The sequence below is a fragment of the Rhineura floridana genome, chromosome 10 (assembly GCF_030035675.1).
Source record: "Rhineura floridana isolate rRhiFlo1 chromosome 10, rRhiFlo1.hap2, whole genome shotgun sequence".
Taxonomy (NCBI): Eukaryota; Metazoa; Chordata; class Lepidosauria; order Squamata; family Rhineuridae; genus Rhineura; species Rhineura floridana.
The window spans coordinates 17,183,007-17,255,095 of NC_084489.1; positions in this window are offsets into that span (position 1 = coordinate 17,183,007).

The following is a 72,089-nucleotide window of genomic DNA, read 5'->3' on the forward strand; positions in this document are numbered from 1 at the left end:
ACCGTGTCTCACTGTGTCGTGATATCTACATTAATTAATTTCAACAAATTATGAGAACTCTGACAGAAAAAAGTCCAACAGGGGTCTAGATTTTTTTCTCTCTTTTTACACTTTGAACTCTTGATTCTCTCTGACTGTTTTGTGTATCTCCATGAAAACGTAGAGAGTTGTTAAGCAAGCGTTTCTGAGTTCAGGACTATAAGTTTTGTAAGGTTTTGTTTTGAAGTGAGTTTATGGGAAGCAAAAAAATGGCATGGGGGAATTTTCAGTTTAACATGGCAGAATGCGAAAAGTCCACGCTGGCTATAGTATACAGTCTCATGCCTGTTTAATAAAACAATTTCATATGAAAACATTTTCATATCCGATACAGATACAGATACAGACTAGAATAAGAATCTCCACTTAAAAGATTTGTTGAAAAACAAAGGTCTTCAATAGGTTCTGAAAAAACAATATAGGGGGCACCTGTCAATATTTAATGGGAGGGAGTTCCAAAGGGTAGGTTCTACCACACTAAACGCCCAATTCCATCATCATAGAGAAAGGACCTCCTGATGAGATAGTATCTTTAGGAGGCTGTCTCCAGCAGAGTGCAGTGATCTGTTAGGTATATAAGAGGTGAGACCATCTTTTAGGTAGATCTTTTAACATTTCTGGAACCAATATTGATAAAAAGGGTAGCATTATACAAAGGAAGGCAGGAGTTCTGCACCTTTTTTGAAAAGAATATTAATAGGTTTTTTAAAATGAATTTTCCAAAAAGACAGGAAAATACACAAATACAGTCAAACAATACATAATAAATCATAATAAGTCAGAACAATGTGTTCTGTGTGAACAGGTAAGGGGGAGGTAGGAGAGGGCTTCTGTACCTTTATCTGGTATGTTGAAGAGATCATTCTGACTTGTGAAACTTATCATATAGTGGAAGAAAAACTACACTTCCTTACTCAGGGATGTTCCCCGCACAGTTCAGAAACCAGATCTTCCTGGGTTCTCAAGTTCATAGGGAGTCTCCATGAGTAAGAATTCACCTCCCCAATATGTGGGGAAGTGATGAAGCCAGCAAAGGGGGCAAGGCCATAGGCTCGCCCCCATGCTTCCTTCTGCGTGATGGTAATCACATAGTGGGAAAACACTACAGTGACCTTGATATAAGAATGTTTGCATGGGAGGGGGGAGGTTCTTTCACGCAAAATGTTTTTTATTTTCATCTGTAATACCTTAGAGGATACATCTTCCTTACTAGGACAGTAATCCTGCTCTTTTTGAGCATCTCGTCAATGTAGAACAGCATAAGCCATTTTTGCTGTGAACAAATCCCATGCCCTGCAACTCTGTCTGGTGGCAGGTTCCTGTTCTAGCAGACTTTGTTTGCCAACACAGTCTGTTTCACACATTCTGTTCTCCTAACATAACTCTTCCAATCCCCAAATCTTGAGCAGCGTCTGTATTTCTTCCTCATGTTGGTCTTTGCAGGCTGTCTCCTGCGTTTTTTTCCCTTACAGTCTCCTGCCATGACTGCTTTCCTCATCTGAGCTTTCTGCTGCCCTGCAAAACACTTCCACTCCATTTCAAATGAGCAGATTGCTAGTCAGAACTGAGCAACTGGCTTGTGAAGTTCACTGAAAAGCAAAACAAAAAATACCTCAATGGACCAAATCCCACCAAAATATATTATGTTGTAAAGCAGCAGAGAAGTACCACAGCGGTTATGATTACTGTCTCTCTTAAAGAGCACCATCAATATATGTTGCCTCCTAGGTTTCCAGAACATTATTTTAGTTTAATTTATTTTAGTTAACAAAAATATTTGTAGACCACCTTTCAGGCATAAGACTCTCACGGTCAGTGTACAGAACAGACTTTAAAAGAATTTTAGACAATAGGACAAATATAAACAACATAATGAAATTAAGAGCAAAGAAATACAATCTCAAAAAGGAGCTACCAGCCCCTTGTTTAAAATCATAAAATGTTTATCACAACAGCAATGTATTTATTGCCTTCCAGAAGTTGATCAGTCTAGCCTTCCTAGGGAGGGAATTCCATAGTCAGTGCAACCACACAAAAAAGGCCCTTTTTTGAATCCCAATCCCAACCCCCCTCCAAGAAGTTCCTCCCAGTCCCATACCAGCCAAATATCCCACAGGGATATTATAGTGTGTGGGTGGAAACCTCAGGCCTATGGGTTAAATGTAACCCTCTAGTCCTCTCTGTTTGGCCCTTGGGGCTCTCCACAGGCCATACCTTCTTTCTCCAGCCACACCTCTCGCTGGCCTTACATCACATCCTTATTTTATTTATTTATTACATTTCTACCCCGCCTTTCTTTTCATGATTGAAACCCAGGGCAGCTTACATATGGTTCCCAGGTGGTCTACCCATCCAGGCACTGACCACAACTGACCCTCCTTAGCTTCAGCAGGGTGCTGGCCTTTTGTGCCTTGAGACCATAGCCTGGGACATCCTTGAGTGTTTTTGCCTGGCTGGAATGTGCCCTTCAACTCTGATAATGCCTCTTGCTTATCTGAATGAAGGATAGAGAGGGGTATGTAAGAGTGTGTAGAAAGTAGCTTATTGTAGAAAGATAAAATTTATATTCATTGCTCTATCAGCAATTGTTCCTGGTTCCATCCCCATTGGCATGTGGCCTCCAGAAAGTTGCCCAGCAGGAATTTTAAAAAATTGATCTCTACCCCTGCTATAGTCAGTGGTATCAAATGCCACTGAGAGGTCCAGAAGAACTAACAGGTGTGTATTCCCCCCTTTCAGTCCTCAATGTAGGTCATTCACATTAGAAAAGTAATATATTCCAGTCCAGTCTTTGAGATGAAGACCTAATATAGGGCAATCGTCTGGTCTATATCAGGATTCCATATCCTTCTTGGTCTGAAAATCCTAATCCATTGAAGACATTTGTACCTTCATCCATACCCTTTATTTCCTGAAAAAGACAAGGTTCCTAATTATTAGACATGCAAGACAATGCAACTCTATATTAGCCTGATAAGAGAAAGGGGACTGGAAGTATCATTAATGTCAGCACAGAATAAGAAAAGAAAATAATACTATCAATTCTCATGAGAATTCTATTTCCATGTGATGCGATAACTAAGCTTACAATCAGAATTCTTTGTGGCATTTTGCAAGCTATAACATTTGAGAACATAAGCCTTGCTTAGTTTTTCTAGCCTCGGCTGGTTCCGCACCTTTAATTTTTACAACAGATTTTGTTCCCAGTAAGGAAACTTTGCTGTGCAATTACAGATAGATGCATGTGAGAATGATGGAGGTAGAAAAGCCAAAAATATGTGAAGTTTTGTGAAACTGTCTCTCTATTTTTTCTAAACATGATCCCTTTTCTATTTTACCTGCTGCTGGTCTGATTAAAGATGCAATTAGAACTTTTATAGGGAAAATAAATAGATAGAATGGTATAGAATATGTCACCAATGAAACTAAGGATACATCTACATGTTCTATTGTCCCCCCACCCAGAAATAAGACTCAGGACACAGACATTTGGAATAATGTTATAGTTATTTAAATATAATGTATTTTTGAGAATATACAGGCCAAACCAACCAAATTAACTAAATTCAAACCATCCGGGCAGGTGAGGTTTTGACTAACTCTGGTGGGGAAGCCTTCCCCTCAGCCCCCTAGGCATGTAACCAGCTGCAAGCTGTGGCTCCCCAGCCAAGGATGACGAGGAACACAGTCCTTGCTAGGCAAGCCTTGGGTGCACACCCAGGCCCCACCATACCGGCATTCACCCAAATGTTCAAGCCAAGCCACAAGGTCTACCCAGGAATCAAGCACCAGGAGATTCCTAGAGGGTGCTGCTGAACCCAGAATGCCTCAGTATACTGTCCTCTTTTTCTATTCCCTTCTGTTTTTCCCAGCATTATTATCTTTTCTAATGAATCATGTCTTCTCATAATGTGTCCAAAGTATGCACACCTTAATGTGGTGAGGGGGTTTGAGAGTGTTGAAGAAGCTGAAAGCAATGCTGTCAGGAGTCTAGACCAAGAAGCTAGACTCCAAGCAGGGGCACCCAAGGCAGAATGGTCAAAGCTGAAACACCAGACTTAGATGCATCCAAACTCAGAGGAAGGCAATGGTAAACCACCTCTGAATATCTCTTACCACAAAAACCCTATGAACAGAGTATCCAAAATGCAACACGAGATAGTGCTGGAAGATGAGACCCCCAGATCAGAAGGCACTCACTGAGCTACTGGGGAAGAACAAAGGACAAGTACGAGTAGCACTGTGACTAATAACACAGCTGGGTCAAAGCTGAAAGGAAGCCCAGAGGCTGATGCGCACAGATGCTAAAGGAGAGTCCGGAGTTGTACAACGCACACAATAGGAACATGGAATGTGAGAAGCATGAACCAGGGAATGTTAGAAATTGTCAAGCAAGAAATGTGCCGAGGTACTGATAATCCTTGACAAGTTCAATGTCCTCATTGTCAACTGTAAAGTTACATAAATCTTCTGTTGTCATTAATTTAGTCTTTTTGACGTTCAGCTGTAGTCCTGCTTTTGTGCTTTCCTCTTTAACTTTCATCAGCATTCATTTCAAATCATTACTGGTTTCTGCTAAGAGTATGGTGTCGTCTGCATATCTTAAATTACTGGTGTTTCTCCCTCCAATTTTCACACCTCCTTCATCTTGGTCCAATCCCGCTTTCCATATGATATCAATACCTTGGCACAGTCATTAACCAAAATTGAGACAATAGTCAAGAAATCAGAAGAAGGCTAGGACTGGGGAGAGCAGCTGTGAGAGAACTAGAAAAGGTCCTCAAATGCAAACATGTATCACTGAACACTAAAGTCAGGATCATTCAGACCATGGTATTTCCTATCTCTATGTATCGATGTGAAAGTTGGACAGTGAAAAAAGCGGTTAAGAGAAAAATCAACTCATTTGAAATGTGGTGTTGGAGAAGAGCTTTGCAGATACCATGGGCTGCGAAAAAGACCAATAATTGGGTGTTAGAACAAATTAAACCGGAACTATCACTAGAAGCTAAAATGAGAAAACTAAGGTTATCATACTTTGGACACATAACGAGAAGACATGATTCATTAGAAAAGATAATAATGCTTGGAAAAACAGAAAGGAGTAGAAAAAGAGGAAGGCCAAACAAGAGATGGATTGATTCCATAAAGGAAGCCACAGACCTGAACTTACAAGATCTAAACAGGGTGGTTCATGACAGATGCTCTTGGAGGTCGCTGATTCATAGGGTTGCCATAAGTCGTAGTCGACTTGGAGGCACATAACAACAACAACTCTGGGTCTTCAGGTAAGTCACCTTAATCTCTGGACTCTCAGCTTTCATATTAAAAAAAATTAAGTTTCAAGGTGGCCTGGTCCTTGAGATATACACCAAAATGTCAGCAATGTTTGTTAAACGAGCTTGCAGCTGCCTGCTCTAGCCCCGCCCTTTCTGGTTTGTAGCCAATAAGTGTTGACCTCCAGGCAGTACCAAGACAACATTGCAAGACTTGAAAAGTGTTGTTTCATAAACTAAGTATATAGCTTTCAGTCTTTTCTCTTGTGTGCAGGAGTCAAACAAGTTTAAATTTTCCTGGGCTGTTGAAGAGGGCAGTGTTTTGTAAACCTTCCCAATACGAAGCTTTAATCCAATACTTGCTTTTCTGGGAGAATGGTAATCTCACATACCCGGAGTAAACCCCATTGAATTCAATAGGATTTACTTTTGAGTAGACATGGTTAGGATTGTGCTGTAAATTGATGGGATGGTTGAGTGAATATAGCAATGAACCATGTTTATGTTGTAAATCTTTCTCTCCGCTTCCATTCCTATTTCTAAAAAACAATTAGGCAGGGCTTACTTAGGTATCTCTGCTTTTATTATGTTGGAAACTAATACTGATTTTATTATTTTTTAAAAAATGTTCTGCAATAACCAACTGGTTTTGACAATAAACTGTTATATGGGGTGTATGTATTTTTACATCTCCAGCGTGTGTGTGTGTGTGTGTGTGTGTGTGTGTGTGTGTGTGTGTGTGTATGGAGTCTTCCCAACAACCCTGTGAGGTAGAGTTTGTGACTGGAAACCAAGGCAGTTCACAACAAGAAATAAATCCCTTTAAAATCCAATAACTACAAAAACAAGTATAAACCATTGCAAAACAGCTTAAAGTGGCATGATTCTGAATTTTGGGATAGGTCAGTGAAGTTACTTATCATTTGAGATTGCAGTTCTGTGCATGCTTCCTTGTTTGAGTAAGGCCCATTGAATACATTGGGACTTGCTTTTGAGTAAACAAACAGGATTGTACTACAAATATCTGTACAGGTTATGTAAATAATAAACATATAAATATTTCTTCATTTAAAGCACGTCTTCCCCTAAAGAATCCTGGGAAGTGTAGTTTCCCCTCACAGTTATAGTTCCCACCACCCTTAACAAACTACAGTTCCCATGATTCTGTGGTGTGATTCATGTGCTTCACATGTGTGTTGAATGAATGTTGTGTATCTGCCCTAGGTATGATGTGCATTCATTAGTGAATTGAAAAGAAAGATTTTAACAGATACTTTTTTAAAACAGGGGAAGGGCTGTAGCTCAGTGGTAGGGCATATGCTTTGCGTGCAATGGTCCAAAATTATGTATTTGTTTGTTTATTTATTGCATTTGTATACTGCCCCATAGCCAAAGCTCTCTGGGCAGTTTACAACAATTAAATTTCTGGAAATTCAATTTCTGGAAAAGACTATTGCCTGGAATCCTGGAGAACCAATGCTAGTCCATGTGATCAGTACTGAACTAGATGGTACTAAATGGCCTGAGTCGGTATAAGGCAGACTCCTTTGTTCCTAAAAGTGGGAAAAGACCCAAGGGCCACAGTGACTCCAAAATTTATTTATGTATTTTATTCACAACATTTATATGCCACTTTATTGTAAAAAATCTCAAAGCAGTTTACAGAAGGAATTAAAACAATTATTGTCAAAAACAGTTAAAGACGTATTTAAAAAAGGTCAAAACAATAAAAGCAACAATGAGTTAAACACAGATAAAAAAACACAATAGCTTCTACATGCCTGGGCGGACTGCCTCCAAGTCGATTATGACTTAGGGTGACCCTATGCATAGGGTTTTCATGCTAAGCAGTATTCAGAGGTGGTTTACCATTGCCTTCCTCTAAGAGGCAGTGACTGGCCCAAGGTCACCCAATGAGCTTCATGGCTGTGTGGGGATTCAAACCCTGGTGTCCCAGATCATAGTCCAACACTCAAACCACTACACTACACTAGCTCTCTACATGCCTGGGTAGGCTTGCCTAAACAAGAATGTTTTTAGCAGGTGCTGAAAAGAGTACAATGAAGGTGTCTGCCTAATGTCAATAGGCAGGGAGTATAGGTACTGCCACACTAAAGGACTGATTGCTTACAAGAGCAGAACAAGTACTGTGTGGCACCCGTAACATGGAAAGCATACCTTGAACTTGGCCTGGTACCAAATCGGCAATCAGTGCTGATTTCAGAGCAGAGATATTATGTGCTGACAGGGTCTCACTCATGTCAGCAGTCATGCCGCAGTATTCTGCACTAACTGCAGCCCTGAGTCAGATTGTGCTGCATAGGGATTTCTGTGATCTTGGCTGACTGGCTGCCAGGTTTTTTGGCTTTGGTTTTTGGTTAGGAATCCTGACTGGTTGTGGGATGATGAGTTTTCTGCCTTACTCATAGAAATTTTGTTGTGTTTGGTATGGAATTGCATTTAGGAATTCATCGCTGTCTTTTGTTTTTCTTTTTCCATTTGCATTTAATTTACCTTTAACATCACTCCCTTACATCCATAGAAGCAACAATAGTGGTTCCATACACTCAGCTCAACCCATTTAAACCCACTAATGATGTATCTTGTTAGCTGCATGATGGTTTGTTTCTTGCTCAATAGTGGTAAAAGAGAATTCATGTACTGGGAAGCGTGGCTGCAACTGTTGTTCCCAAATCATGAGTGTTTTCTCTCTGTCAGTTATTACTCATTGGAATTGGGTTGGCTGTCAAAGTGAGTTTACAGCAGCCCACAGGGTAGACAGAAAATCGTAGAGAATCTTCTTACTCTTACTCATTTCTCAAACCACTTTCTGAAGTGAAGGGTCAAATCTGTAAAGAAGTTTGGAGCAGCCATGCTAAAAGGTAGGTGCAGCACATACCAGGCAGGGGGTTGCAAACCCTGCTTGGATATGGATATCTTTGCAGAGGATCCCTAGTCAAGCTTTACCAACAGCACAATCCAAACCATATCTACTCAGAAGTAAGCCCTATTGAGTTCTATGTGGCTTAGTAAGTGTGTTTAGAATTGCAGCCTTCAGGGGCCTCCATCTTTACTCTTGAGTGCTCCCATCAAACACCTCCACAACACTAGGCTCCTTTCTTCCTACAATGGTCTGGCCTGAGGGCACTTAGACCCTTCTTGCCAGAAGCAAGTAGTCTAGATTAAATGTTCCCTACCGAGGCTCCATCTTTTAGCTAAGATTTCTTAATTTCCAATCAGAGAATTTTTTGAGTTTGAGTGGTATGTTCCAAGCAACTGTGGTTGATGCTTAATGTATCATGCTTAATGTCATCACTCAGGCCCACCCCTGTGACATCATTCAGACTCACCCTTATGACATCACTAGAGCCTGCCCCTGAAATCTCAGGGTTTGGGATGCTTCTGACCTGGCAACCCTAGCTAAGGGCCCGTTTGCACTATGCAATTAAAGCAATGTTATACCACTTTAAACAGTCATAGCTTCCCCCAAAGATCCCTGGGAACTATAGTTTGTTAATACTGGCAAGAGTTGTCAGGAGACTCCCATTTCCATAACTGAGCTACATTTCCCACAGTTCGCTGGGAAGAGGGATTGACTCTTTAACGACTCTGGAAATTATAGCTCTGTGAGGTGAATAGGGGTCTTCTGACCACTGTCAGCAACCTTAATGAACTACAGTTCCCAGAATTCTTTGGGGGAAGCCATGATTGTTTAATGTGATAGAACACCACTTTAAATGGATTGTGCAGATGGATGTTAAGACTGCAGTTATGCATAAGACTGTGATGCTAATGTCTCGAGATCTGGAAAGGGAGCTGAGTCCTACAGAACTCTAGTAAAACATGTGTGCATATATTATTGCCAACTTGTATCCAAAAATCAACATAAGGGTAAAATTTCACCAAGGACATGTAACCCAAAATAGGGATACGTGGAGCGTATGTAATTTAACATATTCCTCTGTAAGGTTCTGAAAGTAGCATTTGCTTTTGGTACTTGTGTCATGCCTGATTGTACTGGCAGGAAGTCAAGACAAGCAGAGCAGCCTCCTGTCTAATCAAAATGAATACACAGTAATAATTGGAAGAGTGCTGGAACAAAATACTGAATAGAGCCAGTAAGGCAAAAGTATCACACTGAACCGAATGTGTACATTGCAAGAGAGAAAAAGTGGGTAGAGGAAAGCTGTGTGTGTGTGTGTGTGTGTGTGTGTGTGTGTGTGTGTGTGTGTGTGTGTATTGGAGAAGCAAGCTGAAGCAGAGAGAGAGAGAAACAGGAGAATTAGTAACCATCCCCACTTCCCAGATTTCCTTGCTTTGGGAGTCTGATCTAAGAGACCACTGCATAGGTGCCAATCTTGGGAAGCCCAGGGGGCAAGGATCAAAATGCAGCTATGTTTGAGATAGTGAAAAACAGGCCCCATTGGGGACAGAACTGTAATATTTTCCTCTGCTGCTTTATTCAGTTTGCAAGTATTTTTTGAGAGGAAGAGAGCAAGAGAAAAAGGAGAGATTTTGTTTATCATTTGTAAAGCACCAGAGTTCCACTTAACGACAAGACGAAACAAGAAGCACTCGCATCCATGAGGCCCAATATTTGACAGCTTGTGTGGCATTTATGTGATGGTTTTGGTGTTATGCTCAACTTGGCATTAACTTCAATTTACTATCCCCAAATGGAATATGAATGGGCTGCTTCCCATTTGCTATGACTGATGCAGATCTGGTAAAAACTAGGGTAAGTTGCTGAGGGAGAGTAGGGAGAGAGAGAGATGCCAGCAGAACAGATAGGCTAAGGAATGAATTAGAAAAAGCCACTGGGGCAGAACATCTTAGGAGAGAGACTAGGAAAAAAGTTGGACAAAGACTGGGAAGATCTCTGTTGTCATTTTTCTCTTCCCTCCCAGCACACAGGAAGCCTGGAAGCATGATTCCGGAGCTCAAGCCTCAAAGTAATCCAATATCAAGTTAAAAATTAAATACAAAAGGAAGCCCAACTGTCCTGAATATTTACTGTAAATGTTATAGAATGATAGCAGAACTAGAGCTCACCGTTCAAAACTAGGCCTCTCTACTTCCAACCTCAACACTGTCTCCTTTCATCTCTCTTTCTGCATTTGGTCCCACCTCAGTTCCTCCCTCCACAGCAAAGCTCTGCTTCCAAGGCACATGCAAGACCAATGCAGCTGGTTGCTTGACCTTAGAGCTTCAGCTCTCTATCAATTGACCCTATAATTCCTGGCCAATCTGGGGGTGGGGCTCTAGGATCCCTGGCAGCACATAGATGTTGTGTTTTTCAACACTTCCACTTTCAAAATCCATAGAAAGCAAGGGTGGTATCCAACTCGTTCCATCAGCATAAATATTACCACTTGCACAACAGAAGTCCTTCCTCTCCTCATGCACACTCCATGCCCTCCCCATATCTTCTACAGAGTGTTGGAGGAGAACTCAAAACAGATTGGGGAACATGGGAAACAAGAGAGGAGACGTTCCATTGTGCAAACAGAAATCCTTGCACTGACAGAAGGAATTGGCTGGATCTTGCCTATGTTTCTTTTACTAATGGAAGCCATTTTGGGGAGCAGTTCTCAATCTAGCTCTGTTTGTGAAGAACACTAGGAATACATTTTATCAGCTCAGGTTGGGACTCCATCTCCATTTTTTCCAGTGGAAGCTAAGCTGACTACATCCATGTATACTTTGGCAACATCCAGGTTAGACTACTATAGTGGTCTGTGCAGGGCTGCTGCTGTACAAAATGTGGCACAAAATATGCTGTCAAACATTTTAACTAGGGTATACCATATGGATGGTACATATAACATCACTACTTAGTTATCTGTAGCCCTCTTCAGCCACCCTTACATACATGATTACCATTTTGCAAGTGGGAGAGTGAGGGATGCACTTCATGGTCCCACCCTTTCCACTGGATCGTTGTTGCTGTTCCCATAACCTGCCGCATGTTGGGGGCTGAGCACGGAGCCTTTTCGACTCATGTTGACTCTCAACACAATTTAGAACAGGGCCGGTTCCAAAGGGCGGCCAGGTTGGGCACTGGCCCGAGGGCCCCGCAGCTCTAAGAGCCCCTGGGGGACCCCTGAGGGGCCCTCCACTCCCCTTCTGTGATCCCGTGGATTACAAGACAAGCTTCCGAGCCGCCCGCCATCCCCCACGCTTCACCTACCTTTCTCTGCTGTTTGCGCAGGGTTGCCATCAATAAAGATGGCGGCCGAGGTTTCTGTAAGGGACTGAAGCCTCTGCCGCCATCTTGGTTGATGGCAGCAATGCACGCGCTGCATGCCATCAACCAAGATGGTGGCAAAGGCTTCAGTCCCTTACGGAAACCTCGGCCGCCATCTTTATTGATGGCAACCCTGTGTGAACAGCAGAGAAAGGTAGGTGAAGCACTGGGGATGGCGGGGGATGGTGGGCGGTTTGGAAGCTCGTCTTGCGATCCACAGGATCGTGGAAGGGAAGCAGAGGGGCCCGGGGCAGGCTAATGCCCAAGGGCCCCGGCATTCCTGGAGCCTGCCCTGATTTAGAACCCTGATTTTCCAGGATTCTAAACTGAGCAAGAGCCTACATGAATACAGCAGGCTGCCCTCTACAGAAATTCAGCCCCCAACACAGGGGAAGGACTATAAAAGAAGTGGCCATGTTGATGAGAAAAGGAAACAGGTGGGACCAATGTCTATGCTCCCAGTCTTTCCCTCATCTGAAAGGAAGAATACCTGAATAGTGGTTGAAATTGCTTCCAGTTTCAGGCCTGATTCAAAGTATTCATTCACAACTGTAAAGGATTATCTGTAATGCTGGGGATATTTTATTCTTTGATTCATCTCAGTGAACCAAGTCTGGAAGCCTACAAATACAAAGAATCCTGGGAAACAGCCCTTCTGTGAAGATGTGAATTACCTGTAAATGTCAGAAGCCAAGAGGCATGGACATCCTGACCCTCACGGGAGGAACCCACACAAACTCTATAAGTTTATGTATCAGTAGAAAACAGAGGTTTCTAACAAGCAATGGGGCCATCTTGACAAAGATTGTGATATCCTTTGACTGTTAGGGAGTAAGAAAACAACCACCCCAAACCAGGAATTATAGTAAACATGCTTATTGGCAGTCCCAAATTTTTACATGTCACACCTGCAGCACCCCTCCCAAGTTACATGCAGCTCAATAGAGACCTAAATTATACTTAAACATGGTGAATTTTAGAGTTGGTAGTGCCTCTTCCTTGGGGGCTCAACTGCTGCCTTACTCTACACGCCGTACCCTAAGACCAACATCAGGGCTGACAGAACTATGAGAACTAAGGAAAGGCGTGATCTTTTGAGTCTAGCAAAGGCTACAGTAAGGGTGGAGCTTTGCCTCCTAGTTAGACACAGAAGTTCTCTTCTGACCTTAGATTCTTGCTGCAATCTTCAGGAAAGGTACATTTACTCTTAACACTTGAACTAGTTTCTCTTCTTCTTTTCTCTGTGTGATTTGAAGCAACTCTAAATGTGCATAGGGCTAGGTGCTCTGTATTATTCTATCTAGAGCATTGGGAATGAGTTACTGGGTAAAAGTTAGAACGCTGTCCATATGTACGGTAAATTGTAAAATGCAATATTTTTCCTGTTTCTTTTTCTAATAAACCTTTTTTAACTCTTTGTGTGTTTTATTGAGTATAGGGCAAGGTTGTACATGCATAAGAGTGATATGCGGGTTTAATTCCAGCAAAAGGTTCTGCTACCCTTGCAGAAGTGGTGTTTGAATTTCCAGTGAGTAAGCACACATGTGGAGATTCAAATGTACATATGTAACACATCAGTGCGAGGAAGTAATACTTCATGGTGTATGTACAGTCTTACCAAGATCTAACTGGCTTAGGTCATCTAATTTCTAATGTTCTTCAACCGTGGGTTCCCAAATGTTCTTGGACTACAACTTCCATCATCCATTGCCGGGTTACCAATGGTCAGAGATGATGGGAGTTGTAGTTCAGCAACATCTGGGGACCCAAGGTTGAAGAATGGTGCTCTGACTTAAGGAATTGGTTTCTGCCATGCAAACATTCCTGCTCTTTTAGCTTGACACTATAGAATGTACATATATATATTTGCAACTTGGTTTATGCAAACTCAACTTCCAGTGTAACTGTGGAGAAGAAGGGGATAAACATACCTAAGAAAGAGACTTATACATGAGAGGTGGGTTGCTGTAACTGGAGAGAGGCTAGTTTAATAATAAAGTAATTAGTTTGTAACCTTTCGATAATTGCTTTGAGTTCCCCATTAAATCTAACTCTGATTGTTTAACAGATGTTCTCTTGCAGCAGATAATACTAGCTCTTCTACATTCAAATGTTAAATGCTAATTCAATTTTGGCTGTAGCTATTTGCAAAACTGGCTTAAGGAAAGCTATATTTTTCTTTTCTTTCTCCCTCAGCCATCTTTTTGCTTCCCCATTCAATTCTTTTTGAGCTTGTTAATGGACTAAATTCTCTCCAAGATACTGCAACTAATATGGTTAATAAGGTCACAGCTGCTGTTTAGGGTACATGACGATTTGAGGAAGAGAATGCCAGCTTGGAAAGCTTGTATAATAAAGACAAAGGATGTGAGACTGCCTTATGTTTACATTAGTTTAACTGTAGATCCATCAAAGTTACTCTTTATGTATATCAGAGTAAGGAGATAATAATTCATGGTATACATACAGAAGGGGGAATGTGTGCATTGGTAGATGATAACCAAATGACATCTACATCTCAATTCTTATTTCACATTAAACAGTCTGTAAAATTACTTTATTTTCTGAGGTATTCTGATTGGAGAAAATATCAACTGCCTCTTCTCTTTAAATTCATAAGCAATGATTTCAGCACTGCTCCAGAAAGGTTTTTTAAACCTGTACATTCAATAAAACTAGGGAAGGATATATAATCTCAAATCCATTCCATCCTGGTTCCACATGGCACTGGAAGGATATTTGCCCCATCCCATTCAAGAAGTGTGAAATCCACTGGATAGATAAATTCCAATCTATCCACTTGTCTGGGAGGTGCAGATCAAGTCAGTTGCTATCAAAATTAGCAAAGATTAATTTCTCAAATATCTCTACATTCAGATTTCTTTAACATAGGGCTTCCTGACATTATCTACCCTATTTGGGGATGGCAAGATTAGGGAGGAGGCATTTCCCCCAATCTTTTATTATTATTCAACAGAGTAGAGGCCCACAAAAGAAAAATTATCTTTCAGATGAATCTGTCCCATGAATCTGAAATGAATTTGTATAATGGCAAGTGCATCGGGATAAATGAAATGAAATCTGGATCCTTATTTTAAAAAACTGAAATGCTGGCTCACTTCATATTGAATGATAACATATTTCATGCAAGTGGGTGAAGGTAGAGGAGGTCTGGATGGAGTATAAGTCAATGGGTTGGATCCACAGTTGGGCCCAAAATTCTCCATCTGAATATTATCCAGGGTTATATTCTCCAATGGAGGTGCAAAAAAGAAAACTACTCCATTTTATTTTCTGAGACCCTTCCATTTGGCTCTCGTAACAATCAAAGGCATAACTCAGATTTTGAGTCCAAAGGAACAGATGCTGGAGTGGAGATAGATGGGGGGCAGGAGGGATCAACTGCTATACTGCTAACTCAGATGGAAACTTCGAAGAAGCATACAGCAAATATAAAATCATAATAAACTTAAGATAAATATACAAGAGGAAACGTCATGAGGATCTGGCCAATCACATAAAATGTATCCAACTGAAAAGTCTGTCAGCACAAGAATGTCTTTTTTTAAATGTGATGATCCTCTTTTTAGCTGCATTTCCTTTTGACTTTTGTTTCAAGATGCAACTCTCAATCAAAACTGATGGAATTAGGAACCAACACAGACCATATTAAAGACTAAGGGATACTATCTGTCAAATCCCCAGCAAGGCCAAATCACCAAACTGCAAGCAGCTCTAATTCTGAAGTATATTCATACAACGGCTGTTAAATTCTACTGCAGTGCTCCAAATGTTATTATGAAATATGCTTGGTTGCCTAGCGTGAGGGCGATGAAAGCGGCAAGACTCTGAGGAGAGTGTATCACTTTATGTTTGTCATAATTCATCCTCTGGTCCAGGGAAGACAAGATGCTGGAAGTACATTCATACCTGCCACACATCCAAATTGAGGAAACTGTATGGCTTGAGTCAAGACCTTGGTGACAGTCTGTCCAATTAGCATTATCAGGCAAAATGTTAGCAATTAAGAAGATCTACAATTGGCTAATAGGAGGTAGTGATTTATGCTCTGTAAGCTAAAATTGTTCCATTGCTATGGAAATTTCTCTTTTATTCATTCCCTCACACAATGAAAAATGAAACAATATATAAGAAAATTAAACCAAGAAACTCCAATTAGTTCTGAATGCCATATATAAAAAGCTTACAAGACAAAAAGAGTCCCATTTTCAACCACCATCCATTCTTCCTATGGAGTTTATAGTTTTACTCTCATGCTAAGTTCAATGGATATATTAACAATTTCCAGAATATTCACAATGACAATTTAAGGAACTATCATATTATTTCAGTGGCTGTATTCCATCTTTGTTATGTTTCTGAACGTATGTACACTCAGGCTGCAATCCTGTACCTATTTACCTGGGAGTAAGCCCTGTTGTATTCAGTAGGTCTTACATCTGAATAGACATATCTAAGATTGCATTAGTATTTCGCTTTACTTGTTTTCTGTGGAACTGGCCTGGTCTTTGTCCTTACGCCTACCTCACCATTCATCTGGACTGAGGCTCATGCTGAGCTGTTGCCCCTTCACTGGGACTCTAAAACTGTTCTCCTTGGAATTTAAATTAACGTAAACGTAAATGGACCACTGGGGGCACATAATGTACTTGTGCTCCAGAGTTTGGCATTGCTTTTTAGAGTCTCCTGGGCACAATTCAAACTACTGGCCTTGATCTATAAAACTCAATGTCCCAATGTCCCATCACAATTTCTAACCTAAGGAGGACACTCTAGAATACACCACCTCAGCATGTTGCATGGGTGTTCAGGAAGGTATTCCCAGTCAGCATGCTAACTTAAAATCACAACACCTCACCCACCCTACCCCGCGCTGCTACTGCTTATCTTTACAAGCATTTCTAACAAGCTGCCTGAAAGTGGGCCACATGTAGGACTTGGGAACAGCTGCCACCATGACTCTGCTTGAGTGGGGAATGGTCCAGGCAGATTGACCACTTCATGAAGGAGCAGGCTAAAGAGTACACAGGAACATTTTGATCTTCACTTAGCTTGGAGGTGTGTTGGTCAGTGGCAGAACCTCTGCAAGCCTAACCTTTCTGCCCCAGCCTAGGGATGGACAAATCTTCCATGTTCAGCTCCTCTCCATGTCTCATTTTTCCAGTCTTAAGTTCATTTTGTCACATTTCCATATCAGTTTGCAATTAGTATTTTTTTTAAAGGGGGGGGGTCCTTGCATGAATTTGTCAGTATTTTATTTATTTATTTATTTATTACATTTATATCCCACCTTTCTTTGATCATAGATCCCAAGGCAGCATCCATGTGGTTCCCAGGCAGTCTCCCATCCAAGGACAGACCAGACCCAAATCTGGTTAGCTTCAACAAGGTGGTGGCCTCATGTGCCTTCAGAACATAGCTTGGTGTTTGAAACCCTTAGCGCACTTTTCTTCTAATATACACATTCTTGTATGCAGTTTTGCCTAATATGATGCATTTTGTGTATAATTGTCACTAATATTTGCATTTGGGGAAGTTGCCATGGACAGCATTTTGTGGGGAGCAGTACATTGACAGACCATCCCTCCCTACCACCACTTTGGTTCACAAATGTTTGATGTCCAGAAATAGCAGGGCAGAAGAAGGAAGGCCTGGTATCCCATGAATGAACCGACATCAGCAAAGAAGCAAGTGAAAGGAGTCCAGTAGCAATAGGATTTGGGGACCACAGTTCCAAACAGTTGCCTCATAATTTCACTTAAATCAAAATGAGAGTCCTCCCAAGACAAAATGTCTGAAAGAATTTCAAATGAAACTCAACATGCTTTTTTGTTGAAATTGATAGACTTCGTCAGAAGGTGTCACACATCTCTAAGCTGCCACCACCCAATTTCACCTAAAGCTGAGTTGAAGGCAAATGTGGAGGCCAGACGAATTTGCATGCACTTCTTGTCCTCCACAAATTGAGCTAGATGTGGGGGGAATACATATCTGATGCAGAACCTAGTCATAAAGAATACAAGTGATTTAGTTTTCATGGATACCTTTTGAATGGGAAGAAAACACAGAAGTTGCACATATCACAGATGTTTATGAGGTTTTATCCCGGTTGTAAAATGTTTTGGGACTTTTCAAATGGAAATCAATACATAACTTTCATAAACCAATGTAACATTGTTAACTTTTGATGCAGTGGCTTACTTACTATTGACAGCTACATGTGACAATAGATTCCTTCTTTGAGATAAAAAACTAATGGAAATCATAGGGCACACATTACACAAGATTAGGTCCTAAGGATGGATGGATGGAAGGACCAAGCACAGCCTGAGGATTACATGTTCCAAGTTTTTAATTTAAGTTATAGTCATGCTATTAAAATGCAACATTTTAATGAGATCTGATGAATACAGCAGTTATCATTGCAGCATTTAGAAGGGTTACTGTTGCAATTTTGCAGCAAAAATCCAGCAAGAGCAAGAAAAGGACATTCATTCTGTATATAACCCCTACTATATAGACTGAGATTATGGGGAGAAAATGTTAAATATACTGTTTTCATCTCGGCTATAACATTTATATGCCATTACTGAACAGTACATAACAACTTTGTATAACAGTAGAAGCAGTTCCTTATGCTGCTCAAATTCTTCCAAAGGCTCTTTCTCTGTCCCATTGCACCTTTCCACCACTCAGCCTCTATTCATCATATGGAAGAAAAACAAAATCTTTATTCTAGCCTGTGTTGGCTCACATACAAAATGGGAAATGGAGCTTCAGCTACAGAAATGTCATATCAGATGGTGGCACACCATAATACTCATGCAGGCGCCTGTATTTCAATTCTTGGTATGGGATTTATTTGATGGATGCATTTCACTGTTTATTAACTGTGTGCTGGCATGCTCCGTGGCTCTTCTCATTTGAAGGCCTTCAGAAAGCGCAAGCCACTGTTGTTCCTGCTGTATCAAATGTGAAGGGTTCAACTAAAGTCACAAGAACTATAAAAGTTATTCCGGTTGTTAGCATATTGACAACAGCGTACTGGTGCTCTAGAGCAGTAGACAAGCAGCTAGGCTGGAAGATAGGAGCAAGCAGTGGCAAATGCACAGGTAGCCAATGTGGCACCCAGAAGAGTACTGGCAAATTCAGAAGTGCAGGGTCCATTCATGATAGTCACACCACACCTACTCACAGTCCCCCCCCCGGGTACACCGTCTTTTTGGCAATTTCAGAATTACAGAAACAGAATAAAACTGCTGTGTGCATAGGCTCTCCCCACCCCACCCTCTCTCTCTCTCTCTGAGGGCTAAATGTTGCCAGAAACATTTGGATTTTAAGAATTCTGAAATTCTGAAATAAAGTGTGGGATTCAGATTTGGGATATCAAGGTACTTTGCCACTTCCAACTTAGCCTAGGAGCCAATCAGCATTAAAGGAGAGAGGTGTGTTAGCTACTGAGAAGGGTGTTCTCAGTGACTTAGTCACCTCCTATCATTCTGGCTCAAATCAGCACAAAAGGACAAGGACGCATGTTAGCCAAGTGAGAAGATTCTTCTCAGTGGCTGACATGCTCCCCTTTCATGCTGATTGGCTCATACATAAGGACTCTGCTAGGACCCTGCTTCCAAAAAGGTAAGGAGTCTATGACTCCCTTGACCCTGGAAGACTACACTCCTGGTGGCACCCTCCAGATGGTATGGACTCTAATTCTCATCAGCCCCAGTCAGTAAGGCCAAGAATTATGGGAGTTGTAGCCCACAACTTATGGTGGGCATCACAGCGGCTATCCCTGTACTCAGGGAAGGGTAACTTATCACTGCCTGGTGATGGGATTGCCAATTATGAAGCTCTGGCAATAGTGGTTGTCAGAATGATATCATTAATACAGTAGATGCTGCAGTAGCGGTACTTAGGCCTGAGTTGGTGAACACAATGCCACAAACTGGCACCACATTCCATGCACCTAACTAGGGGTGGGAACCTGTGGCCCTCCAAATGAAGTTGGACTACAGCTCTCATCACCGCTGACCATTGGCTATACTGGCTGGGATTGATGGAAGTTGTAGTCCAACAACATCGAGGACCACAGCTTTCCCATCCTTGACCTACATCATGACATAATAGATGGATCATTTTTATACTGTTGTTGTTTATACAGAAATGGAGGGGCAAAGGTAACTAGTGCAAGGAAATGTATTGAGAGATATCCAGTTGTGCCCATCGACAACAGGAATGGACTTCAATGTAATCAGACTATCCCTTTCGTTCCTCCTTCCTATAGCCCCCAAATCTGCTCCAGAGAGTCTGGATGAAGACAGAGAGGCACTTCCGAGTGTGAAGAAACTAGCCCACTATTCAAAAGATGAAATTCACATTTGTTGTTCCGCCCACTTTTGCCTCTGGCCCCACCCACTACCGTCATGTGGCCTCAGAAGGTTGCCCAGAAGGGCATGTGGCCTTCCAGCGGACAAAGGTTCCCCACTCCTGATTTAAAGAATACATGTGCATGTGTGCACACCCACACACACACACAACTTCTGGATATTTTGTCAAAATGATATTTGCTAACTCCCAAAGTCTGTATGTGTGTGTTTGAGAAATAACTGCAGGGACATAATTCATTGGGAGGGGGGTGGATGACAGCTAGAAGTGACACAGATGATATCTCCATCCCCACCACTTTTTGCAAAATATAAATGATAATGCAATCAGAATTCATTAATGAAAATGAGTTATGAGAAAGGACAGTTAAAAGGAGCAATTAAAAGTTGGGGTTCCTGTAGCAGACTTCATGAAGATGAAAGTGGTAAAGCTGCATGCTTGATACTTCCAGCCATGATAAGGGAAACAGGATATGCTGGAGAGAAACTGTCCTAAAAAGTGACATGGAAGTTGTGTGTGAGAGAGATCAAAATAGAACACTTTGAAAGGAGTGGGGTAGGGAGGCAGGCCAGGTCCCCTCTCCCCATTACATACCCTCAGGTCCAGCTATGCCCCCCCCACATATATCTCATCCAAACCTTAGGTACCTGCTTTGCTATAAATCTTCTTGCTGGCAAAGGGTTCTTTTCAACAGATCCAAATAGGCAATGAAATGTAACACCAGCCATGCCAGTTAACTTGGTTTATTCAAATCAGCACTCCACAGAACTACTTAATATTTTTTATAGAGCAGCAGATATTATACGACCTGGTTCATCTACTGGGATGAATCCCAGTTGTAGATGATATCAGTAGCAGGTCATTAATCACACAGTCCCTTCTGTCCATAACGTTCATGTGTAGAGTCTAATTAGAGCAACGGGCTGCCTTCTCTTCCCATGGGCTGGCCTTCTGTGTAGCCAATCAGAATGAATCATGTGACAATCAGCTGCTTAGCAGATTGCTTAGACAATCAGCTGCTTGACTGGCAGAGGAAGCTCTTTATTTGGGCTTCCTGGGTATATCCTTACATGGTTTTTCCTGTCTGACACTGCCCAGTAGTCCATCAAGATAAGCAATCATAGATTAAAGGCTTGGCAGGCTACCAGTCTGGGTACTCTGTCAACTCCTGGTCCCCAGTGGGTGAAGCCTCCAGCTTCTCCCAGTCTATTCTAATTATATTGCCTTTAGCCACTCCCCTTTTATGACATGTGACATCATCCATTCTTACACAGAATTAACTCTTTACAGCTTTAAGGCTTCTACCTATTACAAAGGCATATGTGCACATCATATAAAAGCATATTATTAAGCAATTTCAGATCCTTATTTAGGCTCCAGATAGGGCATTAAAGGGATAAATTGCTGGATTCCACCAATCTTTGTGATCTCAACAACTTGCCAGTACAGTAAAAAATGTAAATGTACTGTCTTCAAGTCGATTCTGACTTATGGTGACCCTACAAATAGGGTTTTCATGAGGCTGAGAAGTAGTGACTGGCCCAAGGTCACCCAGCAAGTTTCATGGCTGTGTGGGGATTCAAACTCTGGTCTCCCAGGTCATAGTCCAACATCATGAAGAATATTGATAGGGAGAAGTCTGCATACAAGAAAGGTGAAGGAAGAGGGACACTCTTTCTCTTGCATCATTTGTTTGCTTTAAGCACAATGGAGACTGAAACTCAGCAAAAGTAGTTACATTAAGTTCAGTTTTCTTTTCTTCTTAGTTAGGGGTGAGCATTCAGGTTTAAGCCAGAGGCTTCACAGAAAAGGTGGGGTTTGAGAATGGGTTTAAATAAAGAGGGAGAAGGTCCCTCTTAAGTGTTCTGAGAGACATTTTTAAAAGGGGCCAGCACTGCCATTAGGCTGAGTGAGGAGGCTGCCTTAGGCAGGTGGTTTGGGATGTCATGGAAGGACAGCACATTCTTGGTTGTTCAATTTATTATGCTTAAATGTTTGCCACCAGGGAGATAAAAGCTTGTGGGATTGTATGCCTCAGGCCTTTGGTAATTCATATATGGCCAAGTGGTGGCAGTGGTGGTGGCAGCAGCGGTAGAGGAGATATTTGCTGCTCTACTTCAGACAACAAATGACTTGGGCTGTCCCTGTTTCCAAATAAAGGGACATCAAGAAAGAGTGGGTGGAGAGATGTTAGTACAGTTGAGGATGAAGGTTTTAAGTCTTCTTTGTATGTACTTGTTTGTCAGCCTGCCATTTGTGATTACTGAGATGGCTGACACTGGTGTACTTGGCATCAGCTAGGGATGGAGAGATATTTAATTTATTTTGCATTTAAAGGTGAAACTACATAATTCATACTTTCTGAAACAATATGTGAACCAAAACAGATATCCTTTGGCATTTGTATTTCTCTGAATGCTTACAAAAATGTATATATTAGATTAGGGGAAAAGGTGTATAAATGTGAATATATTAATGAAAATAACAGACCAAAATAGTTTATATTAGGGATCACTGCTTGAAAAAAATATGCATATTAGTCAAAACTGCATCCACACATATGTTTATCAGAAGAAATTTGTGCTAAAATACAGATGAATTTTCATGAAGATTGCAGCAGAAATGTGAACTGAATTTGAGACTGGAAAAATAGTAAACTGAGAAAACTGAAAATGATGGATCTGTCCATCCCTAGCTTTGGCCAAACAATTGTAGAAACCCCACTACTGCTGCCCTATGTATCTATTTGATTTGTCAGAAAGTCATTCTTAAAAATAAGGCAGCCAGAATAACAATATGCCAGAACTGGAAAAGTACCATTTTGCCTTCTGTAGAATCTTGGTTAGTCAAAATCTGAAACATGGCAAACATGAGGAAACTGACACATTTGGATAAAGGCAGTGAGAAAACAAATTTATCAAGAAATAGAGTCTGTTTATCTCTTATTGGAACAATAAAGTACAGGATTTGGCAAATCCTTATTCCTTGTTGGGGGAATGCTTAATGTTATATAATTAGTTGACAACAGGGAGTACAGATCAGAAAGTATGAATCAAAAACAGTTTAAAGCTCATAGAAGAAATATTGTTAGTAATATATTTGAATAGAAATAGCAAAAGTTACTTGACTGATGTAATTATTCTATCAAAATTGTGATATTTTTAAAGGTCTGCTTATTGAATTAAATATGTAGAATTATATATTATCCATATCTCTACTTGTATTTCACTTTTTGGATAGTTTTTCATAACATTTTTTTTAAAAAAATGGGTTTAGGCTTTCTTTGCCAGAGAGTCCTTAAATTATCAACTCTGCATACAAAATTCTACCATAGTTCTTACATTACCATTTCTCCCTCTCCCCCTCATTTAAAGCAGCAGCTATTTTTACTCTTGCTTCTGAGACTAGTACCAGGTGGCTAGCCCTATTCAAACCTGCAAATATCCTTCTAATATTCAGATTTTTTTTTATTTTGACAAACTCCCCAAATTGCAGGAATTCAAAAGTATATGTTGCCCATGACTCCTGGCTTATGAGCAGTTGAAAATGTAATATAGGCATTTCTGGAAGCAAGCTACATACAATGGAGACAGCTGAGAAGTGCAGGGCTTGTGAGAGAGAAGGCATTGTAATTTGTAATGCAAATCTTCCTTGATTCTCTGCAGGATTTCACAAATCTCTCACTGTAGACACAGCAGGGAAATTGTACCTTTCACATTTCTAAAGCGCAGGCACTAAAGGAGGCCCTTGAATAATGCCATCTGATACAATCTGTTTTATGAGCTTGTGTCCTACAACTGCAACGTAAATCATTTCTTCGATATTTATATATTTTCAGGATCTGCACCTACATTTTAGAATGTGTGTTTGCTCGTTTGTTTTTTAAAAAAAGTCTAAACACAAATTGATGCCCAGCTTTCATATTCTGGCAATTTATTTTCTTTCTTTTTTTCTTTTTCAAAAAAGTATTTTTGAGTTCTTCACCTACGCAGTAAGAGAAAGGGAAGGAGACTGTCTATCAAACAGATCAGCAATAGCCCATGTGGTAAGTCTAGGGGTGTGCTATTCATGTGACTGACAGTTATATCGGGGACCAAACTGTCATAGATGCTTGGCAGCCCTATTATTTCAGTAACAAACACTACACCATTTGTGCTGTATTGCAGGGGGGGGGTTGCCCCTGAAGACCACATGTAGTGGTCAGGGGCCAGATGCCAGTGCACATATCTGGAGATAGTGGTGGACTAGACTAAGTTGGTGATGGGCAGGGCTATTCACACACACACGTACATACACACACACACACACACACACACAGAGAGAGAGAGAGAGAGAGAGAGAGAGAGAGCACTCATTTCACCCACAGAATTTTCTCAGTGAACTTTGACGTACACCAGTCCAGACTGATGTGTGGATGGGAACATGGTTCCCCTGAGGATCCGCACCACAATGAATCCAATTTGCACTGAGCTTGCGTGAAGAAAAATAATATCTTAACACCTCTGAGGGTTCAAGATGCACACATCATCTCTGTAACCCTTACAACAACCCTGCAGAGTAGGCCTGAATTATGCCCATATTGCAGAAGCTAGGAGCAGAGACTGAGCGTCAGTAACTTGCCTAAGACCACTAAGTGTGTTTGTGACAGAGGCAAGATATGAAATCATGATTGCCTGGTTCCCAGCTTAGCCTCTTGCATTGCAATCCTATGCATGCTTACTCAGAAGTAAGTCCTGCTGCAGTAATGTGCTAACCTGCAGCTTCCGCCACTATGTTATTCTAGTTATATTTTGATTTCTGGGCTGCCACTATTTGGCTTGCACTGTGAGGGGGGTGGGAGTTTGTTATATGGTTGTTGGATCTTCAGCAGAGACTTCTCAACATTTCACACAGCAGCATTTATTAGGTTGTTTGCATTTCCCAGCATTTATTACGTTGTTTGCATTTCTTCTTCCCAGCAATGAGAAAGAATATTGATGGGCAATGAATACACTGCACATTTTTATTCAGGATCAGCACAAAGTTACACATAGCACAGGTGTGCTTTTAACAAAGATAAATTTGGAAAGTGTGCACTGATTAATTACTCCCAAGTTCTCACGTTCATCTGTCTGCTGTGAAAAGAACCAGGATCAGACTATATACCCAGACACACAGACGTGTGGTTTAGCATACACACAGATTTAAAAAATAATGATAAACTGAAGAATAATTAAGAAAAAATGCTACCCATTTCAATGACGCCAACATTTTTCTTCAGGAACCAATTAACAACAAATGTCAACAGCCACATTACCAATTAAAATCCTTGGACTGGTTAATTTTGCATCTAGGTTGGGATCTAGAAGGTTTTTTGGAATAACGTGTTATAACACCAGAGAAAACAACCAAATAGTAAAGTGACAATTCCGGACCAGAAGTTGAGCGCTTTAGATCACTCTGGCCTCTCTTCTTCTAGATCTACGAGCTACATGTGGAATTCTGTGTTACAGTCCAAACCAGGATAATGAATTTCAATAAAGTCCAGTCTCTTTCCTAAATCCACCTCTATTGCAGTTTATTTCTTTAAGGAGTGCCAGGGAACTTCAGGTCCAGGGGCTAAATGAAAACCTCCATATGCAAAAACCAAACATACCTGAGCAGCCAATTGAGATTCCCAGTCACTGATATAACATGGACATTTAATCTGCTAGCCACATTAGAACAAATTTGTTGTTGTTATATGTCTACAAGTCAATTACGACTTATGGCGACCCTATGAATCAGCGACCTCCAATAGCATCTGTTACAAACCACCCTGTTCAGAACTTGTAAGTTCAGGTCTTTATGGAATCAATCCATCTTTTTTTAGTCTTCCTCTTTTTCTGCTCCCTTCTGTTTTTCCCAACATTATTGTAATGTTCATGTGTTCCATTTCTTTCCTGACAATTTCTACCTTTCCCTGGTTCATGCTTCTCACATTCCATGTTCCTAATGTGTACGTCGTACAACTCTGAACTCTCCTTTCATATCCGTGTGCATCAGCCTCTGGGCTTCCTTTCGGCTTTGACCCAGCAGGGTCATTAGTTATAGCCCTACTCGTACTTGTCCTTTGTTCTTCCCCAGTAGCTCCCTGAGTGCCATCTGTCCTGGGGGAGGGGTCTCATCTTCCAGCACTATCTCGTGTTGCATTTTGGATACTCTCTTCATAGAGTTTTCATGTTAAGAGGTATTCAGAGGTGGTTTACCATTGCCTTCCTCTGAGTTTGGATGCATCTTAATCTGGTGTCTCAGCTTTGACCATTCCGCCTTGGATGCCCCTGCTAGGGGTCTAGACTCCTGATGGCATTGCTCTCAGCTTCTTCGACACTCTCAAACCCCCTCACCACATTAAGGTGTGCATCCCAGAGCTTGGAAAATTTACTTTTTAAAACTACAACTCCCATCAGCCCCAGCCAGCATGGCCAGTGGATCGGGCTGATGGGAGTTGTAGTTCAAAAAAAGTAACTTTTCCAAGCTCTGGTGCATCCTAGAGGAGGATTAGAACAGATACCTCCATACTGGTTCTTCTATGAAAGGCTGATGGATCTGGTTGGATTCCTGAAACCTTCAGGGGGTTTCTATCAGTTGATTTGGCTAGTGCTCCTGTCAAAGTTCTTGTCACTCTTTGGGAAATGAGAGACGAACTGGACAGTTGATACCATCTCTTCTGAGCATCCTCTCCTGGAATGTCCTCCTAGATGTCCTTCCCAGAGCTAGGGATGGAGGAGTAATTTGGTATGGTTCACATTTTATCGTGAGCCTACTTCATTCATATGTAAGGAAAATATACATGAATCAAACTGCAGCCATCCTTCAAAATCCACACTTCTCCAACCCAAAAATGGAGAATGCATACAAGAATGCAAATAATAGAGGACAGTATGCCTCAAATGTATGTTACTTGAGACAACATACAAATATTATATGAGGTAAATTCTTGTAAAAACATGTATACTAGGGAAAATATATGAGCTAAAATGCTGATGCAATTTCACAACGACTTCAAAAAATAAATAAAGCAGAAGCTGATGTAGAAATGTGCCACGCCGAAGACCCAAAAAGTGAGATATTGATAGGAACCAAAACTGTAAGATTTGTCTGTTCCTACTACCACTGGGGATAGGTGAGAAATTAGGTTCAGTTTGCATTTCAAGCCAAATCTATCAAATTTTCACTTTCCAAAACAATATGAGAACTGAAACACATGCAGCCTTCAGAATTTGCACTTATCCTAATTTTGCAATGCAGTTCTCCAACCAAGCAATGTTTGCACAAGTGTATATGTTAGGGGAAAGTGAGCATAAAAATGAATATATGAGTGAAAATAACATACAAAAATGTAACATACAAAAAATGCAAGAGTATGATGAGAAATTGCTTGCAAAAATTTGTACATTATTCAAAACTGCCTACAAAAATGTGTTTATTGGGAGTAATCCACCAAAATGTTTTAGAATTTTCATGATTTTTTTAAAAAAATTGCAAATTGCTGCAGAAATGTGGAGAACTGAATTTAAGATTGGAAAAACAAGAAACGGAGAGGACCGAAACTGGCAGATCTTTCCATCCCTAACTACCACCCACTCTGGTGTCTTGTCAACACTAGATAAAGACTTTTTAAAAATGGTCTGGGCATTCTGTTGAATAGCTGGAGTGAAGGACAAAATGGCACCCTCCCTCCCATTCCACATATAAAACCTGATCCGCTGACAGTTGGATCTTATTTCAACACTGGCAAGGGGCAGTGCCTTCCACTGCACCTGAGAACAGCAGGCTAGTACAGGGCAGGCAAGCTGTGTCCTCCAACAACTTTTCATTGGTCCCACCCTAACCCAGCACCTGTCTACTAAAGCAGCCATCTCTCTCTGCATAATGGTAGAGCCAGCTCTATGTTTACTGTGGAATTTTATGGTGTTGTTTTACTCTTTTAACTCTACGCTATTCTGTGATTTTATCCTGAATGGTAGCTCATGAGTTCTCCAAGTGAATATGGTTACTAGATCATATTATGAAGCTGCCTTATATTGTGTCATGGTCAGGAGTTGCTGGACCTGCTTGGACCTATCCCATGTGATGAGCCACTGACCTTCAGGTGCCAGCTTCTCAATGAAGAACCTTCAGGCCTTTGACTGACTCTGTTGTACCCACCATGGCTAATCATTAGATCCTCCTAGACAGGAATTAGTATAAAAAGGCTTCCTGTTCCAATTGTGCTCTGCCTGAGCAATATGGTCTTCCTGATCTCTGGTGTGTTCTTATATCTGTGTTTATTATTCAGTTCCAGCTTATGGCTTGCTCCTTGCGCCTGCCTCCTGGTTTGTCTTTTGTTCTTGATTGGCTCTTTGGTCCTTAAGACTGACATGTTCCATGGCTCCTGGCTCATCTTGGCCTTCAGCCCACATCCCAGCCCTGGCACCCAAATTATTGATCCATCTAAACCAGGGTTTTCACTTGCTCTTGGGAGAGGGTGGGCCAGGCAGGGGCATTAAGGAACATAGGAAGCTGCCTTTTACTAAACCAGACCATTGGTACTATCTACACTCCCTGATAGCAGATCTCCACACTTTCAGACAGGCTTCTCTCTGAGAACTACTTGGAGGCACCAGGGATTAAACCTTGAACCTTCTGCATGCATGGCTGATGTCCTACCACTGAGCTACGACACTGCAGTACTGAGTTCCTTTTTTGCTTGAATATGCCGGGGACTGAACCTGGGATTTTCTGCATGCAAAACATGTACTCTGCTACTGAGCAATGCCCCCTCCCTGTTAGCTGGTTACAGTCATTAAGGTAACTATAGCTGGCTGATGAGTTTGACAGTCATTTTTTTCCCTTCCAGTCAACATCTTTAAGTGCTGGTATTCGAGCAGTTATTGCCATGCTACACCTTGTTTCTATTTGCAATGTGTCCATTTTTATCCAACAGAAGAAAAGGAGATAGAGTGAAATGATTTCACAAAATTGCAGGAAGGAAATGCATAATGTAATTGAGAATACAATAAATGGTGCTGCCCAGACTAACATGCTGTATTCTTCACTCTAATTAGCTCCTCTGGAGCAGAGCAGATTGCTTTCAATAAGCCCAAGAAAATTGAGTTTGATTCACTGGAGACAATCTGGGTTCAGTGGTTAACCTTGCAGCCTTTAACAAGGGAACTTCTTAAGGATATACAACAGTAACAAGTGAACTTGTCAATAGAAATTAGGGGCAATGTCAGGATTTGACCTTGTTTCAGATGGGAATAGCTCTTGGAGGCAAAATTTGGACAAAAGAATGGAACACAGTGGCAATTTTAGCACATTGAAATGGAATCAAATTGTTCACTGAGTGAGATGGAAGTTGCACCTGAAGTAGATGGAGGCTGCCACCCTTTCAGTCCACTGCCATGTGCCAGGAGAGGGGCAGCATTTGTCTCTCACTTCACACTGCTCTTCTGCAGAAGCAGCATCAGAGAGATCCACTGCTTCTGCCTATTGCAAAAGCTTAGCAGAAGTTCCTTTCCTCTGGCGTATGCAAAGATATCTGGGGGATGGGTCGGAGCTTTTCTATCACTTTGGGGTGGGCCATGGAGACAGGAATAAGTCCTTCTCACTACTTCCCTCATTCCCTATGCCTGATACAAAGTGAGATTCTGTAGGAAGATCACTTTGGTAACTTAATGAACTAAAAGAAATAATATGTGGCAGCATATATATTTTTTTAATGAGAAGAAGCATACAGTGGCCCATGATGGCCTCAGAGGTTCAATGATCATGTAATGATGGAGAAGGGTTATATTTTGGATACGAAAATAAAAGCAATGGGCATGTACATAGCAAAGGAAAAGGCAAGACAATGGAATTTATTTATTTATTTATTTATTTTATTTAATTTATATACCGCCCTAAGCCCAAGGGCTCTCTGGGCAGTGTACATAAAATAAAGCAATCAGGAATATATAAATACAATAAAACAATAGAATCAAACCAACAAAGGTAAACAAAAATAATCAAACAGTAGCAAAATACAACAATACATATAATAATACGCATTAAAATGCCTGGGAATATAAAAAGGTTTTCACCTGGCGCCGAAAAGATAGCAGCGTCGGCGCCAGGCGCACCTCATCGGAGAGACCATTCCATAGTTCGGGAGCCACAACCGAAAAGGCCCTATTTCTAGTCACCACTCTCCGAGCTTCTCGATGGGATGGTACTCAGAGGAGGGCCTTAGATGTTGAGCGCAGTGTACGGGTAGTTTCATATTGGGAGAGGCGCTCCACCAGGTATTGCGGTCCCATGCCATGTAAGGCTTTATAGGTCAAAACCAGCACTTTGAATTTAGCCTGGAAACAAATAGGAAGCCAGTGAACTATTTCACAGGTATGGTGGCATATGGAGCACGTACGTTATAGCCAGAGCTTGGAAGATTACTTTTAAAAAGTAATAAATTACAGTTACAGTTGCATGGCCCAAAAAGTAGTAATTACCATTACAATTACAAATGCTCTGAAAGTAACTGATTACTTTACTTTTCCTCCAAAGTAATCACTACAATTACATTTCAGTTACTTACAAGGTGCTGGCCTTGGCTGCTGCACATCTAAGTAGCCTAAAACAACATTAAAAATAAGCAAACACATACAGAGGTAGTAGAATAATTCTTTTTATCCATAAGATAGCAATGGTGGTCTCTCTGCTGGTAAGGGTGGTGGGGAGGGAGGCTGAGGCCACTGCTCAGATCTTTGCATGCCAAACCAAGTGCAACCCCCCCCTCAGCCAGCCAGCATAATCTCTCTCACTTAACCACCTCCCAGACCCTGCCCTGCCACCAACTAAGGGACACTCACTCAAGCAAACATTTTCCCCTGAGATGCAAAAAAGTTAAAATACTGCAAATGCAGCACAGTAGCCAGAGAGGGTGGTGGAGGCCACTTTGTGTGCCACCTGCAAACACAGTATTCACACACACACACATACACACACACACACACATATGTTGTCATCTTTCACCTCCACAGTTCTTTATCTCCATTCTGCTGCTGCCTCCTTCTCCTCATTTATCCATGTTCTTGACCTCTAGATCCTTTCCTCTCCACTCCATTCTTCACCACCACTATCTGTTTTTTAAACAACTGTTTTCTCCACTCCATCCCGTCTCACTCTCCGCCTCCTCCCTCGTCGCCTCCTACCCATCCACAGAGCATGAGGAATGAGAGACACTGCACAGAAGCCCAGTTTGAGGCACATGATTTTCATCCACAAATCAGAGGAGCAGAAGACTTCTCCTGCTCCCCTGCCCAAGTAATGCCCAAAAGTAATTCTGGAAATGTTACAATTACTCCACAAAAGTAGTAAAATTACTCCTAGTTCTATTACAATCAAAATGTAAAGGAATTACCCACTCGTTACTCAAAAAAGTAATGAATTACAAGTAATTCATTACTTGTAACTAGTTACTTCCAAGCTCTGGTTATAGTGAGGTGAAGTTAAGTGAAGTGACGTTGAGCGGGGTATGCCTGTATAAGGCAACTTCTTAGATCTGTCTGCTTATGATCCATGAAGGTGGTCCATCTGTTGGCAGTATCCTTCTCAAGTGTGGAGGGATAGACAAGACCAGACAATCTTGAAGCTGGCCTATGTCTTTCAGTCAGCAGATCTGTCACTAAAGACAGATATAACATCCTCAGTGTGATGGAAGTGGTTTAAGGATGAACATGCATTTGCTGCATCCTATGGCATTTATTTTCAGGGCAGAGAATGCCTGTCTGCTTAATGCAAAGGCCCTCATCACAATATATCCGCATGGAAGCTACATCCCCCTGGGGCCATCCCACAATGCTGAGAAGTGGGACAGCCAGCTTGGTGCAGTGGTTAAGAATGTCAGTTTAGGCCTGAAGAGACTTGAGTTCAAATTCCCACTCAGCCATGGAGATCACTTGGTGACCTTAGGCTGAGAATCGGTGATTGGCCCAATCTACCCCTCAAGCTTGTAGCAAGGATGGAAAGGAGAAGGGGGAAAAGCAGGATAAAAATGTAATAAATAAATAAATGTGAAATGAAGCAACGTGAGTGATACATATTGTCCCTATATGCCATAATCAAGACATTTAACAATAAGTAGACGGAAATATTGTCTACCTCTTTATTAATTTACATGTTTGGTCAGCAACATTCTTAACTTGCTAAAGCCAATCTTCCCAAACTGAGTGGGGGTATACTCACTAACAAGGGGAGGGCTCAGGGCCATTCCCACCAGTCACTTCTAGTGGGTGATCCAACCCTGGTTCCAAGCTCTCTCTATATATATGATCCATGATGTAACTTTGCTTTGTTCTTCGCAGCCCACACATCTGAGAAGTGTGCCAAAGTGGCCCTGTTGATGTCATCAGCTCCAAGGCAGAAATTATTAGGATCATTGAGGCTATCAAGACTCAAGGGGGGTTCCCTACTCCCTCTGACCTGATGTGTGAGAAGTTGGTTTAGGTAATCTTCCCTTCATCCTTCTGATGCCTCTGAGTTCATGGAGGGCTTAAAGGACACATCAGCCAACAAGCTAGCCAGGAACCTTATTATGTCTCTTAAGAACAGACATCGGAAATTCCTGACTGCTCCTAGATGCAACTAAGTCCAGACTCTAGTCTCACCTAGTGACTAAACCATATAAATGACTTTATTCACACATCCGCCAGGTCTCCTCCTCTTGAGTCTGCATGAAATATGGCAATTGTGACATATTATGGCAAAAGCCACGCACCAAACAAAACCAGTTCTTGAATCCAAGTGCAAATAAGCCCTCAAAACAACAACAACTCCATCCTCCCTTCTTGGCCCAATTTAGAATGAGAGCCAAAAAAATCCTTACTCTGTGATTGGCTAACCCTGCATGGTCAGAAGTCAGGTGGATAAGTGGGAATGATGCTGCAATGGCTGGACCTACAAGCTGAGAGCCACACGGCCACATTAAATGGGTTCAGCCATGTCCCACCTTGATTGTCTGAAGTACAGCAGGAAGCTGTCATTTATTAAGGTTGCTGGGAATTGTGACTCTATGAGGGGTAAACTACCATTCCCATGATGCTTTGGGGAAGCCATGTGCTTTACATGGATGGTGTGTATGCAGCCAAAGCCAAAGTCCCTCATTAATATGAGAGCACACTACAGAGGCAGGTCCCATACCATAATGTGTGCAGAGATGGCAGAACCCCTTAATAAATAAAAACTCCAGATTGGCCATCATTTTGGTAGGTAGCATTTCAATTTGTTTTTTCTTTTGGTCAGACTATACATAGGAATCTTAATATTTGTCTGTGTATCCTCTTCCCTTCCTGGGCATAAACCCAACATACTTTTGCTACTTTTTCTTTGAGTCAAGTTTCATTGGATTGTTGATGGCTTTTGGTTGCTTTACTTTTTATTCTGATGTGGGTTGGATGACTGTTTTATTATTTGTTATTCATGATTCAGTGTTTGTGACTGTATTTTATTTTATGCCGGAAGCAACTTTGAGGAGGTTCTTCTTACCCAACAAGAATCTGAAATAAAAATAAATGATTTTTGAAGTGTCACCTACCGCTACCCTCCAAAAAATCCACCACCCTGTGTCAAAGAAATCGCAAATTTCCTCTTCTTTTCCAAGCAACATTCATTCAATGCCTTTTCTCCTGCCGCGTTAAGATGCTAAAGGTACAGTAACTGTTCCAGTCCATAGAGAAGATGAGAATCTTTGAACAGCAGCTCTTAATACTCTGCTTTAAGAATGTTCGCCTCATGCAGCGAAGTAGTTTTTAGCATTGTGCAATTAACCTGAATGAAGATGTCTTCCCTCTGGCAGCAGTTGTGGTGGTGGGGGGAGGGGAGGGGAGGGAGAAGGGCACCTAAAAAATAAGGGATCTGCTCATGTCATGGAACCAATCATTGGGAGAAGAGCTTTTAAGCAAGATCGATGCCTGTAATGAGAAAAGGGTTTAAAAACCAGCAAAGCAATAATGCACATATTAGCTTTTTGATTGAGCATGCTGATATCTCCCTCAGAACAATTACACCATTCATCCTGTAACAAACAGAATGGCACTGATAGACTTACATGGAAGGGTTGAGTCAATCCATCCCAACCTCTTATTCTGGTAGACACCAAGCATTCAGCCCGGCTTCCTTGCTGCTCTTTTATTTTCTTTTTGACACATGTCATTAAGCCCTAACTTTCCAGAAACGTTGCCCTTTTTGCTTTCCCCCTGACAGCCACCCCCACCCCCACTCACTCCAAAGCCTAATTGACTCCTCTAAACAATATATTATCAGGCTAATGATTTGTTCTTGTAGCCTGGAGAGTTTCCGGCTGTGTTTTCTTTTGAGAAATGCATAAATTGTAGTCCAATAATCCTATCGGGAAGGTTTTTAATAAGACATGACATTTCAGCAAAACTAAAGCAAGGGACGGGGTATCTGCTACTCTATGGGCACTGTGCTCAGGCCTCAGCACTTAATATACAATATTGAATGCCAGCTGCCAAATTGTGTCTGTAACATTTGACTGTGCAATGCGGTATGGTTTTAATATTCATCACAGAACTTCAATACAGGCTGACAGTACAGAGTACACTGCTATTATTACAAAATGATTTCTGGGCCTTAAGGGAACTTTGTGCCATGCTGATTAAAGACATATAACTAGGCAATAGAAGCTAGCATTTGCGGAGCACCTTTATATTCAAAGTATATTTGCAATATTTATTCACCCTTACAACATCCCTACAAAGTTCGTCAATGCTCCCATTTTACTCTTGTGAAACTAAGGCCGAGAAATAGCAACTTGCTCCCAGCCAGTGTAGGTTTTGGAACCCCCTTGGGAAAGACACCCTCCGCCAAGCCCCCTTTCTCAGTGAGTCTATCTCAGGGTCCGCTTGCGGGCTTCCCATAGGCATCTGGTTGGCCACTATGAGAACTGGATGCTGGATGAGATGGGCCATTGGCCTGATCCAGCAGGCTCTTATGTTCTTGTTTCCTCCCTGCAGCAGATTCAGGGAGCTTTGCTCAGTGGGCCCAATTCTAAGGTGTGGGCCCTTATTTGACGTCCAACCATGCCGACCCTTGATGCTGGCCCTACTTTTGGTTTGCATATTGCATTCAGACAGGCAGTATAGGTGACAATATAGCAGTGGCCTTCCCCGTTTGAGATCATTGTGCTGATTATTTCTTCTGGCAGTAAAAACAACCACCACAGTATGACGACTCGCCAAGGGATCTGAACATTGCAATTTCTCATGCATCTCTTCTGATCCAGCAATTCTGTTGAAACCCAATCCCATCTCTCAATCCACTTCAAACGTAAGTGTTGCTTTCTTTTATTTAGAATATTCAAGCTGACCATCTCCTAGGATAAGGAGCAAAGTGCTCAGGAGTAGGAACGGGGGAGAAATTTGATTGTTTGCATTTGAAAGTGAACCTACCAAATATGCACTTTCTGAAACAATACAAGAGCAAAACATAGCTGTACTTCTCCAAATTTGGTAATGCAGTTCTCCAGCCCACAAATGTCTACAAAAATGCAAGTGCACATGTTAGTGAAATTTGCAAAACAAATGCTGATTAATTTTCATGAGTTGCTTTTTTTAAATCACCAACTGTTGTGGAAATGTGGAGAACTGAATTTAACAATGGAAAAATGAGGAATTCAGAGAAACCAAAGTTTACAGATTCACCAATCCTTACTACATTGCTGGACAATCTGTACCATTTCAGATTACAGATGGAACACTACATGTGTGAATCCCACATTTTTATTTTCAAAAACCACCTTACTTCTTTGCAAATCTTGGATGTCACATTTTAGTTTACAGTCCTCAATCACGTTGTCTAGATAATCACAGTGAATTTGGTTTTAGAATTCTATCCTCACTGTGTGATCCTATACATGGCTGCTCAGAAGTATGTCTCATTGAGTTCCATGAGGCTTGCTCCCATTTAAATTGATATGGAATTGCAGCCTTAATATGACATTCTTCATTTGTAGCCTTTAGTTCACTATACTAGTTCCTTTTAATACTGTTTCATACATGGAAGTAGATGGGGATTTGTACACGTGATCCGATACCCAAATCCATAGGAACCAGATTCATATCACGTCAGATTGTGTGTCTGTCTAGTCCAGTATCGCCTACTCTGATTGGCAGCAGCTCTCCAAGGTTTTAGGCAGGGTTTTTTTCCATTGCCTGCTACTTGATCCTTTGAACTGGAGGTGCCAGAGATTTAACCAGGACCCTTCTGCATGAGGTCTCCCACTGACTTATACTCCATCCCCAAATTCATACATGATTACATGGAGAGGAAGAAGATGGAAGAAGAAAATCTTAATAACTATAGGCTGGTAGCAAATGTTCCATTCCTGGGCAAGGTCCTTGAACGAGTGGTTGCAGGCCAGCTCCAGACACTCTTGGATGAGACCGATTATCTGGATCCATTTCAGTTGGGTTTCAGGCCTGGTTTTGGCACAGAAACAGCCTTGGTCGCCCTGTATGATGACCTTTGTCGGGAGAGAGACAGGGGGAGTGTGACTGCTGATTCTCCTTGATCTCTCAGCAGCTTTTGATACCATCGACCATGGTATCCTTCTGGGGAGACTGGCTGAGTTGGGAGTGGCAGGTACTGCACTGCAGTGGTTCCGCTCCGACTTGGCAGGTCGCCTCCAGAAGGTGGTGCTTGGGGAACATTGCTCGGCACCCTGGACTCTCCAGTATGGGGTTCCACAGGGGTCAGTTCTGTCCCCCATGCTGTTCAACATCAACATGAAAACCATTCGTTGCTGTCATCCGGAGCTTTGGAGTGTGTTGCCATCAGTATGCTGATGACACGCAGCTCTATTTCTCCTTTTCATCCTCTTCAGGTGAGGCTGTCAATGTGCTGAACCGGTGCTTGGCTGCTACAATGGACTGGATGAGGGCTAATAAACTGAGGCTCAATCCAGAGAAGACTGAGATGCTGCTAGTGGGTGGTTCTTCTGACCAGATGGTGGATGTCCAACCTGTCCTGGATGGGGTTGCGCTCCCCCTGAAAGAGCAGGTTTGTAGCTTGGGGGTTCTCCTAGAATCATCTCTGTCACTTGAGGCTCAGGTAGCCTCGGTGGCATGGAGTGCCTTCTACCAACTTCGGTTGGTGGCCCAACTACGTCCCTATCTGGACAGGGATAACCTGGCTTCAGTTGTCCATGCTCTGGTAACCTCCAGATTAGATTACTGCAATACACTCTACGTGGGGCTGCCTTTGAAGACGGTTTGGAAACTGCAGCTTGTGCAAAATGCAGAGGCCAGATTGGTAAAAGGGACCAGACGGTCCGAACATATAAAACTGATTCTGGCCTGCTTGCACTGGCTGCCTGTATGTTTCCGAGCTCGATTCAAGGTGCTGGTTTTGACCTATAAAGCCTTACACGGCTTGGGACCACAATACCTGATGGAATGCCTCTCCCGATACGAACCCACCCGTACACTACGGTCAAGATCAAAGGCCCTCCTCCGGGTGCCTACTTCGAGGGAAGCTCGGAGGATGGCAACAAGGGAGAGGGCCTTCTCAGTGGTGGCCCCCAAATTATGGAATGATGTTTGTGACAAGGTGCGCCTGGCGCCAACATTTATCTTTTCAGCGCCAGGTCAAGACTTTCCTCTTCTCCCAGGCATTTTAGCATGTGTTTTATACTGTTTAAAATTTTAAATTGTGTTTTAAATTGTTTTTATAAGATCTGTTTTAAATAGTATTTGTTTTAATGTTTTAGTTACTGTAAACTGCCCAGAGAGCTTCGGCTATGGGGCCGTATACAAGTATAATAAAATAAATAAATAATAAATAAATAAATGGGTGCCCAAATGTGTGAATCATGTGTGCCCTTGTTTACACATGTTGCTTGTGTTTGACATGATAGCAAAATCTGGCTGTGTATCAGTAACCACAAGGGAACTAGAAAATATTTCTCTAGACCCAATATTAGGTCTCTCTACAGCAACTTCAATTTGATATCATAAAAATCTCTGTTCAAACTTCCCTGAAAGAGAGGGGAAAGTGCAAAGGTACAGATATTAAGAAGATATTAAAGCTCACTTGAGGTTTCAAGATTTATTGAATGGAAAGGTAAATATTGAGAGAGATTAAGGAAGATTAAAGAGAGGTTCTCAGGTCTATGTTGACTCAGTGGGAAATGAATCCCAATATTCACTAAAATCAGTGCATGGGCATCAACAGTAGGACCACAACAGCAGGAGGAGAAGGAAGTAAGCTGCTCTGCTGGCAGACATAGAATGAAAGGTATCTTAGAGTCATGATAATTCAGAGGACCAGGGAAAATAGGGCTGAACCAATTTCCTAGGAGGAGTAAGCCCCACTGAGTAAACATGCACAGAATTGCTTGGCATGTCAATCAACTAGATAATCCAATGAGGCTGCAATCCTACATATTTACCAGGAAGTAAGTCTTGTTGAACTTAATGGTGCTTGCTTCTGAGTGACATGTAAAGCCCTTTTCATCAATTAACAATGGGAGAACAATAGCAACATTAATTAATCAGCAGCAAATTCTTTTGTTTTGTTGTGTTTAAAAACCCACTGTTAATTGTCTTTAGTACATGTACTTACAAAAAATGTCAGTACAAATTGCCATCCTGGGATGCAATGTTATGCACTCTTACCTGAGAGTAAGTCAAATTGGTGTCAGCAAGGCTTCTGAGTTACGCAGACACAGGATTGGGCTGTTAGAGAGCCATTCTTCATGTGTCACTCTGGAAAGAAGGTCTCTCAATATTATTCCTGTTTCAAAGAAAGGTGTTTCCCCCTTAGAACTATAGTTGTATTCAAATGCATACAGATGTTGTTAAAACTCCTTCATTTAATCCATGGGGATGGGGAATCTGTGGCCCTCTAGATGCTGCAGGACTACAACTCCTCAATATCCCTGACCATTGGCCATTCTGGAAATTTACTGTGCAGTCCTAACCGTGTCTACTCAGAAGTAAGTCCTATTGAATTTGATCAGACTTACTCCCAGTTAAATGAGGTTCGGATTACAGCCTAAATCAACTAACAGTGCAAACGTGTGTTTTTGAAAAATAGAATAAGAAGCGTGCCCTTTTTACAAAACTAAAATAATAGAAGATCTTGGAAACTCTTTTTTGAAGGCAGATTTAACAGTATGGAAATGCTAGAATAAAAAATGGTGCCTTCAGTCTCCCCATTGACCCTGCTCCTGTACCATCCACACTTTCATTGTAAAAGGCAAAGTTAATTATGTTCAAAACTGGAAAGAGAATAGCCTTTTTGCATTAAAAGATTTTTATAAAGAAGCAACTCCTTTAACAGGACCTAAAATAAAAGAAATACTAGATGAGGTAAAAACTACGTGGATTCAACTACCCCAAAGTATATGCTTTATAGCCACTCCTGAAATCATATCACAAGTGACCAGACCACTGACATCTTTTGAAAACTTAATGAGACAAAGATCCTTCATTGACAAGGGAAATCTATCAGAAATCTATAAAATTATTTGTTTATTATTATTATTATTATTATTAATTACATTTGTATACCGCCCCATAGCCGAAGCTCTCTGGGCGGTTTACAACAATTAAAAACATTAAAAACAAATATACAAATGTAAAAACACTTAAAAAAAAACCATTTAAAAACACATGCTAAAATGCCTGGGAGGAGAGGGAAATACTCTTACAAGTAACTACCGGCTCTTTAGATTCTCATAAAGATATCTGGGAACATGATTTGGGTGTATCTACAGATCCAGTAAATGGAACAAAATATGACATACCCTTCTGCTCAGTATCAACCTGTATATGGGAGAGTTATTTTAAATTAATTCACAGGTGGTACCTGACTGCCCACATCCTTAGCCAATGTTCAGGTAATAACAGTCCACTCTGGTGGAGGAGGTGTGGGGAGCTGAGTACTTTTTCCACATGGGGTAGTCCTCCACAAAATAAAGGAATTTTGGAAGAGTGTATTTTATGCAATGGGACTCATCGTTGGCCAGTCACTGTGTCTAGAGATCCTAGAATGGCAGTTCTTTCTGTATGTGATGAGGAGGGGCAGGATGTTTCGTACAAAGATCTCTTCAAATTTTTATTAGCAGCAGCAAGCATGACATGTGTCAGAAGTGGAACTAGGTGATAATGTAAAATCAGAATGGTATCAACAATTTGATCTATTGTATTAATGGGAAAATTGACACAAAAAATAAAAAACAGAAATAATTCAAGAAAAACAGTGGACAAATTTCAAGCTACTTGGTTCAGCTTTATTGCATATGTGGCACAAAAAGAACATAACTGGCAACCACTCTCCACACATGGACTTCTTTAGAAAGACTGTATAAAGGAAAAAGAGAACAATATCTCTATACTATATTTTTGTAACCCCCTAACAAGTGTGTTGCAGTTCACTTGGTCACAGACAGGTGGCACTGCAGACTGCCATGTGACCAAGCAGCACTGAACTCAAGGCCGGTGGGGGGTGGGATAAAGGAAGGCAACTGAGAAGCGGCCAAGGCAGGGCAGTGGTGACAGCAGAAGCAGCCTGGGTAGGAGGTTGGTAAGTGGCCTAGGTGGGACTGTGGCACCCTGGGCACCCAGTGGGGTAGGAGGCTGATAAGCAGCCCAGGTGACATGGTGGCCTAGGCACACTACATGGCAGCAGCATTTGACAAGGAGGGAGAACAGCTGTGCAGGGCAACGGTGGGAGCCTTCAGTGGTGCAGGAAGAGGCAAGGCAAGAAGAACAGGCAAGGCATGATAGCTGATGCGTGCCCACACCTGGAGGCACTGGGGCCACCTAAGATTTAATTTCATAAGAAGGAGCAATAAGCTACCACCAGGGACATAAAAAGAAACAGAAAACAAGTGCTTCTTCCCTCACCTGCTGCTTTTAAAAAATAATTTTTCCACATGCATTATATGTCTAAACCAGTGTTTTGCAACTCTCTTATGCAGATTTAATGCATGAATTTCTGCATGTAGTATCTCTCTTTCTCCCTCTCTCATGTACAAAAACATTGAGGTTCTCAGTGGCTTAAAACTGACCTTTCAGTGCGTAGCACCTCTGTCTCCAGCTCTCAGTGCTACATGAATTAGAAAAGTGACTTAAACCCTCAAAACCAACATAAGAAAGACAAGATGGATGTGCATCTGAAGCATGTAGAACTTCCCTTTGCAATGTCTCTTTCATACATGCAATCCTCCTTGGAAGACTGAGGTTGGGGCGCAGTCACACTAAGCAAGCAATTAATTTGCTTATCCAAGAGCAGAAATGCTTTCTCTGGAACCACCAGGAAGGCTACATTTACAGGCTTATAACAGTCGAAATGAGGCACTTGCACTTTGGGGCAATATTTGTAACATTTAAAGCCGCTTGTAGTAGGCCCGATTAGCTGTTACAGAACATGCGTAGCTGTCACTGAAAGCAGCAGCCCTACACCTGTGCCACTTATTTCTCCCTACGATGTCTACAAAAAGTGTGGCATGACATCATCATGATGTAACTTTCCTGCCTCTACTCCACTTAATTGGCTGCAGAGGTGAGAAATCTTCAACACAATGATGCCATAATGTCTAGTTCTGGCCAGACTCATATATCTTGACAAAAACTGTGTTCTAACCTAATTGCAGTTCACAGATTTTGCTCAAGGTATGTCAGGGCTGTCTATTCTTGCTTGAACCTGCATTAAGATTGACTTCCGAGGCTCCATTCCTGCTCCTGTCTTCAGAAATGAGGTGGGTGAAGACAGGGCATAGGGCCTTTTCTATCATAGAGTTAAAGTTTGGAATTCCATCTGGTGCTTCACTGTATTCTTTTTCACCCATGGTGAAAAGGCTTTTTAAAAAAAAAATTCCCAGGCCTTTTCAGAGTTATAGTTTGTAGATGTTAATGTATGCTGGTTATTTCATGCTGTCCTGCTGTGATTTTGTTTTGTGATGTTCGTACTGTAATTTGAATGTGTGCAGGTTTGTCTACTTTTTGTAAACGACCTTGAGATCTTTGGCTGAAGAGCACCCAATAAATATCACAAGCAAGCAAATCTATGATATTCATGTTCTGGTACATACAACTAATCCATCTTGCTTTATACATTCCCACGCCAAACAGACATGTGTTAAAGAGACAGATATGATGAATTTAGCATATCCAGTGCAACACAGGCAATTAGGATGGTGATAGATGTTTAAGGGCTTCACTAGCCTGATGTCATGCACATTAAGCTTGATTAGCATGGCGTCCACTGGTCAGATTGTCAACTCACAGATGTTTGTCCTCTTGTACAGTTTCCTCGAGCCAGCATTCCAAAATGATGCACGTGTCACATCAAGGCAAGCAATGTCAACTTGTGTTGCATTACGTTATATGACACGCTGTGATCTTATGTAACCAAACACAGCACATTCTGTCATTTTGCATGACAGGATTAAAGAGGGGAGAAATTATCTTAAAATAGACTGTAGCATATTATACAAAGCTATTGCTACCCTCCTTTACCTTCCAAGATTGCAATTACCTATTAGGTGGCACAAACACACAGGAAATTTGACTGAGCATGGAACTCCTCTGGGTGGATTAGTTTTGTGCAATTTGAAATTACTTGCTACTTGGCCATCTCTAAGCTACTACTGAACTGAGTGCTGCTGCTGCTGCTGCTGCTGCTGCTGCTGCAACTCCCACCACCACCAGATGTACCATTAATAGCACTATAGCTGCTGTGTGTGGGAGGTTTTTTTCCTGATTTTTCTGCACATTTCAACATGATGGGCTGTATTCAACTAAGTCTTACTCAGAGAACCCATTGAAATTAATGAACCTATGTTAGTCATGTTTATTAATGTCAATGGGCCTACTCTGTGTAGAGCTAGCATTGAATACCACCCAAGATTGTTATCATTCCATCACTATTCTGAAATTGTTGTAGTACTCAAACCACTTTTCTTCTAGCAAAAAAAATCTGTGCATTTTTCTCTTGTTGAGCAAGTGTGTGTGTGTGTGTGTGTGTGTGTGTGTTAGAGAGAGAGAGAGAGAGAAACATACTTATTTCCTCTCATTATTGTTTCTTGTTTCTTTCCACTTCTGAATCAACATGCTCCATGTTCCTCATTTTCTCTTTTTACAGTGTAACCCTGTAATGCGTGTCTGCTCAGCGGTATGTCCCATTGAGCTCAATCAGGTTTGATCCCAATTAAATGGGTATAAAATTACAGAGTTGCAGGGCAACCCTAATCATGTCTACTTGGAAGTCCTATGGAAGCAAAAGGGGCCTGCTCCCAGGTCAGTAGGTTTAGGATTACTGCCTTAAGCACTAATGTTTTCCAGTAAAAAGTCTTTAAAGATTTGGTGGGTTCTCAGGGTTACTGAGCAGGATAGTAATTTGGTCAAATATGTAACTTTATTGTTATTGTTTTTAGCCAATGATCATTACAATATGAAAAGAGCATACAAAAGAACGTATTTATAAAACATTAAATTTCAATCCGATAAAACAGAGATAAAACCCTGAAACTTCTAAAGTAAGTAATAAGAATTTACTACATTTGTTTAGATTAGGAGCACATTCAGTTGAGCTCCCCATAGCTTTTAACGCTGGTGTATTTCAGGAAGGCCATTCTGATCTTTGTTGCAGCTAGTGCAAACAAGGCTACCCTATAAGTGACAAATCTGTTTGTATCTGCCAGCAGCCATCTGATCTTAAGCTCATCTGGTTGGCTTTCTGAAGAAGTCTGAAAAGGAAGAATGAACTTGGCCCTCAGTGATTTATATAAAGGGCGCTACAGGATATAATGCTCCATAGCTTCCATTTGCCCTGATCCACAGGCAATCTTTTGGTGAGTTTTTTGTGTATCTACCAGCCAGATATTCAGTGGGCATCAACTGAAATCTAAGCTGAGTGAAAGCACACCTTATAGGGTAAATAGTTAACTCCTGCAAATAAGTAGCCCTTTCGTGGTCTGATTTGATTTTAGCATACCAAATGGTAGACTTACAATTCTTTATATATTCAAGATCTTTTTGAGCATCTTTGTCCCGGATCTTACATTCAGATACACCCTGCATTGTCATAGCTGAGAAGACTGAGTAACTCGGCATCAGGCATCTGCAGAATTGTACCCAATCATCTTGGTTCTGTAGTTCCAAGAAGCATAATTTTGCTAAATGGTGTTCTGGCATCACTGATAACTTTTTTCAATACAATATAATGGATTTATGTATGCATGCTTTTAAAGAAGGGAGACCTGCTTCACTCCTTAACAACGTACCAGGTGTACTATGTGCTATGGCCAGAAGCAGGCACAGGAACTTGTTTTGGATTATATCCAGTTGATCTCTGCAATGCTCACCCCAAATTGCTGCTCCATATAAAAGATGGGAGGTCAAATAAAGTTTAAAATGACTTTATTTAGAGGTAATGGTGTGGAATTAATTGAAGAGGGATTGAAATTAACTATACCTCCTTTGGGAGGGTGTTCCATAAGGTAGGGGTCCATTACTGAAAAAGCCCTGTCCCTAGTGCCACCGGTCTAACTGATCAGAAAGGCAGGCCAACAAGCAGAGCCTCTGATTCTGATCTTAAAGTATGGGTAAGTTCATATGGTGGCAGGCTGGATGAGATCCGGTAAACTGAGTCTGAATGCTACCAAGATGGAGGCTCTGTGGGTTGCTGATTCTTGAGTTCAGATAATTGGTCAGTTATCTGTTTTGAATGGGGTCGTACTCCCTCTGAAAAAGCAGGTTCATAGTCTGGGGATGCTCCTGGATCTATTTTTGTCACTAGAGGCCCAGGTGACCTTAATGGCTAGGAGTGCCTTTTACCAGCTGCGGCAGTTTCTGGACCACGATAGCCTGACCACTGTTGTCCACGCACTAGTAATCTCCAGTCTGGATTACTGTAATGTGCTCTAAGTGGGGCTGCCCTTGACGTTGGTCCAGAAGCTGCAGCTGGTGCAAAATACAGCAACATGACTGCTCACTGTGGCAGGGTGTTGCCAACATGTCACCCCACTGCTGAAAGAATTGCACTAGCTGCCCATTAGTTACGAGGCCAAGTTCAAGATTCTGATTTTGGTGTACAAAGCCCTATACAGCTTGGGACCAGGATACCTGAAAGACCATCTTACCCCTTATATACCCAGTCGATGAGTACGCTCTGCAGGTTAGGGCCTCATGCAGATACCATCTTATCAGAAGGTCAATTCAGCACAACATAAGAAGCGGACCTTTAGTGTAATGATACCTACCCTTTGGAATTCCCTCCCTTTAAATATTATCTTTTCAGTGCCTACTAAAGAGCTTCCTCTTTCAACAAGCCTTTTAAGTAGAGACCTTATCCCAGTCTCTGTCTGTGTTGTAATTGCTTTTAAAGATGTTTTTAAAGCTTTTTCTAAAAGGTGTTTTTAAAGTTGTTTTGTTTTAATATGTTTTAAAGTGTTTTGTTTTTAAGATGTTTTAGCGTTTTTGTTTGGCACCCTGGGCTCCTACTAGGTGGAAGGGTGGGATATAAATTTAATAAATTAAGCATTAAATATGGGCTCAGGCGGTTCTTCAAATACTTTGACTACAATTTAAAAGTGCAAATCTGGACTTTGAATTGGGCCTGGAAATGCACCAGCAACCAGCAGTTCAGCTTCCAAGCAGTTGACCAGAGTTTGATTCCTGGCCAGCAGATAAATGTTTGTTACTAGTCATGATGGTCATATGCTACCTTTAGGATTCAGAGGAAGCATGCACTTGAATACTAGTGTCTAGAGAACAACAGCAAGAGAGGGCTGCTGCCTTCATGTCCTGCTTGAGGGCTTCACAGATTCATCTGGTTAGCCACCTTGGGAGACAAGATGCTGAACTACAAAGGCCTTTGATTCTTCTTATGTTTTCTTTGTCTGAAGAGAAATTGTGTGGAAAGCTTCACCTAATACATTTCAGTGTGTTGGGATGTTGTTCAAGAAGCAGAGCCAATTTTTTCAAATTAAAAAATAAAATCCAGCTGTCCTATACAAGAGTTGCTATCTGTCAGCTGAGTGCAAAGAACTCTGAAATAGAAGATACTTATTTGGCAACTGAGCTTAATTCAGTTAAGTGACTATTTCACCTTACATGGTTTAAGGCTTTAATTCTGATCGATGTAGAACCTTCTAAAACATAAGTCATTATGGATGGTTGGCAGAAGGGGGCTTTGAACTTCTTTACTTGCTTTGTGAAAGGCAGCTATAAATCCATCAGCATTTAATTGCTGTAGTTTATATGCCAGTACCTTTTCTGCCCCTGTCTTCTCTGTCACATCTTCCTTCTCTTTGTACTCTGCCAAAGATTTACTTTTCCCAATAATTAAATTAAATTAGATAAATTAAAGCCTAACTGAAGCTAATTTTGCATAATATCCTAAACCATTTGTGTAAAACTTCTAAAAACAAATTCTAGCTATTTCTCTAGGCAGTAGGTTAGCTAATTATCTGCCTCTCCAAGCAGCCTTTGAGCTATCACGGATTGTACGTTCAGGAGGGGAGAAAATTCATTCCATTGCAAAATGAATGTCCATTACCATCCCAACAAAAGCATTCTGCTTTTCTCCCACTGGGAACAAACAATTCTTCCTCTCTGGGATACGTTTGATCACATAACATAATAAGCAGATTACATATTATCATTATCCTGTGAATATCATTGTGTAGGCAATTTATTCCTGAAACTTTTGGGAGATGCATATTTGGTTGAAGTTTGGAACTCCAGAACTTTGAAGGTGAACTCAGTCTGCTATTGGCCTACAAATACCTGGTGCTCTGTACACCTGTCCAATCAGCACATTAATTCACCACACCACACATCTCCAAATCCTGTTCTTTTCAAGTTCTACCTTATTTATTTAGTTGCTTACAGTACAATCCTGTACATGCCCATCCATAAGTAAACCCCATGGAGTCCAGTGGTACCCACTGCCAGGTAACTATGCACAGGATTGCAGCTGGGCTGAACAGTCCTATGGCTGGGAATTCAGAGGACCTGAACTCTGTCCCCACTCCATCGGTAGCAGCTCTGCAGTGCCCAAATCATCCCTACCTGGGGAGGGGAGGGAAACACACACTGATCAAGGGGAGACTTTGCCTGAACATGCTTATAAACCCCATTCAGACTTTGGTGCTCAACATGACATTGTCACAGTGGAGAAGGGGCTAGTGCTTATGGTCCTGTGCCTCCTACATGCTTACAATGTCGTAACCCCTGAGGATGATTTTAGTTTATCCACACACCAGAATCCTAACCACAGGCATTTGATTTCCCCCCCCCCCAGCACCATCTACACTCTGGTTAACTGATGGAATTAGTCTGCCAGCTTCAAGTGGTTCAATGTATTTCACATTGCTTTGGTGTCAAAGGGCTGAATGTAGATGAGCTGTGTTGACACATAACTGGGGATGCTCAAATTGTATTTTGGGCCTCTGGAAATATCTAAATTGATTTCATAAAAAAGGAAAAGTTTGGCCCTTTATTGAAATGGCATATTCAGGGAAGCCCATTAGGCATCTCATACTCTGGTGGTGTGTTATTATGTCTCAACTAAGCCAGTATTTGCTTCAAGAAGGAGCCTAGATTTTCATGTATACTGTCAAGTTCCCAGCATCATATCTCACTAGTTGTATCCAATATTATTAATATGCAGAGTAGACCCATTGAAATTAATGGTCATGACTACTTAGGTCCATTAATTTCAATGGATCTGCTCTGAGTACAATTTACTGAGTGCTCTGAGTGCCTTTAACCTGTAATTTATGAAGTACTTTGTAGGGGCAGAGATTAAGTGAAGGTGGTTGGTTCCAAACCATATCACCTACATATCTGGCAAAATATCCAAAATATCAGAGGAAAACATCAACTGCATTTTCCCAAACATGGCATGCAAAATATAAAGAGTATCATGGCCAAAGAGCTGCACATGGGAAGCCTACGAGTAGGACCTGAGTTCAACAGCATCCTCTCCACTTGTGATTCCCAGCAAGCGGTATTAAGAGGCATCTTACCTCCAACAGTGGAGGTAGTACATAGCCATCACATCTAGTAGCTATTGATAGCCTTATCATCCATTAATTTATCTAAGCCTTTTTAAAAGTTCTAAGTTTGTGGCCATCATTACACCCTGAGGGAGCCATTCCCATAGTTTAACTACATCCTGGGTGAAGAAATGCCTCTTTTTCTTAAGTCTCCCAACATTCCATTTCATTGAATAACCCCAAGTTCTAGCATTATGAGACTTTCTCTCCCTATCCACTTTCTCCACATCATGCATTATCTTATACACCTCTTTCAAGTCCCCCTTCCTCTTGCTTACCTTTTTTTTATGCATGTATATCGGGCTCCCCTCCACAGATGTTCCCGTCCAGTGATTGGACAATGAGGTGGCAAGACTGTGAAGAAGCCGGCAGGGCAAATGACCAACCTTTCCTTCCCATGGATTCTGAATTGCACAAGTAAATTCCTGACTAGGGCTGCCTTAACACAGGAGCCCTCACAGCAACCATCTAAAATAGGTTAAATCTGTTATTCCCAGATTCCAGGTGAGGGCTATGAGAGCATGATTTCCTGAAGTCTCTTACTACATTCATGACTGAGGCAAGAACTGAGCTGGGAATTTCTAGTTCAAAATGATAGCTATTATATTGCACCAGCTCTTCAAACATTATAATGGGGGGTATACATAAGATATATTTATTTATTTCAATTATTTGTAACCCAGTGTTAGTTGTTCATACAACCCCAGAGTGAAGAACAATGTTAAAATACAATAAAACGAGATTTCATTTAAATACAACTTCATATAAAACCAAACGATATGCCAACAACATAACTACATCAACCAACATAATGACTTCAGCCAAATGCTTGGGTGAACGAATGGGCCCATTTTTACCTGGAGTCAAAACTCTATTAGCATTGAGAGGAGGGCTTTCCAGAGTCAAGTGTCACTACTGAGAATGCCCTCTCACAAGTCGCCACATACCATATCTTAGAGAGGGCATTCTGTGATAACCTCAAAGTCTGGGCAGGTATAGAAGGGAGCTGGTGGTCTTTCAGGTATCTAGATCCTGGGCCTTGTAGGCCTTTATATGTGAAAGCAAACACTTTAACTCTGGCTCAGTAATATACTGGCATCCAATGCAGACCTTTCAACACCAGTGCTATATGTTGATGGCAAGCTGCCCCCACAGGTAATCTCACTGCAGCATTCTGCACTAACTGCAGCTTCTGAACCAGACCCAAAGGCAGTCCCACATACATGTTTTGAACCCATACTCAAAGTACAAGTTTATAACTGTTTAAGACAGCTAAACTAAGAAAGGAAGCTGGGATTGACTGTAGCTCTATTGAGTCAGTGGCAAACCCAGATTTGTCACCATGTGATTAGTAAAACTGTCCTGGGAAGAACCCATTTTCAACAGAAGATAGAGGAAGGGTTAGATGAGTCATTTATATTATCACGTAGTCCCTTTGCCACTTTATCTTTAGCAGGGGCTTAAAGGTTAAACTATCCATAATATATATATTTGCCACACTTAAGAGTCAGGAAAAATATTTTAGTTTCCCTTGAGGATGTTGTTACAGGGTCTCTGGTAAATCACAGCCATGACTGACTATATTAGTGGGTGCATCATCTGCCCAGATGACTTAGACGAATCACCAATATGAACTCCAAGTGCAGTTAACATGCCAGGTTATCCTCTTCAAAGCTGATGTTCAGAACAAGTAATCATATCAAAAGTACAGAGCTTATCAAGGTAATTACTTTTAAATCCAGCCATATAATCATGTTTTTAATACCAGAAACACGCAAATTGAACTTGGGGTGTCGTGTGTGTGTTTCCATTCTGATGGACACAACATTACTTTTTAAAAAAGAATTATGCCTTTCATGCTAATACTTTGTTCATTTAATAAGAAATGATATTTTCACTGCCTCAGTGTTTATTTTTCATATCAGCAAGTGGAAGAGTTCTCATTATATATGGGCTCAAATCAACCTTCTTAATTGAGTTTAAAGACACTTAACATCTTCAAAAAAATATATTGTTGCTCCATTACTTGAACAGAGGGTATCTCTTTTCCAGAAAGCTCTCAAATTCTTCCTAATTTCATTTGGCCTGGAGATTTTCTGTTAAAAAAAGACCTTCTATTAATTCCATTTTGAGGTCTCAGAGGCAATGCTTGACAACATTTCATTTCTTTCCTTCAGAGCTAATAAACTAAAAGGAAAATCTGCAAAGTGAAATAATTCAAGCTTCAGGATCAAAGAAACATAACACAGAGAGAAAATTCATCAGTAAAACAATGAATTCTAAAGGAAAAAACTCTTAAGACAAAGGATGGAAGGAGGAGGGAGTTTAGGAGAATCCTGGTACCATTATACACCTGTGTCTTGACACAGACATAATGAAAACAATATGCTGAATTAGAGTTTTGAGTGACAGAAGAAAATTGGAATGTGAGAGCAAATGGAAGACCTTAGAGTATAGAGAAATTTCAGAATACTGGATTGGAAGGAGGAAACTGTCAAGCAAAAAACTATTTAGAAAGTGTATAATAAAGATAGCAATTAAACCAATCATACACATAAAACATCTTGTTTTGGAAAAAATGTACAATTCATTTTCATTCCACTAAATTTGTCCTTCATTTGCAATGCATATGTCATCTATGTCATACTCATTTATAAAATATTTTAAAAGGAAGCTATAGAAATAGATCTCCCATGAAAAGCATGTATTTAAATCATAGTTCAAAATGCAAAGTTCATTTTGGAAAGGAAACAAATTTGCCTCAATTATTTCTCCTCAAAACTCTCCCCTGCACATTCTGAGATGAAAAGTGTGATCATATGTATGTCTGCTCAGAAGTAAGTTCCATTTTGGATTGTAACATAAATATTGGGCCAATATGTGATATTTGCCAACTGCCAGTATCTGAAAGGCTATAGTATTTGATATTGAAACACCTGTTTTTCTTTGGTTTTTGGAAGCTTTTAATAGTACATGATTGGAAAGTAAAGTATTTATTTAATAAATATAGAGCAAACGTTTCCCCGAAGGACCTTAGGGTGGCATATATGGCTCTTCTCCCCATTCCACCCACCCCATTGATCCTTATAATAACGCTATGAGGCAGGGCATGAAGCTGATATCCAGAGAGATCAGACAGTGAATTTCATGCCTGAGTGGGAAACTGAACTCATCTCTCCCCAGCTCTAGCCCAACAGTCTTAACCATAAGAACCTAAGAAGAGCCCTACTGGATCAGACCAAGGGCTCAGTTATTTCGTTCAGCATACTGTTCCCTCAGTGGCCAGATTGAGGAGGAGGAGGAGGCTAGGATTCTCCTCCCTGACTTGCTCATTTTTTATGCACAGGAAATGTTTCGTGAGGAAAGCATTCCAATCTGATATGCAGGCAGGCACACAGACACATATACATCCCTGCAATCTGTAATGGTATAGTACCAGGAGACCTCTACCACTTATTTTGGACAGCATATTTACTTCAGTGACAATCCTGCTTCATTCTCCAATCCAATTTTGGTGCCCATACATTATCAACCTCTGGTCTCCACAGTGCTGTGGTTAGGTAGTGGACTTAATGGAGGCCACCCTCTGTAGATAGTAATGTGTATACACTGAATTTCAAAATGTGGAAAGTTGGCTCCACTATATTCGTGGGTCCTCCTGCTCATTCTGCTGAGTGAGGTGCTGGACTCCTGTCCTAAAGTCCTGTCCTGAGTGCACCACTGGGACTCCACAATATCATCAAAGGCTACCCAGACCTTCATTATAACATCTGCTTCCGTGACTCAAAGCAAATCCCTCTCCATGTGCATCCATACTATCAGGACATATTTCTTACACTATTGAATTCATGGCAGTCCTTTATACAGATGTGAGCATTGATTTTTTTTGTTTAAAGCCTCACTTTAGCTTCCTATTATCCCTCAACCTTCAGTGATGAGCTCTTCTAAAGCAGAGGCTTTGTTAAGAAGTACTGTTGAGTGCTGCATAAACAAAACAATTGAAAGAAACATAGGGCCTTTCAGTGCAGTAAATGAAAGAAGAAAAGCTGCTTTACAAACTCCCTGTGCTTTCTTTGGGTTACTACTACTACTACTAATGGGATCCCCAAACAGGTTCAGCACCTTGGAGTGCTCCTTGAAAGTTCAGACTAAAACCCAGAGTGGATTCCACTATCCCAATGACGTGGAGCCACTAGACACCACTGGTTACTATTATTGTCCTATCACAATAAATACTGTTGTATTTATGTTTGTTAAAATTTGTATCTGACAAACATGGCTCCACAGAGCCTCAGGGCAACTAACAACATACTATAAACAACCACAAAAGCAATATTGAAACAGTGCATATTTAAAATACAAAAATAAGCAACTTTGTGTATAATTATAAATAAGCAGCAGCAGCAGATTTAAAAATACCTGCTGGCTAATTCCAGAAAAGATAAAATTGTGTGTGCCATCTTGTTAGTCAAAATGGCCTTGCACACACCTTGTCCCCACCCCTAATGTCCACTGAAACAGAAAGGTTTTTACCAACCTTCTGAAAATTAAAATTGAGCTGGTTTGGTGTGCCTCCTTGGGGAAGGAGTTCTACCATGAGAGTGCCAGCACACAAAAAGGTTCTGCTCTATGTCATCATCAGTCTTGCATCTGATAAAATACATGGAACACAAATCAGAAGAAGGCTAGGACTGGGGAGGGCAGCTATGAGAGAACTAGAAAAGATCTTCAAATGCAAAGATGTATCACTGAACACTAAAGTCAGGATCATTCAGACCATGGTATTCCCAATCTCTGTGTATGGATGTGAAAGTTGGACAGTGAAAAAAGTAGATAGGAAAAATGAACTCATTTGAAATGTGGTGTTGGAGGAGAGCTTTGTGGATACCATGGACTGCAAAAGAGACAAATAATTGGGACAAATTAAACCAGAACTATCACTAGAAGCTGAAATGCTGAAACTGAGGATATCATACTTTGGACACATAACGAGAAGACATGATTCACTATAAAATACACTAATGCTGGGAAAAACAGAAGGGAGTTGAAAAAGAGGAAGGCCAAACAAGATTCATTAATTCCATTTATTGATTCCATAAAGGAAGTCACAGACCTGAACTTACATGATCTCAACAGGGTGGTTCATGACAGATGCTGTTGGAGGTCGCTGATTCATAGGGTCACCATAAGTCATAGTCGACTTGAAGGCACATAACAACAACACAGTCTCCACAGATGACTTCCATGTACTAAAGGGGTACAGAACCAGTGGTCCTCTAGATATTGATGGACTCCACCTCCAATAAGCTACAGCTGTGAATAGTCACAGAGGGCACTTGCGCCTCTAGTGACAAAGATGTATCCAAGAGTACCCCCAAGCTATGCACTTGCTCCTTCAGAGGGAATGCGACTCCATCCAGAACTGGCAACTTGCCTATCTCCTTGACATGGTAACCACCCACCTGAAGAGCCCAAGATTCAAGCACAGTTTATTGGCCCTTATCTAGTTCAGCACTGCATTCAGACACAAGTCCAGTGCTTTCTCAGACTGTTCTGATCCAGATGTTATGGAGAAACAGAGCTGCATATTATCGGCATACTGATGACACCTTGCTCCACAATTCCTATTTACTGTTCCCAATGGCTTCATATAGATGTTAAATAGCACTGGAGAGAGGATAGTATTCTGCTGAATCCCATAGGGGACCATCTGAACATGACCTGGAAGGCAAGAATGGAATCACCATAATATGGGGCCTCTGATATCCATCCCACTGAGTCAGTACAGGAGAATACCATGGTCAATGGTATCAAAAGCCAATGAGAGATTGAGCAGAAGTAACAGGGCTACACTCCCCCTGTCTCTCTCGTGGTGGTGACCAAGGCTGATTTAGGGCTGAAAAGGTTAAAACCAACACTTTGAGCTGGGCTGAGAAACAAACTGGGTGCGGCCCACAAACTACTTACCAATTGGATTCTATGGAACTAAATTAGGTAAGGCATAATTATGCCAGCTTAAATGGTTTGTGAATCACATTCTTAGCTCTTACTGAATTATTGGAAAACTGAAAAGTACTTCATAGGAACCAATATTATTGTGCATTTTTGTGCCTTGACTCTTTTTTCAAGTTTATGCTTTTTTAACTTCAGGAGGCAGGGATGAAGAGATTTCTTATATCATCCTCTGTGTGAATCAATACCATTAGTTGGAGCTAAAGGAATCTAACAGGCACCGTGGAAAGACCAGCTGCGTTTATAAATCAATATGTTACCTCTGACATTTACAAACATCAAGGCACTATTTTAAAACTCTTTTAATATCATAGTGTGAGGATGGTCTGCCCTCTGTAATGTCTCCTTACCTCGCCTGAGAACCTATACAGTTTAACAGACTGACATTTCAGTTGGATCATTCAAGAAATAAAGAGGGAAATTAAGATGGCCCTCTTAATTCCCCAGTATGTATTCTGCTGTTATTGAAACTATTGACCAACCTCTCTAATCCTAGTCCCCACCCACATCTTTTTTTCCTACAGTAACACAAAATGGCTGTTTTAAATGGACAATGCTAATAAAAACTGTAGCTACAGGCTAAATGTAATACTAGGAAAAGTACAGATTAGGTGCATATATTTCAGCACCAGAGCAGTGGACAGCTCAGCAACAGAGAAATGGGAGAGGGACGTTTATATGACCAGAAAACAGCAGAAAAGCTACCTCAGTGTTTACAGAATGGAGACAGCAGATAGGCTTTCTCTCCACTTGTGAAAAGGTGGGATGATGATGATGGTGATGATGATGATGATTGCAATCATTTCAGAACCACCAATGGTTTTTAAACTGCACTATAAAACATTACAGAACTGCCGGATTCTTTTTCATTTTTTTTTAATTTAAGCTTATAGATAAATTTGAAAGCCATCCTGTCTAGGCTGTGGAAGAGGTCAGCCTTTGAACGGTTAAAGAGATTCTCACCGACAGTCAAATAAACAAAGTGCACAGGAAATCATTTTGTAATTCTATGCCAATCTGGGAAACATTGTAACCCTATTTAGATGTCCATTTCTTACCTGCAATGAATATCACGAGAGAGAGACCAGGGGTGTATGCTGCCAGGACCCTCCCACTCCAGTACACCATCTTCTCCTTCTTTACAGCTCTCTAACTAACTCTCTAAACTGGTAGAAAGTATTATTAAAGCTAGATTAACTAAGCACATAGAAGAACAAGCCTTGCTGAAGCAGAGCCAGCATGGCTTCTGCAAGGGAAAGTCCTGTCTCAGTAACCTATTAGAATTCTTTGAGAGTGTCAACAAGCATATAGATAGAGGTGATCCAGTGGACATAGTGTACTTAGACTTTCAAAAAGCGTTTGACAAGGTACCTCACCAAAGACTTCTGAGGAAGCTTAGCAGTCATGGAATAAGAGGAGAGGTCCTCTTGTGGATAAGGAATTGGTTAAGAAGCAGAAAGCAGAGAGTAGGAATAAATGGACAGTTCTCCCAACGGAGGGCTGTAGAAAGTGGAGTCCCTCAAGGATCAGTATTGGGACCTGTACTTTTCAACTTGTTCATTAATGACCTAGAATTAGGAGTGAGCAGTGAAGTGGCCAAGTTTGCTGACGACACTAAATTGTTCAGGGTTGTTAAAACAAAAAGGGATTGTGAAGAGCTCCAAAAAGATCTCTCCAAACTGAGTGAATGGGCGGAAAAATGGCAAATGCAATTCAATATAAACAAGTGTAAAATTATGCATATTGGAGCAAAAAATCTTAATTTCACATATACGCTCATGGGGTCTGAACTGGCGGTGACCGACCAGGAGAGAGACCTCGGGGTTGTAGTGGACAGCACGATGAAAATGTCGACCCAGTGTGCGGCAGCTGTGAAAAAGGCAAATTCCATGCTAGCGATAATTAGGAAAGGTATTGAAAATAAAACAGCCGATATCATAATGCCGTTGTATAAATCTATGGTGCGGCCGCATTTGGAATACTGTCTACAGTTCTGGTCGCCTCATCTCAAAAAGGATATTCTAGAGTTGGAAAAGGTTCAGAAGAGGGCAACCAGAATGATCAAGGGGATGGAGCAACTCCATTACGAGGAAAGGTTGCAGCATTTGGGGCTTTTTAGTTTAGAGAAAAGGCGGGTCAGAGGAGACATGATAGAAGTGTATAAAATTATGCATGGCATTGAGAAAGTGGATAGAGAAAAGTTCTTCTCCCTCTCTCATAATACTAGAACTCGTGGACATTCCAAGAAGCTGAATGTTGGAAGATTCAGGACAGACAAAAGGAAGTACTTCTTTACTCAGCGCATAGTTAAACTATGGAATTTGCTCCCACAAGATGCAGTAATGGCCACCAGCTTGGACGGCTTTAAAAGAAGATTAGACAAATTCATGGAGGACAGGGTTATCAATGGCTACTAGCCGTGATGGCTGTGCTGTACCACCCTAGTCAGAGGCAGCATGCTTCTGAAAACCAGTTGCCGGAAGCCTCAGGAGGGGAGAGTGTTCTTGCACTCGGGTCCTGCTTGCGGGCTTCCCCCAGGCACCTGGTTGGCCACTGTGAGAACAGGATGCTGGACTAGATGGGCCACTGGCCTGATCCAGCAGGCTCTTCTTATGTTCTTATGTTCTCTACCAGCTCTCTGGTATCACACTTCTCATTGCACATTCTCTGTCAATCTTGGGGAGGGGTTCTAAATCATGCAGGGAGATTGTAGCATTCTGGGCCTATGACCCTCCCTGCTCCTTCCCACCTGGAACAGGTGACCCCAAAGATGCCTGCCCCACCTTTGGCCAGTTACCTACTGCATCACAAGCTTCAGCAATCCCACTTCCTCTCTGGAAGTGGCCAGTGGGATAAATATGGTTTATATCTGTGAGTTGATCTGTAGTTATTGGATTTAGACCCTTGTTTGGTAGTGAAGTAATGACCAAGCACACACTTGGCATTTTATAAACAAACAAGCAAATATTTATTATTTTTACGGAATCAGTTGAAGATGTTATTATACAGCCACAAGACTGGCTGTATGCTATAGCCAGCGTGGATTTTTCACATTCTGCAATATTAAATTGAAAATACCCCCATGCTATTCTGATGCTTTGCATAAGCTCATTTCAAAACAAAACCTTACAAAACTTATAGTCCTGAAGTCAGGAACGCTTGCTTAACAACTCTCTCAATTTTCATGGGAATACACAAAACAGTCAGAGAGAATAGAGAATTCAAAGTCTAAAAAGAGAGAAAAAAACCCTAGAGCCCTTTTGGACTTTTTTCTCTGAGTTCTCACAACCTGTTGAAATTCATTAAAAATCAGTCATGTTCACAGACTACTTCTAATCCTAATACTGACCTTGCCCCATACTCTGACCTTCATCTTCTGCAGTTTAAATGTTAAAAAAATGCCTGGCTGATTTTTAATTAATTTAAGACATTTTGGCTGGAACCCTATGATAACACGGGGCAATCCTTGATTGTCCGAGTAGACAGACCTTGCTGAAGCCACAAAACACGGGGCATGCTCAGTAAGAACTAACTGTCAATGTTCTAAAACCCTCACAGCTGCTGGGCTTGGCTAATCAGGAGGCCACACCCACACCAGACTTTGATTTCATGTGAGACAGTCATTGCTTCTCTCAGAGAATCCTGGGAAGTGTAGTTTGTGAAGGGTGCTGAGAGGAGACTCCTATTCCACTGAGAGAGCTCTAGTGGCCAGACTGGTTTAACAGTCAACCACTCTGATTGAAGGTCTGTGAGGGGAACAGGGTGTCTCCTAGCAACTCTCAGCACCCTTCACTAACTACACTTCCCAGGATTCTTTGAGAGAAGCCATGACTGTCCAAAGTGAAATATAGGCCTGGTGTGTATGTGACCAGGGACAGCTTTGGTTTAAATTTGGGTGGGAGGCTACATGTGCCTGCTGTAGAATAAAAAGGTGAGGGAAACGCTGAAAAGCAATGATACTGTTCATAATGTTTTCCTTTTGGAAAGGAAAGGGTTTTCCCCTCTGCCCAGTGCCCACCCACCCAATCTCCTCCCCTCCCCCTCCCCCTCCCCGCCACTCCCCCAGGTCAGCATTGGACTATGACCTGGGAGACCAGGGTTCAAATCCCCACACAGCCATGAAGATGACTGGGTGACCTTGGGCCAGTGCTGGAGAGAGCTGGGCTTGCCAGCAATCCCCCACTCTTCTTTGAAGTTATCATTACATATAAGTACTGAATGCCCAAATAGGTCTTTTTGTCAGGATCCCAGTCAATTATTGAGTAGCATTAAAGCAAACCATAGGTTTCTGTTTATGCAATAGATTGCAGAGGAAGACAATACAACACAACAAATATAAACTAAAGAGAGAAAGAAAACAAGTCAGATAAAACCAACTACCATCTTTCACACAAATGTAGTGCTAGATGTGAGAAATGAATGTGCCAAAGAACTGCCCCACACTTTGAAGACTCAGCATAAATTTTTACCCAAAGGTAAATTCTGTTGAGATCAAAGGGGCTTAATCCTAGGTAAGTGGGTATAGGATTTCAGTCTCAATTGTTATCTTACTATTTTGCATAGTATAGATAGCAAAATTCACCAGTAGGTTCCATTCTGGCAGAATTTTAGTAGACTTGTTAACCTCAAATATTACATTCTAATTGCAACCACAAGCATGAAACAAAGAGGCATGACACAGGTGAAGTTGGGTGTAAACTTGGGCCACATTTCATTAAAATGTATTAAACGTTATTCAAGTTGATCCAATTATCTGCAGTGTGACTGTGCAGGAACCTAGGCATTAATCCCTTAGGTGAGACCCGCCCTGCCACACAAAAGGGTGAATTAGTCAATCCCATTCCATCAACCCCACCTGTAAGGGTGATAGGGAGGCCTTCCTGAATCACCCCCTCCCAGTGCCCCACAACTCTGTGGGGGTGCCACAGGTTAGCTCCAAAGGTGATCCTTACCCAGCCAACAGGTCCTAAAACCCAGAAGGCCAGTCTCAGGTGTTATCTTAAAGGTGCCTAAGGGTGTTTACCAAAACCCTAACCTGTGAACTTCCTACACATTCCCACCACAGAAGAGGACAAGGCTCACATTAGTCCTTTTTTCCCCACCTGTGATGTATGATATCATGCAGGGCACACCGCAGATCATTTAAGAACACATTGTTGCCCTAGTCAGACAAATGAACTCCATCTGGCTGAAAGAGCTCTACCCTTAAACACTTCGCCTCAGGAAGTGATGGTTGACATCACCTTGCAAACCAGACAGTATGAGGCAAAGTTCTCTATTTACTTTTTTACTTGCCAGATTAAAGCAGCTAGAGTTCCCCTCACCCTTCCACACCTGCCAGGGAAGGATGTCAGACCAAACAGTTAAGGCTCTGGGCCATCTCTGCCTAATGACCTCAAAGCCCAAACAAGCCTGAATAATAATGCCTTACCCCAAATGAATAATCAAAACATGGGGAGTTGTTGCACCAGCATGGGGTCAAACAAAGTAGGCAAGAGTCTTCTCAGAGCATACCACGCAGGGCCGGCTCCAGGAATGCCGTGGCCCTTGGGCATCAGCTTGCCCTGAGCCCCGGCTTGTGTGCGCGTTTGCATTTGTGTTCGTGCGCGTGCGCCCCACCTACCTGTCTGCTGTCTTTTACCATTGCCCTTAACGAAGATGGCGGCCACGGTTTCCCTAAGGGGATGAAGCCTCCACTGCCATCTTTGTTGATGGCACACATGCGTGCTACGCATGCGCATCTCTGCCATCAACTAAGATGACGGCAGGGGCTTCAGTACCTTAGGGAAACTGCAGCCGCCATCTTCGTTAAGGGCAAAGATAAAAGACAGCAGACAGGTAAGTGGGGAGATGTGGGGGGATGTGGGGGGGCACGGATCACGGAAGGGGAGTGAAGGGGTGGCTGAGGAGCCCCCTGTAGCTCCAGAGGCCGTCGGGCCAGTGCCCAACCTGGTCGCCCTTTAGAACCGGCCCTGATACCATGCCTACCCAACCACTGGACCACAGCACCCTCCACCTGTCAAAGCAAAAACAACAATGTGAACAACACAACCATGTGTAATGCCATTAACAAGGGCCCTTGAATGGCCTAACATAAGCCTGAAAGGCTCCAAATTTCCACTGGCCTACAGCCTGTATATCCTCATTCCCCAGGCTGAGTCTGGCTGCTGGAGATGTAGCCCCTATGCAAAAAGAATGGGTGCCAAAATGGGCCACGCTAACCCCAATATGAGCTAGGTCACACCCAGTGACAGCCCAGAACTGAAATTTCATGAGCAGTTGGCCATCCTGTCCCCAAAACAGCAGTCAGGGCATGGCATGAAACAAGACTCATTCAAAATCTGACTTGGAAACACTAAAACACTGCCAAAATGTCAGGAGAAACCAGGCAATGAGCATCAGAAACTGAGGGTTGTTCTTGCATCTATCCCTCAAACATTTTCCGAATCTTAACATCCCCAGAACTATCAAAAATACCCTTAACCTTAGCCCCAAACGTCATACCTGCTAACTTATCCTTGATTGTCCAAGTAGACCGACCTTGCTGAAGCCACAAAACACAAAAGGAGCTATATAACTGGAATGAGCCAAAGACTGGGAAACCTGTGGCTCATGCAGAATTAGCTGAATTCCCTGCCTGCTTTCACCAGACCTGGTGCTGGGAGCAAGGAAGCAAGGGATTGCAATATAGCCAGTGTGGTACAGTGGTTAAGGTGCTGGACTATGACCTGGGAGATCAGGGTTCGAATCCCCACACATCCATGAAGCTCACTGGGTGACCTTGGGCCAGTCACTGCCTCTCAGCCTCATGAAAACCCTATTCATAGTGTCGCCATAAGTTGGAATCAACTTGAAGGCAGTAATTTACATTATTATGCCTCAAACTGCCACAACTCCACAGGAATCAGCTCTGGGTGAGTCTTGGCCAAAGGAGCCAACTCCCAAAAAAGTATCATCTGCTGACATGAGAGAGTATCGGTCATTCCATTGTCCAAACTGGAAATGTGTTGTGCAAAAGAGAGAACACTGAAGTGAAGACTTTGGCTGACAAATGCAAGTACCAAACCCATCACCTGGGGTTCTTAGATGTATGGGAACTGATAATGTGCACCATGGCTTGGTTGTCACACCAAAAGTGAACCACAGAGTTGGCAAAACTGTCTGCCCATAGGTGTATAGTGACAACTGGGGAAAAAACTCAATGAAAGTTATATTCATGGTAATTCCTGCTTCAGTCCAATCTGCAGCCATGACACTGCACACCATCTATCCCTGAATTGGCTACAAAGCCAAGAGTGCCAGAAGAGTATGAGCTGACTTGAAGCTCAGCTTCTAAGAGAAGGTTGCTCCTCCAGAAGGACACCACATTGAACTGGTTGAAAAACTGAGACCAAATCAAAAAGTCTTCCCTCATCTCCTGGGTCACCCTAATTGTAGCTTATCAAGGTCCTTCATCAAGTCACAGATCCTGCACAAAAAGGCCCTAGCTAGGGCAACCACCTTGCAAACAAAGTTAAGGTAACCTAGTATCTCCTAGAGTTCCCTCAGGGTCATTTTCCTGGCCCCCAGCAACCTGTTTATCTTACACCTCAGGTCAGTAACTTTCTCAATTGGCAGGTGGGATGATTGAGCCAGTGAATCTAAGCTTGATGCCAAGACAAATAAGCACCAAGGAAGAGCCGTCTGTTTTTTCCTCAGCTAGGGGTATCCCCACATGGCTAGCTAACCTACCAAATTCTAACATGAGCCTACAACATTGTCCCCCGGACTTGCAAACAGGAAATCATCCATATAATATACAACAGCAGCTGAACCTATCTACCTCCTGAAAGTCCACTCCAAAAAGGTGCTAAAGCACTCAAAAGCGACACATGAAATAGAGTACCCCATGGTAAGGGCAATCAACATAGAATATACCTTAAAAATAAAAACACAATAGCTGAAAGTCGAGGGTAAACTGGAAGGAAGTAGGAGGCTGATTTGATGTCACACTGCCCTATGAGAGTGCCAAGTCCACAACACTGGACCATCTGAACTGCACTGTCAAAGGAAGTGTAACAAACTGAACACAAGTGATCTGGAATGTAATAGGACAGGTGGTGAATGAGACAATACTGGCCCATAGATTCTTTGGAACTATCCCAAGAGGTGAAACTCTCAGATAAAGTATGGGAGGAGAGCTAAAGTCTCCCAATACCCTGTATTGCCTAATCTCCTTATCTATCTTATCCTGCACCAAATCCTCCAAACCCACTGTAGATTTCAGATTCCCAGAGAAAAAGGGGCAATGATCACCAGCCACAGGTATTCGAAAACTAAAATTAAAACCATCCCTGAGATAAACTGCAGCCTCATGATTAGGGTAATCTTGCAATAAATTGCAAAACTGTGCAAGCTTAATCAGGCTGGCTCCTTTACTAAAGCCCAGGCACCTGGTCCAGGTTTCGTATCCTGCTGGGCTCCCTTAAGACCCCTACTTATTAGGCATTCAAAGAACTAGTGCGGCCATCCACAAATAGAGCACTCGCACTTACATTTACATGGGTTCCTGCCACAGAATTCCTTCATGCTAAGTTCTCCAAAAAGCTGGTGGCATTGAACCCCTGCCTTTTGGCTCCATGGGAATGCGCATTAGTAACCAGCTTTAACACCAAGTGCTCACTATCCAATCTGCCCTCTGAATGGGGTGGGCTGAGTCATAAACTGCAACCACAACTCAGGCTACTTCACGTCCCAGTTCAAATTGGGACCCACAACCACTTGCGTCCTGAAAGATTCCTCATAACCAAGCCAAGTGGGGCCAACGTATTTGGTATACACTCTAAAAATAATATCTAAGAACTTCAGAAAGGCACAAGCCCTCAGCGGCTCCCTCTGAAGTATAACACACATGTAAATAATGAAACCAGCCAAACAATTAGCCCAAATCCTCTCTACCTTCTTCCTAATTCTCTGGTTCTCCCTATCCTCAAGTTCATTTTTTCCTTCTGCTTGATTCATGATAAAGCATGGGGGGAAATCAATATGTTCCCCTCTCCAAAAGTGCTACTTGGTGGCAGGAAGCAACAGGGTTGCCAGATTGGCTTTTTTAAAGCTAAATTCCAGCAATCTGGGTTTTTTTTAAATTTGGTTGGCGTCAGAAAATTCATTTGGCTTTTTGGCTTTTTCCTGGCTTTTTTACATGCTAAAATTATCTGCACAAAAATTACATACCATCCTTTTTCTAAGTCAGCGGCTGTGCGCGCGATAGGCCTGCAGTTGCCAGGGAGACGCCCGCCCGGTGTGTCTCTGCCCGGCTGCACGCTTGTGTGAGTGAGAGGAAGAGAAAAATATGCCGTGAAGTGTACTTTATATATGTAATAACGTTTTGTGGTGAAACTGTGACACCTTCGGCTGTTTTTATAAATCATTTATTATCAACAGCCATGGCCATGTTGTCAAATAAATGGAAACCTTCTTACGATAGCAATCATAAGTACAAAAGCAAATGGGAAGAAACATTTGTATGGGTCCAAAAGGCTGCTGATGGATCGGAGGCAGCTTATTGTAAATTGTGCCACTGCAACATTTTACCAAGACTTAGCAACCTCTCAAATCATGAAAAATCAGAGAAACACAAGCGGAGAACTCCATTACAAGGCCAGACGCAACTTAATGTAAGAAATACTCCTAGGCAAGATAAGGATAAAGTTAAGGCAGTAGAGCTGCAAATTGCTGTAAGCATGACCTGCCATTGTGCAGTTGACCACCTGAGTGAAATCATGATAGCACATGGGCATGGGAGTACACTGGAGTACATAAAGTTACGTAGAAGTAAATGTGCATGCTTAATCAAAAACATCATTTCGCATGCACTGAAAACTGATCTCATTGATGACTTTCAGAACAAGAAATATGTCATCATTATAGATGAATCTACTGACATTTCAACACAAAAACACTTGTGTATGTTAGTTCGATTTTTAAGTGATAGGAGAAAGGAAATTGTAACTGGATTTATAGGTTTAATTCCGGTGCAAGAGGCTACAGGAGAAAAGATATTCAATTTGATTGACGAAGAAATAAAAAGATGTGGCCAGAGTCTTGCAAATTGCACTGGTTTTGCAATGGATGGTGCATCAAACATGGTTGGGTGCAACAACTCTGTGTGGTCTAGACTAAAAGCTGTATCTCCTTTCTGTGTGGAACTCAAATGTATCTGTCATTCGCTGGCACTGTGCATTCAATATGCAGTATCCAAGCTACCATCAAATATTGGATTTTTACTGTCAGAAATACCCAATTGGTTTCGCCATAGTGAATTAAGACAAGAAGCATACAAAGAATTGTTTAGAGTGATGAACACAGCTACAGAATTTGAGCCAACCCGAACTGCCCCCCTTCCCTTTGAAAAACCTTATTTTACGTGGTGGCTTGTGCGTGGAAAGGTTATGTTTAATATTTTGATGAACTGGGAGGAGCTAAAGGCTTATTTCACTTCTGCTGAACTAGCCCAATCACAGTTTGCTACAAAATTCAAAGCAAGACTTCTAAAGGAAATGTTGTCAGACTACAAAAACTACTTGTTCTTTGAGTTTGCAACACCTGTTGTGCAGGAATTTGAAAGACTGAACAGCCTTTTTCAGCAAACCAAAGCTGATCCTCATGAATTGTACCAACAAATATTCTTGCATCAGAAGAGTCTTCAGAACAGACTGTATGATTCCAAAAGACAGAAAAAAAAATATTCATCAAGTTGATTTTGGTGTCAAATTCTTAACAGCATGTAATAAGTTCCTACAGCAGAACAACAGTGCTGAGGCTCATCTAGAAATAAAAAATGTCAAAGAAAGATGTATGTCTATGCTAGAAGTAGGCAACTTATATGTAGACTTCTGTCGGCAAGAGATACATTTGAAAGTTTATCAAAATTGAGCCCTGTGATAATTTTAAATCAAATTTCAAGGCCTATGTTTTCTGAGTTACCCTTTATACACCATGCAGGAAACAACGTAAACGTCAGCAAAATTGAAGAACGATACAGACAAATGCCTTTTGTCGATTGGAAAGAAGAAGCTCCATTTAAGAAAGATGGACTCCCTGTAGACACTGAACAGTTTTGGATTGGTGTACTTCAGCATCAGGCATTTAAAGAGCTCGCCACCTTTGCCCTTACTTGCCTAATAACCCCTGTCAGCAATGCTGTAGTTGAGAGGATATTTTCTCTTGTATCCTCCATTAAAACGAAGGCAAGAAACAGAATGCAGCTGAATCTTCTTGATGCAATTGTGAGAATCAGGACAGAACTATTGCTTTCAAGCAAATGTTGCAAAGACTTCACTGCATCTCCAGAAATGCTAAAAAACTTCACATCGGACAAGGTTTATGCCGTATGTTCCACTCATTCCAGTGGGGAGGATAGTAATGACCTGGATCTAGAGCTTTTCATGTGATGTGACTAGTATGAAAAATATATTAAAATTTGTTTGGCTTGTTGTTGGCTGTTTTCTAGTATTGCTTGGCTTTACATTAAAATTTCGATCTGGCAACCCTGGGAAGCAAGTGCATGCCTAAAGGGAAAGACATCTCCCAAAGGGTACAGCATCATCCTTCACCAAAGCTAGGTGGTCAGCAGTTAAAGTTGTACTGACCTCTTCAGCCTGAGCAGTGGGTTGCCCTAAAATTGGCTGCCATACCTGCCTACAAGCATCTCTCATTGAGTGCTGGGGGAGGGAGAATCTCTCTATGGTCAATCCCATATACCCCAGGAACTATACTGAAAGGTGTAGCATAGTGTTTGCTGGGTGTGCATAATCACCAGGCCCCGACTCAGAAGAAAGGGCAGGCCTCTCCTCTCTACAGGTGTCTGAACTACCTCTTCCACCATAACAACTGGCCCACTGGAACTGGCTTTCTTGAAGAACCTTCCAAAGCAGCTATGTAATCAAGAACATAAAAAAGGTAAAGGTGTCCCCGCACTTATAGTGCGAGTTGTTTCTGACTCTTAGGGTGACGTCTTGCAACGTTTACAAGGCAGACCGTATATATGGGGTGGGATTGCCAGTTCCATCCCCAGCCTTTCTTTACCCCCCAGCACATGCCGGGTACTCATTTTACCGACCAAGGATGGATGGAAGGCTGAGTGGACCTCGACCCCTTTTACCTTTTACCTCCTTCCATTGGAATCGAGCTCCGGCTGTGAGCAGAGCTTCGACTGCGTTACTGCCGCTTACCACTCTGCGCCACGGAGGATCTTTAATCAAGAACATAATGTAAAGCTTTATCCTGCAACCCCCTTTTTATCCCTGTTTCCCTTGTCCAATCTGATTTTTTTTTATTGGGAACTGCCTCCTGCTGTTTTCCCTGCTGCTCAAATGACTCCAAGTGGGCCACAATTACTGCCATGTCCACACCCTCATCATCTGACAATACTGTTTGAGGGGGTGGGGGATACTTGGCAGGGGATTTAAGGGCATTCCCCTTCTATCTTTTTTCAGTGGCTTTCCAAAAAAGCAGGCCCAATTAAATAATCCAACCTACCTCTATGCTGCAGGAAAGATCAGGCCAAAATAAGGCCAAAGCCAAGAAACTTTACAAAGCCCTATTAAATCTCACCCTTCACCCTAGCAGGGAGGGAGCAAAAGGAGCCAACTGTCCAAAAATACTAGGCCCCAATCTGATAAGCTTTACTAAGATCTGATAAAGCCCACTCTTCACCCTTAAGCGAGGAAGTGACAGGAGTCAACTGCAAGAGAAACACTAGGTCCAAACAACCACAAGAAGGCAGCTAGGCCCCAATACACCCAGTGCCACTAGGCTGCCGTCCCTGCCAGATGGTACCACTAAAGCCCCAAATGTGGCCTTCCAAAGTAATGAAGGATGCCACCCAAACCTCAGGCCCTGAAAAAGAGCCAGACCCAATGGGCCTACAAGTCCACCAGCTGCCAAAGCCAACATTGAAGCCACTGCCAAAGCTGCCAAAACCACCATAGCAGCTGCACCACCGCCTCTCCAGTCACCAACCATTGACATGGGCCTGCTAGGCCTTGCTAGGCCGTAAGTAGGACCATATGCCACTGTCAGCTCGTGTGCATCCTCCCACCAACACCATGAAGACTGAAGAGGCCAGAGGAAGGGGCAGAGTGGGTTTTAAAAGGTCCGTGTTCAGTCCTGCCCCCTTTTGCCAACACAGCATGCATCCACATGCTATGTGATTGAAGCCATGCCAGGCCTTATTCTTGGCACAGCCACAAAGTCCTGCTGCCCCCAGAGCTCACCGAGCCAGAGAGCTGAACAGGAAATGTGAGAGCCAATGTGGTGCTGTGGTTAGATAGCTGGACTACTAGGGTTCACATCCCCTCAGCCATGACGCTCACTGGGTAACTTTGCATCCATTGCAGTTTCTCAGTATAACTTGCCTTGCCTTGTTTTGACAATAAAAAGGAGATGGGGAGAAGCATGTATACCAACTTGAGCTCTTTGGAGAAAATACGGGCTATAAATGCAATAGATTTTTTTTAACTCTCCATTTCCTGCACATCAAGGTCTCCTCTACTGAGTCCTTTTTAATGTTACTGTTATATTTAAATTAGTTTATTTAATGAAAAATATCATTATTGACATCTCTTTTATCATCCTATATGACTTCTAATTTATTTAACACAAAGTGTTGGCAAGATTGACAAAGAATGTGCATTGTGAAGCACAATCCCTGACAGCAAAATCAACATAAAGGTAGATTATAACCTTTGGGTATGATTCAGTGAAACATGCACCAATTCTGCTGAGAAAATCATCAATGAAAAATAGGCAATGATTACATCAGCTTCTAAGTAAACAGAAGTTAAATGCTGAGTGGTCACATTTTGGGAGAACATTCTGTCAAATAATCACACTTTCCATCACTGGAGACATGCATAAGGATGGGGACATTAATTCATTTAGCAACTGTAGGAAGGCAATGTTGTTGTCATCTAATACTATGGTGATATACTAACTGGCTACAGCCTGTACTTTTTGCATTTCATCACCATTTGACCCCCCTTTCTCTCTCTACACCCATATACATATATACCGCCAGCTAAGGAGAATATTTCATGCATCTGATAGGGATGGGGGAGAAATTTGATTCAGTTCACATTTAAAGCCAAATTCATCACATTTGCACTTTCTGAAACAATATGAGAACTGAAACACAGCCGTCCTTTTAAATTTGCACTTGTCTGAATTTTGCACTGCTTTTCTCCAACCAAGCAAAATTTACAAAAATGCATATATTAGGTGAAAGTGTGCACAAAATGAAAATACTGATGAAAATAACATACAAAAATGCATTGTTAGGATATATTGCTTGCAAAAAATGTACATTCGTCAAAACTGCATACAAAAATGTATTTGTTAGGAGAAATTTGCACTAAAATGCTGAAGAATTTCCATGAGGACTGAAAAACAAAAATCGCAAATTGCTGTAAAAATGTGGACAACTGAATTTAAGATTAGAAAAATGAGAAACTCAGAGAACCGAAATGGACAGATCATTCCATTCCTAGCGTCTGATGAAGTAGGTTCTAGTCCCCAAAAGCTTATACCATAATAAATTTATTGGTCTTTATGGTGCTACAGGACCTTTGTTGATTCCCACAGATTGCAAAGTGCAGATATTAAACTCATGTTCTGGAGATTGCTTTTCTTGAATAATTTCATTCTCAGGGGTGAGCAGGTATTTTTTTTAAGCTGTTATGCAAATGCTATTGGCTCTCTGTGATATGTTTTAACTAGGCTGTTTACTCATTAATTTGTTTTTAAGCAATGGTTAATGTTGTTGCTGCCTTTATTATCTTAAATTGTTGCTTATCTTGTGTTTTTATGATATTGTGAGCTGCATATACTTTTTTTATTTAAGATATCTATATGCTGCTTAATCATTTGCATTTCTAAATAATGTTATAAATAAAAAATGAAATAAATGACTGGAAATTCCAAACTGCAAATGTCAAGTCATAAAAAAGAAAAGGTTCAGATACGGGATTAGAAATCTTTGGAGAGTCGCATCAACAGTAGTAAAATGTAACAAATGGCAGCAGGGGAGTTTACAGTGTGAATAATTAGGTACAGTCTACATTGAAATTAGCAACAACTAGACCTTTCTTTCACCTTAGAAACTGGGGCATAAAAACTCAATTGATCCCCACACTTTACTTTCATTGAGTCATACTTGCTTGCTTATACATTCTTCTCAAGGCAATTGCTCTATAGGGCAACCAGCCCCAGCCTCCCCAAAAAATGTCTGTTGAAACAAGGCATTTTAAACATCAAAGGCCTTATTTGCGCATTGTACAACCAGTGGATAAAGCATGAAAAAACAAAAACGTCTGCTGTGCAAAAAATGAATCTCTGTTATGAATTTTAGTAATACAAATAACAGTGGTGTGCACTGAATGGGTGCCTGATTGGAAAGGTTCTAAGAAGAAAAGCAGGTTGATTTAATCCTTGTTCACCAGGCATTGGATTTTCCTCCAACACAATGTGCACTCCAGGTAACTGACAGAATCGGACTGCCAGCTTCAAGGAGCTCAATAAATTTCAAGTTGCTTTAGTGTCAATGAGCTGAATCTAGATGAGTTGTGTTGATGCAAAATTGGGATGCTCAAAGTGTATTTTGGGTCTCTGGAAATGTCTAAATTGATTTCATTAAAAAGGAAAAGGGTGACCCTTTCTTGAAATGAGATGATTGGGGAAGCCCATTAGGCATCTCATGCTAAAGCATGCTGTGCTGTTGCTATATTATCTCTCATTATGTAAACAATATTTTCTTTTTAGAGTACTAATTAGGTTGGGCTCTGTTTTCAGGAATATAATTCTTTGCATTCTGGTAGTACTGAGATCCCCAAATATCAACATTCTTCTTGACGTGGAGGTAAAGTGAGCTGTAGTTTGTTTAAAAAGAAGTAAAATAAAGATAACACTGGGAAGCAGAAATAAATATAAAACAGGGAGCTGCTGATTTCTGGATTTTCTTTTTTTCTGGTTTTCTTTATTGCATGTGAATGACGCTTTGATAGGTTTTTCTTAATTTGAATCAGGGTTTAATCCTAATTTTTAGTGCCAGGGCTCAAGACTTGGAGCATAATGGGAAGTAATAATAAAGTCCCCATAGAGCTATGCAAAATGACTTCATTACCTCAGTCCACCCTTTCCTCCACATTTGGAACTGAATGGAAGGATTTGAGTACTGAACCCTAGCCTCTCTCATGGTTTCCACTGTATTATAAGCAATGGTCAAAACTGGAGAAATGGTGTCATATGAAGTTATCTGACTGTGAAAGTCTTTGTCATCTTGGATCAAAGCCAACATCTAATTCACTTATTAGATCAAGAAAGGGTTTTGTGTAAGTTGATACTGACTGAAAACCCTCCTGGAGTCTTTTGTGTATAGCAGGAATAAAGCATTTTACATCCCATTGAATTGAAAGGGAAAGTAAGCACTTACTGGGCTCTCTCCCAGTTGAGTCAGCAAGAGGGACATGATGATGGGTATAGGTGAACCCATCTTTGCCCTTTTTAAACTTTTGTAAATAGCAGGCATGAGGGAGGCAATCTGAATCAGAGGGGAGGGATGGCTAGCGCTTTCCCAATCTGCCATTTTCCCAATGAAAATTGCCCTACTAAAGCTGCTATTTTCCATGCAAGGAAAGACATATGTCTGCATGGCACAAATCAGATTCAGGAGAATATATCCTGAGGTAACACACCACTGTTGGAGATGTAATGTACCCATAGCAAACATATTCCATGTTATGTGGACATATATAAAAATCCAGGTATATTGGAACTTAGTTTGGGAAGAAATAAAAAATATTCTCCCTAGGGACCCATATTATTTTGCTGTCTTAAAGGCAGAATGCAAGAAGAAGATATGGAAATAATTCCATTTGTTAACTGCAGCAAGAATGAAAAATACTAACTATCCCTCTATAGATTCTTGATTAACCAAAATCTGGGATATGGCATGTACAGTAAAATTTGATTAGACAGGGTGGACAATCTGAAAAAAAATTATAGAGGTGGAACTTAATTATTTATTCAATATTGGAATAATGAAGTATAGGACTCAGAAAATCCATATGCTTTGATGGGGGCAATTTAAGTAATTAAAGAATATTAATTTAACTAGATAAATTTGTGTAATTATTGTTATTTATTTATTATGAGATTGTGAAGTTATTGAATGTTTTTTAATGATTGAGGATGTGGTGAATATCTTAGATTACTGCTAACAAAATTTGTTTTATACAATTTATTATATTTTCTTGAGTGCATATTATAAAGAATAAATAAAATTATTTTTTTTTAAAATGTGTGCATGTATGTCTTTCTTAATGGGGCAAATATGAGCTTCCAAGGTAGGAGAGGGGGGTAATTTTCACTGAAGAAATTGTCCTGAACTGGATTTCTACTCAACCACCTATACAACTATTTGTACCAAGTTTAAATGGAGTGGAGAGATAGTCATACATCCTCATTTTCATGTCCAGCTGGGTCCTTAAAGTGCTTAGCTTTGGCTGCATCGTGCCCTGAATGTTTAATTCCCACAGGCTCAGTTTTTTTCACCTGTGATCAGATCTAAACCTGAGAGTTTCCATTAGAAGATTGCATTTGTAAATATGAAAACTGAGCAGAAACCTTTAGGATTTTATTAGTGTTGGATATAGGCAATAAAATGCTTATTGGTATGTTGCAAGGAATCCATTTTATCTGGTGTGCCATTTACACCTTTAGAAACCTAGGAAGCTATCTTATATAGTTACTGTAAACCGCCCAGAGAGCTTTGGCTATGGGGCAGTATGTAAGTACAATAAATAAAAATAAAGAAATTATATGGAGTCTGATTATTGATCCATCTAGCATAGAGTTGCCTACCCTGATTGGCAGGGGCTCTCCATGGTTCCACCCAGGGATCTTTCTCATGCCAATTCTAGATGCCAGGGATGGAACCAAGGCCCTTCTCCATCCAGTAACCACATGAAACAAAGCTACATTCACTTATGTTCTCTGGTCTATT